The sequence below is a fragment of the Parambassis ranga genome, chromosome 21 (assembly GCF_900634625.1).
Source record: "Parambassis ranga chromosome 21, fParRan2.1, whole genome shotgun sequence".
Classification (NCBI taxonomy): Eukaryota; Metazoa; Chordata; class Actinopteri; family Ambassidae; genus Parambassis; species Parambassis ranga.
The window spans coordinates 2,337,180-2,409,268 of record NC_041041.1 but is presented as its reverse complement, the minus strand read 5'-3'; the positions used below and the strand labels follow the sequence as shown (position 1 = coordinate 2,409,268).

The following is a 72,089-nucleotide window of genomic DNA, read 5'->3' as shown; positions in this document are numbered from 1 at the left end:
TAAAGTCAGAGAACCTGTCTTTGCAAGTTAATACATTGTTCATCGCTAAGCACTGTCTGGCAAGCATTTTGATTCAGTGCGAAGTGATTAAGTCTATCATGTCCACCAGCGCTTACAGTGGGAACATATTAGATTAAATACAGGTAGCTAATTTCCTCCTCTGCATGGGTGAGTGGGAGTATGAATGAAAGTGATGTAAAATTAATTTAGACCTCTAAAATTTTGATCACACCGAGGCTATTTTGGTTCTCATGATGACAAGTAATAGGAGGTTGTTGCTTTCTAACCTCACAATATTACCACGTTTGCCTATAGGGCTTTTCAGGATCAATTTCATTCAGCATAAATATCACTTGATCTGTAAAACAAATTAAGAAATAATACAAGCCATAAAAATGCACCCAAGCTCTATTGAGATGTCCCTCCAAGCCATGTGTCAAGACTGAAGACATTAATGATACACGGAGGAGAGAAAATTACCATCTAGGATACGTCCGAACCAGTAAACTGGTAAACAAGCTGGCCGTTAGGAGTGGGGATGATTTGAATCAACAAGGGTGAACAGATATGGATACTCGGCGCATTAGTGTTAATAGGAATAGATTATGGAGGGATTTCGTGGAGTGACCTTCAGTGCACTAATTGAAATAGTATTCCGAGTCAGCAGTGGAGTAATCAACTTAAACACAGAATCATAAATCATCATGAATAGCGCTGTCACAACCAAGCCATTAGCCTCGTGTTTTTTCCCCAGCAACCTCATGAAAATATCTGCCACACCGATCCGTAGGTTAATAGGAACAGAAATGGCATTTAGAGTCTATTTGGATCAAATGTACTGTGAGCTTGAAAGTAGGACTTTGCTAATTTGCAGGTAATGTGAATTGATGTAGTAAGGGTTGAAGATAGTTCAGGCAACGAGTCAACACAATAACTCCGCGGAACAATACCAGAGCACGATAAAGCCTTGATCATAACACAGCTTTGTGACAAGTCCTTTCGCTATGTGGACTAAAGGGGCCCAGCAGTGGCAAGATATGTTATCAGGCATGGGGTTAGGTAATCATGTTGGCTTAGCGTGACCTTTGTCTTTTGTTATTAATTACAGCTGACAAAAACGCAATAAATTGTGCGACCATAGAGCCGCACTTGTTCTCTCCAAGAATGTGTAGAGAGCAACTCGGGTCATCGTTGCACAATTCGCTAGCAACACAAACAGTGATTGTGTCGTTAGCTATATCGCACTCTTCCTTAGGGCCCAATCCACATAATGTGCATTTATTTACTTATTATCACTTAATGCCACATGTATTTCACGTATCATTACAGAGTGCTTTGTCAAAGTTTACAACATCTATATTAATATCAACAAGTGTTCTTGCAGTAAATAGCTTTTTAATTGCAACTAAAGTGAAGGAATTAGATACTAAACAGTCGTTTAGCGTCAGTAAAACGTCTTTCACACAACAATACCCAGCAAACTTGTCAGAAATGCTGATAAGAGGGCCGATCCTGAGCGCTTACACTGCATTAATCAAATAGCAGGTCTAATTAAAAGCGCTTTAAACAAAGCTTTTTTTCTAAATGTTGCTCAGGTATGGCAATAATTTTTGATCAGCCAAGCCTGGAAGACAAATAATTAGAACTGCCACAGCGGCCTGATGAGTGATGTCAGCATCTCCGAGTGACCTTCCCCTGCTAATTAATTTTCATTCCAGGGAAAAAAGACCCCGTTGTTGCACATTATTAATTGAGTTCATGAAAAGATGCACCTGATTAATTTTTGTTGATAATACTTGTCATTCTGGCCGCCGTTCGTAATCATTTTATGGGTTTTCATCTTAGTGTTTTTCAAAGTTGATCTAAGTCATCTTTACTGGAGATTAATTTGTCCAAAGTAAAGCTGCCCTGTCCCAAAAGACAGCAGATCTGCACTGTATCTTACTTAGATGCCTGGTAAACACATGGTTTTTCTCTGTCACTATTTATTTACATCCATTTTCCTCTCACACATTTATGTTATAGTATGCCAGAATATTAAACTATTAACAAATAATAATTAACTTTTATCGCCATGCTGTTTATGACTGTAAATACACCACTAATTCAAGGTAAAATAATAAGGTATGGCATGTATAAACAAGCACCTTAACCATTTCTAGATGCTGTGCCCAGATGTTTAAAGTATCCTTTGTTTTCTACATTAAAAACGATGCAAAATCTTCCCTTAAATGAGTAAATACTGTATCAAATCTGCAATACTGCACCTTCAAATGGCCTTGTCGTGTCACCAGCAAACATTCTTGTGCCAGGGGGGAGGCGAGTGGACTGCATGGCCAAGATTCGGGTGCTGCAAGCATGGTATCCAATTGTACTGCCTGCACAGACAAACACACAGAGCATTAGTTGTAATTGTTGTAAACAGAAGTGTGACTTCATCAGCTATGCATGACCAAATGGTTAAGCATTACGAAAACATAAATTTAGTTGCACAAATTAATGGCTCAGACTGTCTGTGAGCACAACTATATTTAGCTTCAAAGCAATCATTAGTCACTAGATATAAATCCAGTACTCAGTACACTGAGCCATCTGACATGTATTACATCAACACTAACATTAATAAAGTCTATTTCCTTTCAACACGGTTGCAAAAAAAATCTGTCTCTTTAAAACATTGCTTAAAGTGCAAACATTATTATTGTTACATTAATATGGACAACCCTGGAAATCTCACTGTTCCCACAGCATAAGTTAAGAAGTGAGGGAGATACCAGTCAAATTGCATCACAGTGAAAATAAGCACCCAATAAAGCTATAAAGCTAAAGCCAAATCAATACTTGTGACAAAGTAAATGAATACATATTTCAAATGTCAGCACATTGAGAGCTTATTTAACAGTAATGTGAAGCCAGCTTTCCCACTGTGACACAAAGAATACACACACACACAATATATCACTTTTCTTTATAACAGAATCTTTCAACATGCTGGAATAACAAGCACTTTATTTTTTAACCATTTCACTGTCAGTGTTACAGTTTGTGTGAATCACTCTATGGTTTAGCCTAGAAAATAAGATAACCCTGAAAGAAACACATCAAATATACTTATTGTGGTACATGGTAGCTGGCGGCTAACTTTAGCCATCAATAAGCTTAGCTTTTCATCAATAGGCTGCTTTCAATTAGCGTTTTAATCTGGTGACAGTCACATTTAGTTCTGAATTAAAGTTTTGTGTCTGCTGTATTAATAAAACCGGAGTTTAACTTAACCTACCAGGTAAAGAAGAATAACACAGGTGTACTCTGACGCTGCTGGGTTTCCATAGATTAGCTGGTGTTTAGCTAACGCACACCGCAAACACAACAATGGAGGCACTCAAAAAGGAACAAAAACAATACCCAATACCACGCGTAGCGACATTTTTGTTATTGTAAACGTGTCTGTGTTGTGTTGGCATTGTTTTCCGACAAACACTGAGACTAGTTCCACAGTTCATTTAGACTTTGTTTACAGATTTATAGTATGTCACGTAGCGTTAGGTTAGCTTAAACTGTGACAGCTGTCAGTCACGGAGGTACTACGTACGTACCAGAGCGGTACGTACGTCAGCTCGAGGTGGCCTGTGATTGGTCGAGAGTTTGTTTTTCTTCCTGCTCGTACGGGGCGATTGAAGGCGGAAGTGGAGGCTTGTGTACGCGACGGTACCTTAAAATCATATCATATTTACCGAATTAAAGATTGTCATGTTCAATTGTAGACACACATTTGTTTGCATTAATGATTGGGTGTGAACGGCAGTGCGTTATCCTGCGCTAATTGCCCAACGCTAGTAGTTTTCTGCTGCATCACCATGGCAACGTATGCTGCTCAACTATGCTGCCATGAAGGATTTGTACAAATTATCATTTAATTAGTATAATTCAGCTGATGAAATACAAGTTCAAACATCTGAATCAGTCATTAATCAAATTATTTTCTGACATGCCTCAAATAAATATTATTACAATAACCCACAGAGTAGAAGTACAATACTTCCCTTGTAGTCTCAATATTGTAAATAATTATGTCTCCTTTCATTAGATTTCATAATATTAGATAATTAAATGATTGCATCTGTATCCATTATTGTCCTAATTGTCATAATACACTGGCAAAACATGAAATTCAGCAGTTATTTTTAAGATAAATTGATTTTTTTACACCTGATAAAACAACATCTTTGGTTCTTTTTCTTTTATTTATAAGTGTTGCCATTCTGGTATACAATGACACATCATCACCTGCAGGGATCAAGGCTGCATGCTTCATAATGGATGTCTTCAGCTCTTAATTGTTAAACTTAATTTGTTGTTTTTAATTCCAAAACACACAAACCTAAGCCATTCATTGCATATTTTTTTTTATTATTATTCATTTCTCCTTCCTAATGGAAAATACCTTTACAGCCACAAAAGCCTGTTATTGTATGATAAGCTGCAAATGTAGGTGTCTGAAAAATCCATTTAGAATTAATAAGACCAGAAGCATCCGTGTTAATGAAAACTTGTAATTTATCTGAAGAGACTCAGAGTCGTCTTTGAAATGCAAGATGTCAGTGAGCTGGTATAAATGCGGATTTTAATGGATACGTTGACAGTGCTGCGGCATTGTTCTTGACAGTAGAAAATGATGTGAATAGCGTTGCTTGTCATTGTTGTGAAACTATTAATAGATCTGTAATTATGGTGGGCAAATTGTTGATTTTTTTTTTTCCTTTCCTCTGTGGTATTCGATATGCTCAGCACAATGAGGAGATGAATTAGGACTAATAAACAGGTCTCATGATTCTGTGTCTAATTGGAGGATCATTATATCTCTTCCAGAGAGATGCCCACAGCTAAAGCCTCTAACAGCACTATTTCAAACAGGACACAAAAGCCTTAATGAATACTCCTGTGACTTCACACCATCTCTTACAAAGGGAAGCACATATTCTGTTTTCATCTTACACATAGTTTTCCTGTAATTGTTGGATTGAGATGCTTCCCTCTGAATCATAATTATTATACGGAGGTTTTGTTTCAGGTTAAAGAGCTATAACGGATCATTTGAAGATGTGTCAGCAGCTCAAAATGGCATCGAAAAGATGTGTAAATGAGGCGAATATTGAAAATGTTTTACAATGTCTTTACATGCCTACTTATGCATCGCCATTACAACACAATGAGGAATATACATAGAGCAAATGTAATGCATGCTCAGGGAAATGTTGTTCAAATCTCTGGGTGCCATTTGCTCCCATCAGTGTAGCTGATAGAGTCATTAGAGAGCTGCTGCGTCTCGACTCCGGGGTCTCTCTCTTGTAAATGGCTCCGTTGGATGGGTGAACAACCTTCACGTGGTTCTGTGGCCTCTGAGCACTTCACTAAAGCTAAATAGGTCATAACTGTAGAGATGGGTGACAAAAGCGTTAACAATGGATAATGTGAGAATGGGTTGCACTTTCTCTGTTTCACATTTCTAAGTGTTTTACGTTGCAAGTCGGAGTCACATTGTTTTTTCCCCCCTCTCTCTCTCTCTCTCTCTCACTGACTGCAATCACAGTGAGGTTTGGGAGTTTTGACATTACACATATGACCTCCATGCTAATGGAGGAGCTTCTTCTTTATCTATTAGTGGCTAACGTGATCACCCGCGGACGGCTGAAAAAACCAAAAGTGCTGAAATCGTCTAAATGATGAGCTGAAGGATCTGTGGGTTTTTGCATATCACACCTCCGCGATGGCTTTAAGAAAAAGGGTGAAAGAGGTCAGCTCAATATGCATATAATTTGGGTTTACATTTGAAGTTTGGGTTTTAAGCTTCTTGATGAAAGGCAGCTATGAATAAATGTAATCTTTTCTCTCACATTTGGTCATTTGCTGAGAGCTCAGAAAAAAAAAAGTCTTTGTGTGCGCTTTTGCTCTTAATATTCTTCATTACTGTCCCTGGAGTTCATCGTCCTTCTGAAGCCTTAAATAAATTGAGTAATCACAGTGATGTTTATTTACAGATGTAAAAATGGTATGGGTGCTACCTCACTTCGTCACAGTTTAACGAATGGAAAAGAAAAAAGTTTGACTGGAGAGGAACTTATTTGTTGAGCAAGGGAAAAAACCAGGAGACGAGGGCAGACTGTCAAAGGATTGAACGCCATTCATCTGCTAACCTGTTCAAGGTGTGCCTGGTTGATGTCCTCCTCTTTGGTGGGGAACATATGTCCACAGCAGCTGTGCCACCATGAATAGGCAGTGATTGTGTGCTAGCTAACTGCATTCCTGGGAGCCAGGCCAAGTCTGAGTGGAGTGAGCTGTCCCATTTTTTTTTTTTTTTTTATACTAGCGTTCCACCTGATTTACATGTCTCTCTCTCTCTCTCTCTTTTTTTTTCCACAGGCCATTCACTCCGGCCAAAATAGCACCTGACTCAGAAGATCTAATTTTTCTCAGAGCAAAGATGCTGAATGGGTGATTGTGAGACATTTCAGATGTCTGAGCAGCTGTGTTACCGTGTCTTTACCAATGACACACTTTTCAGCAGCTCAGGTTCTGTTGTGTAGATGTATGGATTTTGTTATAATGATTTATGGTGGTAAGTTTGAGATGAGCCCGATGGTACGGTGAGGGCGAGCTATTTCTGTTAGAAGATCAAAAAAAAAACAACTGGTGACATTTTTGTGATGCACATTTGTTTGGAAGAAGAAGAGAGCTGTCACCTCAACAGTGAAGATCGCTATGTAGCATGTTTAGCAGGTGTAATGTTTGCCATCCTTCTCTAGCCTGTTAGCATCGTTACTGTTATTTATTTGCATTGAGTGTAGCACAGTACATCGGTGAAAACATGGTTTTGGACATGATTAAATTGCAGTGGTGGAGGAAGTACTGAAGCTTGGTGCTTAAGTAAAAGTACAAATACCCAGCAAAATATATACTCAAGTAAAAGTAGAAGTGCAACATCAACAATCCTACTTAAGTAAAAGTCTAGTACTTTTAAATGTACTTAAAGTATTAAAAGTAAAGGTACTCACACACTGAATATATATGAAAGGATCAAAGGATCTGAACAGGTTAAAATAATCAAAGAAATCATCTCAAATGAAAATGGAGCATGTGTAGTTAATGTCCATGTTCAGTCCAGAAGCAGCTATGGACAGGTCTGTGTGTCATGAGGCAGGCTGTGGGCATCAAGTGAACAGAGAGGCTGCTGATAACAAACAGGCATTCAGCATGTTTACTGTGTCAGTGTTCCTGCTGTAGATTCATGTTATGATTCATGTTAATCAGACATTAATGGATGGACCTGTGGTAGCAGACAGCAGCTAACTAGTTAGCTAACTGAGCCAGAGCACCGGCATCATGACTGAGGCTCATTATAGAAACACAGCTGGCAGCGTGACACCACCTCCATGCAGACACTGACCTCTCATCAGTCCAGCACTGTGTTCATCACATGGAACAAGGAACTACAGACACTGTAGAAATGTAGTGGAGGAGAAAGTACAGGTAACAGCTGCAACATGTAATGGAGTAAAAGTATAAAGTATGGACTATTATGTTTACTTAGTAGAAATACATAAAAAATTACTTAAAGGTAGGGTAGGAGATTTTGAAAACTCGGTGAGAGTCAGCCAGATGTTGAAAGTAAACACACGCCCTTTTCTCTCGGAGCTCACCCCGAAGCCACACCTCCCAACCAGTCTGTGACTTTGGCCATCATGCACGTACCTCTCTGGTGCGCGCAGAGCAGGAAGAGAGTGACAACCAGTGAACAGCGCAGGTGCGCCTCGTAGGATTGGCTGATGTTTTTAGTGTTTTATAGCTTCCACAGATGATTCATATTCTTCGTTTTAATGCGAAACTGCCGAACTAATTGGTTGCTATCGGATTGTAAAGAGAAACACTAATTTAACAAAAAGTGCATCAGAATGAACTCTCCTACCCTACCTTTAAGTACAGTAACAAAGTACAAATACTTAGTTACTTTCCACCACTGTTAAATTGTGATGTCAACAGCTGGAAATGTAGTTTTTTTTATGCTCTATTCTTCACCTAATGCTCTCAAACTGCTCACAAACCACATCAACAACACAACAGAGCAAAATGTTTCTTTACTCTCTTCTTCCTGTTTAGGGTTTTAAAACTTTTTCTGACTCTCACTAAAAATTATCTAAAAATCTAATGTTTACAGCTTAAATGACTTTTTTTCCCTCTTGCTGCTTCTATCCTGAGGTTCTCTGACACACACACCAGGGAAGGTGTGCTTCACACTTTGAAAATCACTAACCTATAATTTGCACTATATGCTGATGATGCATTCCGTACTCGAGGTCATATGTTAATTTTAATTAGTGTAGAAAGAAAAATTGCAGACACATTCTCATATGACCACAGCAGAAATATATTTACAGCCTGGTTTGTGTAGACAACTGTTAATTGCTATAGATCTTTTCCTTGTTCATGCAAACAGTTCACCTGTTTGGTAGTCATGGTAGTATGGCGGCGCATGGCGGCGATGAGTGACAGGCGTGGACACCCACACAGCTTCATGTCATATTTGGATTAGCTAGCAGTTAGTTAGGACAAACATCAGAGAAGGTCTGTCCACCTTTAGCCAGAAAATGGTCATGTAAAGACAAATTATAACAACTATCAGCCTCAAGGTGGCGATGCAGGAGAGGTCTTGGGGTCGCCAAAGTTACTTTGATTCCTCTTCTGTAGCACATTTCGTTGCTAAGATATTTACTGCTGCACAAATGTAAAATACCTGGAGTCATGTTGGCTAATTTGTCAAAAACAGAAAAGTCTTATCATATTTAAAAGCAGCCGGTTTGAAGGTTGTGCAGGGTATAATTAAATACAACAAGCAACAAGCTGAGCAGCTTATATGACTTCATGACCTGAAATAATTGCATGAAAACAATCAGTTAAAGCAGATTTTTATCTTCCATCATTCAGGCTCTCTACAACAAAGTGAAACACCTGTAATTGTTATCAGACACTTGCACGGGAAAGCAGGACCTGTAAAGTCAATCTAAATGTAAACACTGAAAATGGAAATGTGGCCTGTGAGTGTGTGTGTGTGTGTGTGTGTGTGTGTGGGCTGATGTCTGATCACAAACAAACAATAGACACATCTGCAATATTTCTCTGTCCTATCAGCACCAGGAACAAGGTCAACAGAAGAGCTCCAAATGGGATGGTGATCCCAAAATAACACCAACAACACCCCCACCCCACCCACCCACACACACACACTCCCTCCTTTCTCTCTTAAACACAATCACACAATCAAAGCCCGACTGCCTTTCCTTCATTGTTTAATTTCTGCCGGCTATCTTAGATATCTCTGCTGCTGTTCTTATCTTTGACCTTCAGCTTGTTGCTTTGTCGCCACCACCACCACCACCACCCCCCCTCCACTAACCCACCCACCCACCTACCTGCCCCCCCCCCCCCCCCCCCCCACCCCACCAGTGTGCTGCGACCTTCAGAGGGGTGTCATTACTCCCTGACCCATTTGACGATCCCCTCATGTGGAATGTGCATATGCCGAATCGCAGTGGATCTGCACAGTATGGGGTGAGGTGAAGTACTTACAGAAATATGACTTGACACGCTTTATCAAATGGGGAAAGATGAAGACGAAACAGCTGCTGGTGCTGTCGTAAGCAATCTGGCCGTGATTGAATAAAAGTGTCAGGAAAAGGGCCGCTTGATGGTCTTTTGTTCTCCCCCATCCAGCTTGATGTTAGTTTGAGCTGTCAGGAGGGAATCACAGCTGGGTGATTTATCAATACTTGGAGTGACCTTGTAGCCACACTGCTGTGTGTGTGTGCTGAGAGCTCGTATCTGTGTGTGTGGCTCTCGTGGATTAAAAAGACACAAAGTGGAATATTTTCAAAATAGTTGGCACACACAGACAAAGACTTGGCTCGGCTTGGAACAGAATTCTCTCTTCACTTAAACACAGTAAGTGGATTGTTCTGCCAACACGATAAGGGCATTTTTCTCCACATCAGAGCAACTGTTTGGGAGAAGTGCGTCTCTTTTAACTAACTCTGCTTTTGAACACGTTTCCCCCAGCACCACCACCAGCACCACCCACCCCCCATCCTAAATAATCTCCTTACTATTTTCCCCTCACCTGTCCACACGCGCTCCTCACCTCGCTACTTTCTTTGAGACGTACTTGGACAGGCTGTTTTCACGGCAGCCATCGACTGTCTCTGTTGTGATTAAGCAGATGTTTTATTGCAGACTGGAACAGTCATTACTGCCATAAACCCATCTGTGGAATTGCTTTTTATGCAAATTCACAAAGCATCTGCATAAATAAAGTTCTAATTAATACCTTTCTGCAAACCTCTGCACTCTTTGATTCCTGAGTGTTCTTAATTGTGTACAAGCAGGTAGAAAGTACAAATCAATGTTCACAACATCAGACGCTTTTGTTCTTCATGTCCATAATTTATGTTTTTTTTTTTGATAGATGTTAAAAAAATGTTTTTTTGCATTTTTTCACAAACATATAGATTTTTTTAAAACACACTGCTCTCGTTTAATTTATACATAACATGGTTAATTATCGACAAATGGTTGATTAAGAATGAGCTTAACGTGACTTCAATCAAGGATAACATTTATGTAAAGTTGCACTGAGCATTTTTTTTTTTTTTGCTGCGGTTACAGGGGAAATAAAACAAAATCTGCTGCTACCGGTTGATTGGGAACTACTGAAGAGTAAAGTTTCCCCGAGAACATTAAGGCAGCTTTATAGATCCCTTTGTTGTGAGGGTGCCAATGGAAGCTCATTAATTTCCCCAGGTTTTTAATGGGGAGCGTTGAACATGTGGCAAGAGTTGTCTTGGAGGGACTCTTATGAGTTCTGCTACACTTGTTAATTGTTAAAGGTGTCCCTATTGCTAAGTAATCAAGCATGTTGTATTGTTTGGAAAGCTGTAAGATGCTTAAGCAGCGCCATTGATTGTTTATCATTTCATTCCAAGTCTGTCAAATTTAAGAAGCCGGCATCAGTATCAATACGCTCCTACCTCCAAAGCTCGTGTTTGAGTTGTGTACAAAAGAAGGAGCTAAGAGTAATTTAGAGTGAACTTGAACTTCTCCAAATTTTAAATAAAGAATAAAGAACGACTTTGTTTGATGATTAAAGGAGCCATCTGAGGCACAACCATGGAGGAGGAGGAGGAGGAGGAGGAGGAGGGTCTGTCAGAGGGGTCAGGGGGAGAATGAAGAGTGGCTTCAAAAAGCATGTGTGGGGATGAAGGCAGGCCGTTCTGCATTTAACGTTTATTTTGTAGGGATTAAGATTTAAACAGCTTTAAAGCATCAGCCCGTCCTGTAGTCGCGCTGGGAGATCAGGTGATGCACTAGGTGGCAGTGTCCCTGAGAGGCCTCACTGAGTCTCATCTTTAACTTGTTCACGTCAGCATTGAAAGAGCTGTGTGTGAGATACGGCTCCTTTGAATGTATTGCAAGGCTTCACAGGTAATGGGACACTTGGCTACTGAAGGTGTGATTTTTTTGGCAGCTGCGTGTTGTTTTTAGTGCAGAAGAGCTCGGCTCAGAGTCGACGTTTTAGATCGAGGTGTTGTGTGTCAGCCTGAGGAGGAGACGACAGGGTGAGGAACAGTCAAAAAAAGAAAAGATAAATCAATAACAGCACAGATAAAGTCTGAGAAGATGTTCCTTCATATATTTATGGATTCATTAAACAACAAAACTTTTCTTACTCTGCTGTTTTCTTCCTTATTTTGAGTCTTACTCTAAGTTAGCATCTCAAACAGCCAATCAGATTTGTCCATTCACTTTTTAGATTATTACAGAAAATACACAACTTTATGTTTTGTTCAGAACAACAATCATTACTTTAAAAGAACACGGTGCACTAGAAACAAACTACATCACGGCTCTTCTGCAGTAAAAAAAAAAAAAAAGATGATGTCCCATCCTGACTGAAAACCCGCTGACTTCAAGAGGGGGAAACAGGAAGTGCTAATAAAATGCTAACATGTTTCTGTTGTTTTAGGACTCCCCAGTAGGTGGAGCTCCTTTAAAGCACTTGAAGCTGACCAGTCAGGGCAGACTGTGGGGGGCAGATTAAAAAAAAAATCTGCACTTCCATCTGTGGCCTCTAGGGGCTCTAAAGGCTCCATGTTAAAATCACATAAAAGAAATAGTTGTTGCCTGCAGACTCAGACGGTCAGAGCCTCACAGCGGTCTAATCTATACATCATAAAATCTATATCAGATTACAGCCTGTAGGAGCTGGTTCTACATTCACCGAGTTATTATCCTAATGAAAGCACAGGTAGAGCAGTCTGCTTCTCCAACAATGCCACACAGCCGGCACAAAACACAAACACAGGTTATGCCTCTCGCTCTCTCTCTCTCTCTCTCTCATCAGCTAGTGAGATCTAGCAACTTTTAGCATAATGAATTTAGCAGGGATGCCTTCTCTACACAGTCCATCAGGCCTGCCATCTAGGAGATTAAATTATGTCTGTGAGCATTAAAGCTTTGATGCTGTATTTTGGGCGGCGTGCATGCATCCATTTGCAAAATTCTATATAACAAAATTAAAAACATGGACACCTATGGAAAATGGCTTGGCACCAGCACTTAAACCCAACCACTCCAAACAGTCTGCTGACTAATGCATTTCTAATCATTTCTGTGATCAATGTTAGCTACTGTGCAATAAGATTAATCAGCCATATGCAAAGCTAGGATCACCTTGAACAAGGCAAGACCGAGGAAGAAACGGGGAGATAAAAGGAACTGAAAGAAAGTGTCCTGCTATTATGTATGATAAGCACAGCGTACAGAAATAAAGCACACCTGCATTATTCAGGGGTTTTTTTTTTTTTTTACATGCTGCTGGTTGTGTGTGTGTGTCAGCAGCATTACACCGTTGTGTTTCCCTCAGCTGTGCTTTGGCATCTGTGCATGGCCATCTCACTGCTGAATAGCTGCCTGATTATTCCAAATCTAAGGGAATATTCAAACAAGGCCGATAATGCATTCTTCCATATGATTCTCCAGAGCTGGGACAGCTGTTCGGCAGCTTTCAGTGCCATGTTCAGAAAGGGACAGATTTCTCTGCTCAATTAATGCCCCCCCCATTAAAAAAAAAATCAGGGAGAAGTTTGACAAATGAAGCAGAGACTCAGCTCATCTTGGACAGAAAATAACTGATAAATAGCCGCACTTTAACCCCAGTGATCGGGAAATTATCATGTTTAACTTCCAAATCAATCCATGGCCACACACAGGATCACACAAAGCCGGCACTATACGTACGAGGAGTGTCGTTTACATCTCTGGACAATAACTGTCACCGTGCACTCATGGAAATTAAACAGATTACAAGCAGGTCAATTTCAGCCAGCACGATAAAAGTCCAGCGACAAGAATTGGTCAGCTGTATCAGACAGCAGGAATTACTGGTGATCAGTGCGTCTTTGTTCAGTGCAGTGATCTCAGAGCGCCGCTGCTGCCTTGTAAAGTTTCAACTGGCAGATGAATTCTTTCAGTCAGACTCCCCCCCTCACCTCCACCTTCTCCCTCCATCTCTCTCTCTCTCTCTCTCTCTCTCTGTAGAACAACGGAGAGGTTGTTTGTCCAAGGACACACCTGTAAGGTGCAGACCCTCGACAGGCTTACCTCGGTGGCCTCTCCTGCTGTACTCAAAAAGCCAATTATTCCTCCCAGAAGATAGAGCACTGTCAACTTCAAACAGAGGACATTCTTTAGGCAGATTAGACTAAAATTATGTTTTATTATTTGGGCCCTGAAGAATGAATCGGACTCTATTTGGCTGTCTTTGTGGTGAAATCTAAGACAGTTTAAATGGCAGAGGTATGTTTGGAGTCAGGGCAATACTCCGGTGTCTTTATGAAAGGGCAACAGAGAGGATCAGATTAGAAGGCTGAACAGCGAGAGTCTTTCAGTGCGGCCGTGCTATCATCTCTGTCTTCTTGTCCGTGCCTGTAGAGAGGTTAAATTAAATGGCTGTAATAAATGTTTTGGTCTTGCTGATGTGGTATGGCCGGCTATCAAACGAAAAACACTGCATGGTGGAAGATCACAGAGAGAGGAACAAATGGAGGGTGGGAGAACGATGTCAGCACATTACCGACATTAGAAACGGACTTGTTTTCACTTAAACCTCAATTATAATGGTGGCTCCAGAAACAATTATATTGATGAATGCTTTTCTAAGTTACTGTAATTAAATTATTCCATTTAATTAACGAATTATATTGAATTTCTCCCCAGAGGACGGCATTAGCCTCATCTGCTGTTTTACAAACAGGAGTGCTCTAATGTTGTGTGCTATGGAAATGATTACTAATGAAAGTGTGTCAGATCAGATAAATGCTACACAGAGTCAACAACACGCCGGGCCTGTAACACCGCCAAAACTTCTGACAAAACAATAAAGCCAAAGAAGAAATTATTGATTGTTTTTTTTTCTTCTTCTCCTCCAAGGACGGGCTCTGTAAAGCTCACATCACATGAATTATAATGCTGAGAGTCCGCATGATGGCTTCCAAAAGAAAGGCAAACAGAACATGCAGATTGTGTTGTTTTTAATTTATATTCCATTAATGTTGTGTACTTTAAACATTAATGGAACTTAAATGGTTAAAATCCACCCCTCACTCCTCTGCTGTGTAGAACTGTAAACACTCAGCAGCTACACATGCACAAATTCAGCTGCAGCTGACCATTGCCCTCTGCTGGGAGTGCCAAGCACCTGCTCCACAGTCACTAAATATAGAGCATAACTAAGATGTGTTTGTATTTCTTGTGTCACAAATGTCATAACATCTTCAGATTATTCATACACAAAGAAAAGTATGTACACACACAAGTTGTATCAGCTGTACGGGCGGAGGCAGGCGTGGAATTTAACCCCTCATTTCACCCTCTCAGAGGTAAAAAAAAGTACAAAATAAAACTGTACAGTAGCAGCATGCTGCATGTGTTTATTGTCCTGTCCCCCCCTCTTGGTTTGGCCATATTAGTCCATGCAGGAGGAGAGAGGGGTTGTGATGCTGTAAGCACATACCGTGCATTCTCTCTGCTCCGCTGTGTGCAGTTGTTGGGCATATTGTGAGGTTTTAATACGGCGGCTGGTGGTGATGGGGGGGTGGCTGATATGGAGGAGGGCTCGGCTCACATTCACTCGTACAGGAAGAGCCACGGCCAAGAATGACAGTTGCTCCTCTTGGAGCGGAGACATCCCTGGATTTAAATTGCACTTTGAAAGGTCAGCACATGACAGGCGATCAGTCAGCGGCCAATTGGATGATCAGTAGTCATTTAAATATCTTTATGATTATTTATCTTTTTTTTGTTTGATTTAAACTTTATATTTGTGTTTTAAAATTAAAAGAAATTATAAATATTATTTAAAAAAAAATTAAAAATCGTGCAAAAGCTAAATATTTGTTAATTGTAGAATTAAAAAACTTGAAAAATTTGGAAAAATGACTTTTTTTAAAATCCCAAATAAAATTAAATAAAATGAACAAAAAAATTTAAAAAAAAAACATTTTTAATAATGCTTGCTTTCACGTGTGACCCTATCTCACCCCAGTGATACTCATATTTAAAACATGTTCAGCCAAGCCTGCAACTGGGCGTAGTTATAACATTTTAATAAGAGGACATGAACCGCCTGAAGAAAAAACATGGGTGGGAGTGGCTGTAAATGTCACATAAGAAAATCAAACATCTTTCCTTGAATAAAACGTCGCTGATCTGTGCAACACACACACACACACACACTCACACACCTCTGCTTCCTGTTCCAGCATGTTAGACTGGCACTAACATGAGGTAGGAAAACACTTCATAACACCTGTGTATGTGTGTGTGTGTGTGTGTGTGTATGTGTGTGGGAATGAAAACACACAATCCTGACAAGTCAATTCTGTTTTGTTAAGCTGAGGCATAAAGCTGATGTCAGAGGGATCTCCGGAGGGTTTCAGGTTGGATTACTGATTCTGTTTCTTTGCTGAGCCGAGGATATAAGGAACAAAAAACACCATATGTCAAAGTTCCTGCGAGGAACATCAAAAAAAGCCATCCAAAGATTCTGAACTGAATCTGTGTGGTTTATTATGAGAGGAAAAGTTCCTGCAGGCGTGTTCAGCGCTGCTGCTGCTGCTGCTGAGCTGTGTACATGGTGTATATAGGGCTGAAATGCTGATGGAAACATCCCCCTGCCTGTACACAGTGTGTGTGCCGGCTTCTTTGCTGGCTCAGGAATGTTGGCATCAAGTATGCAGTCCTGACAGACAGCTGCACTGCAGTGGCGTTTTTAACATGCCAGGCAGGGATCAGGGCGCTGCATGAAAACTGCATCCAAAAAATGATACGAATATTGATGAATTATTGGAATTTATAGAGGAATGATTTGTTCTGAGGACTTTTAGTTCTTGAATGAAATCCTCAGCTTTTGCCCTCAGAAGTGTGTGTGTGTGTGTGTGTGCAGAATATCAGGTCAAAGGATCCAGCCTGACCCAGACAAAGTGAATCTCTTCCTTGTGGCCACCTCGTTTCCATCCACCCTGCGCATTTTGTGTTATTTCTCAGCCCCACACACACACACACACACAGTGTTCATTACACTCTCCCCATCGCCTGCTCGCCCTGTTTATTTTGTACATGTTGAGCCCCGCCCTGCAGACGCGCTGATATCACGCCGTTGCGTAATTTGACAAGCCAGCGCAAAACAGGCAGAATGAGCGTTTGACAGCTGCCGCTTTGCCTCCAACAGATTTGTTTGGAAAAAGAAGACATATGCTGCATTTACAGGTGAAAGGGTTCGGATAGTTTGTGCTTTTGTTGTGGTTTTTTATCTCTTGTATCCCTGCCTGCCTTTATGGCCGCCGGCGTAAGGAATAATGTTTGGGTCGCTCCGGGGCAGGACGCGCAGTTTCTCCATAAAGCCGCCGCCGCGACACTGCTGCCAGCGGACGGTCTGAGAGGTGAAGATCACGGACATGTGCTGTGTAACACGAGGGATGCCATCCCGGGAACTTCCTCCTTCCATGATTACAATCTGGTAAGAGATTTGTCTTGTTCTGCGTGCGCCTCTCAGCATCACACGGAGCTCTGCGCCTTCTTCGTGTATGTGATGGGGGAAAAAAAGACATTTAAAGATGTGCACGCAGGCCGGGGACATGCATGCGTTTGAATGGAGGGGGGGGGGGCAGCTTGAACTTGTGAGGAAGATGAATGGCGCTGCAGAGCAACTGGATGGTCTAATTTCAGACGTGTATTTCGAAACAGCTTATGGCGTCTGCAGCTTGTTAAGGGGGGAGGAGAGGGGGGAGAAAGGGGGGGGGTGCGTCTTCGATGTGGGAGTAGGCCCCAGATGCACCCCCCCCCCCTACTCACATATAGTTTTGTTATTCTGCCAGCATCAGTGGATAAATGCTTCCTGAGTGTGTTTGAATAAAGTTTCATTTTGAATTCTCCTCTGCTCTCTCTCTCCAGGTTAAATCAGACATGGACGCCTACATGTGTCCACAGGACGTCCTCGGCTCCAAAATGCTGTGCAGGGACGGCCCTTACACAGACGACTTTAGCTCCCCGTACAGCGTCAACATGAGCCTGCTCCTCCCCGACGTCACGTACCTGCACCCCGGCCTCTGCAGGACCGTGAGACAGATCAAGACAGAGCACTCCCTGATGCACCCCGCCTGCCAGGGCAGCGGCGGCCCACCAGCTCTCCCAGAGTACCCAGGTGTCTTTGGTGCAGCTGACACCACTGGAGGGAACTTCTTCATCAAACAGGAGGTGCCCGATTTCCAGGACGTTCCCCTGTGCCAGCTTTTGAACTCTGATTTGGAGCAGTTTGTTCACGGATCGCAGGTGAACTCCGTCCCCTTAAGTCTCCCATTGGGGAATGTAGGTCCAGTCCAGAGTCCCGCTAAAGCCTCCGGCAGCTCGCAGAGTGAATGTTTTCCGTTCAGTCAACACTTGGGCCATCAGCTCAGATCAGCCTATTTGCCTCCTTCACCGCCAAACTCTGACCCCCCGAGTCCAGACAGGGGCAAGGAGCTCGTCCCGCCTCCCTCCTACGAAGCCAGCATCGCCTCTAAGCTAACATTTCAGTCCCAGAATTCCACCGATCCTGGACAGACTCCCAGCGTAGTTCCAATCCAAGACCAAGACCAAAACTCTACTGTTGGGTTCGTCCAAAGTCCAAATGCTGGAGCAGTTCAGCGCTCCAGCCTGACACCAGCGCAGACGACACCAGGGATCGGCCCCCTGTCCCCGGTCCTGGCCCAGTCGGCTCCAGTCAAGTACAACCGCAGGAATAATCCAGACCTGGAGAGACGGAGGATTCACCACTGTGATGTCCCAGGTTCTGTCCAGCACCAATAATCCCAACCTTCATTTTAGATGCACGTATTTAACCAGCCGCTTTTATTTTGGATTTTTTTTAGGGTGCTTGAAAGTGTACACCAAGTCCTCTCATTTAAAAGCTCACCTCCGGACCCACACAGGTGAGTCTCACCCCTTCTTTCATGCACACGTATTTCAACAGGAAATCTCTTTTAGAGCCAAACCTTCTTTGTTTTAGTAAATTAGTCACGTAAAGTTTAAAGTGCGGACACGAGTCCACTGTTTCCTGTTTGTTAACACCTAACCTTAACCACAAGTGTCTTATAACCACAAACATCAATCATGAAGGTCTTCACTGAGTCTACCCAACACACCGAACATGATATACTGCATTTTGGCCAGTTTAAGAAGTTTAGTGGCTAAACGACAAAGAGAACATTAGAACTTGTGAGTAAGACTTACAGAGTGAGCTTCCTGCTTTCAGAACTCCCCGCCTGCCTCTGCTCCGCTGGCGTTCCTCCTCTTTGCCTGTAGTTGGAGTTCAGGTAGACTGTGGGTGCTGCCAACATGGCGTCCCCCCGGAGACTCAATACTCCCCCTACAGAACACATCATACACACTGTCCATACATCGGCCTGCACACTGTCTGTAGGAGAACATGATGAAAAGTGGATATTTCCAGAAACCGCTGTGTACACATCTGCCGCTCACATGTCGTAGTGCTGTGGGGGGGCTTGTAAAATGAGTGTTACAGGGCACAAATCATGATTTTTAACCCTTTAAGCCTTTAATGCCTGTGAGTGGAAAAACCCGATGGAACTCCTGGGTGAAAGGTGGACTTTAACAACTTCATAATACTGTGGCAGGGAAAAATGGACAATTTGTGTCTGTGTGCGCAACAATAGATTAAATTACTTGACGTCTTTCACGTGACGATGTGACACTGTGATGTTATTTTGGGGGGAAAGTAGTTGCCAGGCAGAAAAATGAACTTGGCATGCGGAGGCATTCAGTCTGCGGTCAGCTCACATACAGCCTGCTGCAGGGGGACAGAAGGACGCTCGGAGCCGAGCTGTGTTTTTACCATCAGAACGTCTTAATGACGGACGGTGTGGATTCTGTGTGCTGCTCTGAATAACAGATGTATTGTTGTTGTTTTCCTTGTGAAGGTGAGAAGCCGTACCAGTGCTCCTGGGAGGGATGTGAGTGGCGCTTCGCTCGCTCCGATGAGCTGACTCGCCATTTCAGGAAACACACCGGGGCCAAGCCTTTCCAGTGCGGGGTGTGCAGCCGCTGCTTCTCCCGCTCGGACCACCTGGCCCTTCACATGAAGAGACACCAGAGCTAAAACAAACAAACAAACAAACAAACAAACAACAACAAGGTTTTATTGACTGACACTGACACAAACTGTGGATTATTCCACGTTCTCCCGAGTGGAGAGATTTTCTTAGCAGTGCTGGCCCACAATTAAATATTTCTTTTATTGTAAAAAGATTATTGTTGCCTTAATTTATTTCCACACAAATGCCTCAGTATTGGAGGATATTTATATTAAAAAAAGGTGTCAGTCGAATTTAAAATGTAAATTTTTTTTATCCAACTTACATTTGAGCTGTTGTGAGGCTGTTTATCTGACAAACAGGGAAAGTAGGTGGTGAGTTAAGTGATAACTGGAAGGAAAAAGGTGCATCGTTTGAGGACTGATGGTGTTCAAGTATGTGTGTTTGCAAGCCGCACTGCCACGTTGAAATAAATACAACTATATTTACATATTTTTGCTGGAATAAAGGGAGCGACGGTTCTGTATCTGCCGTGGATTTTGTTGCGTTTATTTACTGTAAGGTTTTTATGTAACATCAGCAACACAACAGCAATATCTGGGTGTAAATGTGATTTACCTGACAGCATGACGTCACACACTCTGAAAGTGCCTTCAAAGAAAAAGGAAAAATGTTCTTTTATCAGGTCAGCTCTCATTTCCCACAATGATCTGTATGAAATGACCAAATTTCTTTTGAATTTTAATATCATTGAAGAACATTTTACAGTGTGAATATTTTGTATCTTCTATTTAAGGATACGGTCCATTCATTGTTTTGCATAGTATAAAGATTTTTTTTTAATTTATTTTTATTTAGCTTTGACAGATTAAATTACAGTCTGTAATCCAGCCATGTCGGCAGCTCAGCGGATCACTGACTTCATGCAATACTGTTGAAACACACAGAAATCATTCACGTAAACATGTAGCCTAAATAAACGAAATGTCCAATTAAGCCCTGTGACTCAAAATAAAAACAAATTGTGTTCAATGTGTTTTTTGCATGTCTGCTTTTTAACTTACTTTGCTAAGATGACTACAGCAAAAAGCCAGACCTGAGACAAACACTGATGAAGAACATGAAGAGGAGAAGAACCAGACTGGAAGCATGCAGCAGTGAGTGTAACACACACACACAGGTGGGAACAATGAGGACGGGGCAGCCAATCACAAAGGACGAAAGCGACAGGAAGTAAAACACATGTGAAAAGTTTGCATTAAAGGTCGGGTAGGAGATTTCATTCTGATGCACTTTTTGTTAAATTAGTGTAACTTCTCTTTACAATCCGATAGCAACCAATTAGTTAGACAGTTTCACATTAAAACGAAGAACATGAATCATCTGTGGAAGCTATAAAATCCTAAAAACATCAGCCAATCCTCCGGGTGGACCCTGCACGGAGTATTGGCTGGTTGTCACTCTCTTCCTGGTCTGCGCACCAGAGAGGTACGTGCATGATGGCCGAAGTCACAGACCGCAGCTCGTCTTCAGGTAATGCGCGTCCATGTGATTGGGAGGCGTGGCTTCGGGGTGAGCTGTGAGTTTTCAAAAACCTCCTACCCTACCTTTAAAACTCACCCACTCACGTCCTGCTGCCTGTGTGAGGAGTTCACTGCAGGTCGCTGTCATCTGATCACTGTCAGACTCCGTCGTATAACAAGCCTAAAAAGCTCTGTTGGTAGCAATTATAGTTTGTGCTTTTTTTAGCTTTTTTTTTAAAAAGTGTTATTATGTGGCAACAACTAATAAAACAAAGTTGTGACATTAACACGTTACATTTTCAGGTCGCATCCCGCTCCAGCTGGATTGATTCGGTGCAAATCCACCTCTTGATTCACAGAAATCAGGCTGACGTTTTAACGCAAATACAGCGAGTTAATCCGGCCAGCGACGTCATACCTCCGGGCTCACGGAACTTTGAACTACAAAAGCTTTGCCTGGAGTTTATTTTCAACATGGCGACAAAGGAATCAGCTGCTTTCTGGACTGGTCTGAATTTTAGACTGACAACGACACTACATAGGGCCCTACACAGGGAGAGTCAGTGTAAGTGCACGGAACCCAAAGGAAGTTACGGGACATGTATTCCAAAATAAAAGTAGACATCAAACCCTGCATGGTGAAAACGACCAAAATAACAGCAACATACAAGCATACATTTTCTAAATAAACAAAAAGTTCACCACTCTCAGATCACTCTAGCTAACAGTGTCTGCTCAGTGTCAAAGTGATGAATTGTTAAAACACTATTCATAAATGTGACATACTCACCTACATCAGGCTGAGTCTCGCTGACGGTGATGATTTCTTTAGTCTTAACAGTCGGGATTCCACATCCACACACCAACGCCGTGTGATCACTCTGGGTTAGACCTGCTTAACAAGCTAGCTAGTTAGCTTGCTAAATAGCCATGTTTATGCTAACAGACCACATGATTGGCTGATATCATCCAATCATGGGTCAAATAAGGTCAGAAAGGTCCATATGGGAGGTTAGTAGGAGGTACAGGCGGGGGTGGACCTTCACTCAGGTCTCTGGGGTCTGTGACCCCCTGACACCACGTGCGGTTTGGTTTTCACTTGCCCCCTAATATTAAAAATATTATAATATATTAGTAGTTTTACTAAATACGGTTTACTTGAATCCTAATTTTGCACAGTTTAATGTTATAATCTTTGCTTTTTTTCCGCATTAATGCAGATGATGTTTTTTCATGTCAATGTTGAATTGAAAAATGAAAACATAACAGCTACAAAAAGGATTTTCATGCGTCGCTGACATTGAAGGGTTCCTAGGAATCATTCAGACACACCTTTCTGACAAAGTGCTGAACTGAAGCCATTCTTAGAAAGAGTCCTGACAGGAATCACAGGAAAGTTTCTCAGAGGAGGAGTCTGAGCCTGTCCCGGGAGCAGAGCCTACTGTAACTTTTACCTGTACAGTACACAGTGTGTGCTCCAGCCAGTGATAAATCATGCAGGTGATACACTGCACAGTAAAATGCCTGCTGGAGAGGGAATTGATTGTAATCATCTGAATCCTTTGCAGGCAGACAGAGACATCCATCCAGGTCCAGCAGTTAGAAGTCTGTAAATACCGCTCACTATCACAACAACAACAAAGCAGCATGATGCTACACTGTGTGTAAAAAATAAATAACATCCTTTGTGTATCAGCTGTGATTTAAAATGGCTCCTTTTAACCCTGCGCTCGGCACCACACGTCACAGACGGCTCCGATCCCAGTCTCTTACATACAAAATGCAACTTTATTAACCTTCATGCCTCCATTCATATTAATATACATGTATATGTTTGAACTTATTTTAATTTCACAGCTCCATCCATATGAAAAATACAGAGAAAAAGGCAAAAAACACTGACTGGATACTGGAACAACTCTCGGAGGAAAAGAAAAGTGTAACAGAAAAAAAAAGAAAGAAGAAGGACACCTGTTCTCGAAGTCTTTGCAAAATATCAGGATTAAAAATTTGTGGAATTCCATGAGCAGAATCTCCCTTTTGAAGCTGAGGAATATCACATTTCATCATTTTATTTTATTTTATTTTATTTTATTTATTTACTTCTTTAACAGTAAGAATGAAAAGATCTGAATATATTTACACTACACTCACTTTACATAAATACAGGAACAACGATTACTGTACGTAATATCAGCAAACTTGAAACATAGGCATCGGCTTCACTACTTTAAAAAAAAACAGGAAAAATCAAAAGCAGATGTTACAACAGAAAGTAAAATATGTACTGAAAGGGTTAAAATTCATCAACACAGGCAGCTGCGGCTGCCGGAGCCTCAGCCGCAGGACGACGGTGTTTATTTCTTGTTGTTCCTGCGAGTAAGACTCATTATTATCTTCCATGAAACATCAGGAGGCTTCAGCTCGGCTCCCCTCAGAGGAAGTGACTTATTGCAAGCAAAGTAATAATGTGTGCAGTATATATAATATATAATATATATATATATATATATATATATATATATATATATATATATATATATATATATATATATATATATATATATATATACACACACACTGTGTGGTTATGGGAGGATGCTGCGTCTGACACAATGGTATAAGGCTCAGTGCGAAAAGAAAGTTCAACATTGGAGGTCCGACTTGCATATTGTTGTCGTCTGTGCTTTTTTCTGAAAAAATTCACCGTTTCTCATTTGAAATTTATTAAATCGATGAAGTGCTGAAATCCAAACGCTGCACACAGCAGTTGGTTTTATTAAAAGTTTGTGATGCAGAGGGGCTCGAAGGTTTCTGAAGCTTCAGAGTTTACTGTGTTTCCACACAAATATCACTGAGAGTACACAAGGAGAACCCAAACACACACCAATGGGACAGAAATATCAGACTATAGGTCGATGATTTATTCAGAAAATGATCCGTTCATTACAGGTCTGTGAGTGGTAAAAGTATGTGAAGCTCCAGGAATAGCAGCTAGTTTAAAGGTGGTTCTAATAAAAAAACTGCATCCCAGCATGAGAGCCTCATCCCCTCTGTGCAGCATGGTGGTGGTAGTATGATGGTTTGGGGCCTGTTCTGCTGCATCTGGACCAGGACAGCTTGTCCTCATTGATGGATCAATGAATTCTGAATGACAGCAGTGAATTCTAAAGGAACATGTCAGGACATCTGTCTGTGAGCTGAATCTGAAGAGAAAGAGCAGCAAGACAACAAGCCCAAACACACAAGTGGTTCTACAAAAGAACGGTTCCAGAAGAACAGAGTTCATGTTCTGAAGTCAAAGTCCTGACCTTCATCCACCTGAGATGTTGTGGAAGGACCTGAAACAAGCAGTTGATGTGAGGAAACCCAGCAACATGTCAGAACTGAAGCTGCTCTGTACTGAGGAATGGACTCAGACTCCTCCAAGCTGCTGTGGACGACTGATCAGCAGCTACTGGAAACCTTTAGCTGCTGTTATTGCTGCACAAGGAGCTCACAGCAGACACTGAGAGCAGAGCTTCACACACTGTTACCACTCACACATATGAAGCTTTGGATCATTGTACTGAAGACATAAAGGACAGAGGCTCATACTTCTGGCTCATCCGGGTGTTCATCTGTTCATATTTATGCAGAAATATAGAAAACTCTAAAGAGTTCACAAACCTTCAAGCACCACTATTAGAGGCACTATTCATTTGTTATTGCATAACTTTGACCCTGGTTACCGTAACAAAATTATGCTTCAAAATGGACGCTGAAGGGAAATACAATACACCCTGTCCCGCGGAGACACCGCCTTCAAGTCTAATTGAATGTTTTTCTCCCTCTCTCTCTCTCTCTCTCTCTCTCTCTCGTGTATTAAGGCATGCAACATCACACACTGCATACAAGCAGCACGTGTGTTGATTGATATGTGCTTGATCGGTAGAATTTATATCAAAATAGCAAAGACAGGGAATCGAGTACCTTAACACGGTCAGTGTATATAAATAATTTGTTGATTATAGCAAACACTGGTTTCAGCCTTTAAGGGGTTAAAATGATTTGATTGTGAACTTCTTCAACCACAAACTGAAAAAAAAACATGAACACCACATGTGATCATTTACATGATGAACACCATTAGCCCCATTTCACTGTATATCAAATTAGATAAATTACAGTCTCTGAAAAAAAGACTTTACATGTAGAAATGTCATTCCTGCCTCTACTAATCAAAAGCCCTATTTTTCCAATGTATATACAGGCGGTAGAACTTTGTAATAAGTTTTTATCTTCACTATCACGTCATATATTACAACGATTTAAAAGATCCTTTTTTCTTTTTTCGTATTTTTTTTTTTTACACAAGAGAAAAAAGAGTTATATGCAAGTGCCCCTCAATCAATAAAATGTTCTAATACATTATATGGATGATAAAATATCATGATGATGATGATGATTACTCGTTTATAAATTGACATCTGAAATAAAATTATTAATAAACAAACAAGGTGCTGATATGCCAAAAAAAATAAAATAAAGATAATACAACTGGGCATGATGACAAATGTGCACAAAACAATATACATAAATATTCTCCGTTACATCAAAGTGTGTGTGTGTGTGTGTGTGTGTGTGGAATTTACTTCCTGGATTTGGCTACTTTACTGAGAGTGTGTGTGTGTGTGTGTGTGTGTGTACCATGATCAAAAAGCATTTTTCTTTCTTGTCACTGGCTTCAGTCCAATAAATGCATTTGGCAGCGCTGTCACATAACATCACAGCTCCTGACTTTATGTCGGATGCTTTTACGCAGCGTGAGGAGCTCTGGAAACACTCGGCAGAATGTCTGTTATCAGGACTATAAAAACTGATTTTTAATTGAATTTCCTGATCGAGGTTAAGTGATGCTCTCCGGGAGATATTTCTGCCAGTAACTGCATCAAATGCACTCTGAATACATAACATGTATTCATTGGGAAAAGTGTGTGTGCGTGTAAAAAACGGGCTGTGATTGATAAGTTTGTGGCCTCACAGGAGCGGCTCGTTTGAGAGAAGATGCAGACAGACTGAGGGGAGTAACACGTATGTTATTGGATCAACACTGACGGAGAAAATGGACAATATTGGAGGTCCATGAAGTCCTGTCCAGGGTGGAGCCGGCCTGGGATAGACTCCAGCCCTCCTTGGATCCTGTGACAAACTGGATGGATGGATGGATGGACGGATGGAGGTCCATGAGGACTTTGGTGGAAACTACTCGGTCCATCCTGAAACATATTTGTACCAGGACTTGGAATCTATGGTGGTGGTCTCCACCCGTAAAAATGTGACAGTTATCAGGGTGTTACACTCCTCCACCTCTCTTAAAAGGAGGTTCAGATCCAGGAGGAGCTGTGTGGGTTCTGTCCGGGTGGTAGAATGGTGGACCAGCTTTACTCTCTCACAGAGAGGGCCTTAGAGCTTGGACCTGGAGAACGCTGATGATCGGGTCCCCCGTGATGTGGCTGGGCCTCTTTTGTGGGCCATAAGATCCCATCTCAGCTTTTTGTGTCTGACGTAGTCCTTCTGCTTCATCCAGAAGGTTCATACAGCTGGAATGACCACGATCAGTGCCTCTAGGTCCAAGGATATAGCAGGAGGAGTCTGTCCCAGATAAAGGAGTTTCAGTGTCTCAGATTCTGGATTTCCTCTCCCGGCTGGCCTGATCGGGGCTGAGGATCCCTCAGTATGAGACGGAGGAAGTCGCTGGCTGTCTCTGCTCCCTCTGTTGGCAGCACTGACAGACTGATGGAGACTTGTGTCCATCCAGAGACAAAAACAGGTCCAGAGGAACACCGACGGTTCCTGTTGTCTGCAGTTTACATCTGATCTGGCTCCTGTTTCTCAGAAAGGAGCCCAAGATGGAGACTTCTTCTATTTTAGGCCACAAACTTATCAATCACCCTTCATCGTTGCATTTATGGGTGCACTTCCTGCATTTTTCAGCAATATATATGTGGAGGTGAGAACATTTCAAGTGTGTGTGAGATAAACTGAAGTGGAGTCAGAGTCGTACAGGAAACTCTGAGATATGACATCAGCAATCAATCAAAGTATTGCCCTTTAGTTTTGTACACTCCCACACTATCCCTGTAACACAACAGAAGTCAGTGCTGTGGTGCAAAACCTCTCTGAGAAACAAAGTTTGAATGATTTAAAAAAAACAAACAACAACAACCGACAGATCGGGACAGAGTGAAAGCATGACGTTAGTAAGGTGCCTCTATTTTTTCACACACTGTAAATCTCCTCTGATTGTTTCAAAGTTCACTGTACATGAGGGGTTGAGTCAAACAGAAGCAATAAGCAGGCATTTAAAAAACAGAAGAAGAAGAAGAGAAGAAGAAGAAGAAGAAGAAGAAGAAGCAAGGTTCCATAAACAAAAACATTGAAAGTATATTTATCCTTAAAGATTGCACTTTACTGATTGCTAATCACAGCTCAAAATCCACCAAAGATTTCTTCTTTTTTTTGTAAATAAAGAGGCTCAACATAAGGAACGGCACGGATGAGAGTTGGCGGCCATGTACAGTGGATCAGAAATGGCGTGTTTCTTTGCTGGTGTGATGACGTGCGTGTCCAGTGAAATAAAGTAAACACTGCGTGGTGTGCTGATGAGGTTGTGGTGAAAGTCCAGCCCTCGTTTTTTTTGTTGTTTTTTTGTTTTTTTTCCAACAACACACCAGGATGGAGAAGAAGAAGAAGAAAAAAAAACCCCACCTGTGATTCAATGGCGCCCTCTGCTGGTCGCAAAGGTGAAACAACGATAACAACAACAACAACACTGCCTGTAACTCCGACAAGTCCTTTCCTGTGTGATCCAGTCCAGGAACAATCCGGTCCTTACAATGGGGTCCTTCACATTATGAGTGCTGGAAAAGCAGCCGTTTGAACAACAAATGAAAGGAAAGATACCAAAAAAAAAAAAAGAGACCGTTGCAATTGCATTATATATATTTTTTTAGTCCGAATAAAGAGTGCGTCTTTAAAAATCAAAGTGAAACATGTACGAACAGTGCTGTAAAAGACAGTTCCCTATTAAACTCCAAACAAAGACAATAAAAGATCCTGCCGTCTTTTCCTTCCAGCCCAAAGAGGATCCAGAAGTGACCCTGTTTTGTGCTCTGTGCACCTTCATCCGTCTTCTCCATCTGCTCTCCTAATGAAGGATGAGAGAGAGTGTGTGTCTGTGTGTGTGTGTGTCTGTGCATCCAGGCCAGCTGAAAAACATTCACAGGGAGATCCTGCTCCCCTGGCTGCCTGTGTGTGTTTGTGTGTATATGTGTGGGTCTGACCTCTCTCTCTCTCTCTCTCTCTCTCTCTCTTTGTGGACCGCCCTCCGTCTGACTCACACCAGCATGTGTCTCCGTCGGTGCAGGGCCAAGTGGTCAGATCTGGAGAAGCTGCGGTCACAGTCTGCACACTTGAAGGGCTTCACCCCCGTGTGTTTTCTGTAATGCCTCGTCAGCTCGTCAGAGCGGGCGAACTTCCAGGTGCAACCGTCCCAGGTGCATTTGTATGGCTTTTCCCCTGCAGATGGAAAACACAGAGCGCGCTCAGTCCCGGCCGTGTACCCAGGATTTAAGAAGAAGTTACAGAGGTCCACTCACACTGATCAGTGATATTGCATTAGAAACAAAAGCATCCACTCAGGACAGAGTGACACAACGACCTTTGCAGCAATGACCCTAAATCCTTTCTTTCTACCTGCTCTAAGCTTGTGATGCCTGTGAGCATCTTGGGGTTAGGTAGTGTCTCGCCGAGGGACACAGCGGCATGCAGCCAGGGTGGGGGATCGAACCGCCAACCTTGTGGTTAGTGAACAGCTGAACATCCCTAAAATATCAGCCATTAACCAATAATAAGATGCGATATTGGCAGATAACTACCAGAGAGTTTCTGGACACAAGTTCCAGTCTCTGTCTGTCCTGTCCATAAGAGGGCGCTCATGACATAATCAAGAATGAACTTTATAAAAATGTAACATTTGTGAAGTTAAAACAATTTTTTTTAGATTTTTTTTCATCTTTGTAAAATAAGGGGTTAAAACAAAAGACATGACGACATGACAGCTCCCCCCAAATGAGGCCCAAACATCTGGATGAGGCTGGTTCCTCCATGTTAGTGGATGAGACCAGACAGAACATACAATGACAGACAGTGACATCACACACTCCCAGGTCAGTTTGATTCAACACATCCAACGAGCAGCAGAGCAGCACCCTCACTGACCTGTGTGCGTCCTCCGGTGTGCTTTTAAATGTGAGCTTTTGGTGTACACCTTATTGCAGCCCTCAAAGTCACATCTGTGGATTCTTCTCTTTTTGGAATCGGGTGACTCCGACCTCCGAGGGCGCCGTATGCTGTCAATACTGAACGGGGACGTGGAGCTATGAGGGGGCCAGAAAGAAGCAACATGACAGAGTTATTTCAGCACATCACTGTATTCTTCTTATCTTTTAATGGATCACGACTGTGCCGAATAAACATTCTGGGACATCTGAGGACATCTGAGGACATCGGAGACAGACCTGCTGGTCGTCCCAGGAGTTAAAGCTAAACATGGTGAAGCAGTTTAATGCAGGAAAATCCCTCTTTTTCCCACACTGCCAATTCTGAACAATTCTAAATTGGCACCATCAGGACAATATGTTTGACAGGGTTAAATTTAACCCTATCATTTATAAAACATCATGATGACATCAGTTTATTTATGACAAAAAATAAACATTAAAAAAATGTTTTGTTTACAGTAGATCCTTGCTGACAGTTACAGTGCAGTGCCAGCAGGTGGCAGTGTAACTCTGCTGCTCGGTGCCTCTGAGTGAGGTAAACAGGCTGCTGTTCTGATCACCAATACTTTCATTAATCAGAAGTAAAGACAGAGGGGGGGGGGGGTCCATTTCTCGCTGTTGTCCAGCGAGGGTTAATGACTCCTGCTTTATCAATACATTCTGTCATTTCCTCAACAATAACAAATCAATATCACCACTGATTATATGATGTGCCACTGCTCTGCTGTGTGTGTGTGTGTGTGTGTGTGTGTGTGTGTTTTAAATTCATTCACACACCACCATGTTTGCTGCACATAAACACAGATAGAGATTCAGGAAGGAAGAAGAAGAAGAAGAAGAAGAAGAAGAAGAGGAAGGCGCAGTGAGAGCCTTTGTGGTTCACTGTTTTACAGCGATAAACACATGACTGCTGCACACACCCAGCGAAGTGGCAAGAAAAGACAGAAAACAGGAAGATCTCTGTTTACTGTGTGTGTGTGTGTGTGTGTGTGTGTGTCCTCTGCTGCGGTGGAGGAGCAGGTAAGAGGAGAAGCAGCTACGATCGTGTCAGAGGGGGTTTTAAAGAGCAGCAGGGGGGCCACCAGACAGGACCGCCAGTGAACTGTCTCCACCGCACAGAAAGCCACTTCCTGTCTCTCTCTGTTGTTCACCCAGAGACTCAGATACAGTACACACACACACACAGGCTACAAAAATGCACATAAATACAGAAAAACACACAGAGATCACCTGTTACTTTTGGATTACTGCCAATCTGAAGCTGCACAGGAAATGAGCACACGGGTCAGATATGAAGTGAACTCCAGCTCCCTCTCTCCCTCCTTCCCTCCCCCTCTGAGCTCAGAAAATATCACCCTGCATGTCAAAATTTAACCTTTAAACTAAGAAGTGTATTCATAAAATGACTGATGAGCTGATCATCTTATCTAACAGAGAAATGTAGACAATCTGAAGTAGGCCTCAGTGTGTGTGTGTGTGTTGAGAGCAAAGTGAAGAGGGCAGCCAGTGGAAACACACTGAGCTCAGACATCCAGCAGATCAGGCGGATGTTTACGTTCTGACTTCATCCATGAAGTGACTTCATGATTATGATATAATTTAGGAAGCTCTGAGTACAACAGCGCCTCAAACAAAGAAGCAGCAGCAGCAGCGTCATCACTTCATCTGTGTGAGAATTCTGTCCTGTTAGGAGCACGATGAGACATTTCTGGAGTATTTACAGGCACCGTATGTATTTATAGACAAAAAGTATAGAATGTGAGAAATGTGACCGTTGTCACAGAGGAACCATCATCACACAGCAGAGCTCACCACCGAAACTACAGTCAGAAAACTCCACTGTAAAGAAACTAGGTCACTACAAGAACGCGACAGGAGTGTAACGACTGAAAAAACATACAAATACGTCCGTACAGTTCAAATGTTCTGATGTTTATGCTCTTATATTAAGTGTAAACTGAAGAGTTGTTGGATTGAAAGACTGAAAAGTGATAAAAAAGGACCCTTCCCTCATGAATACAAGGTAAAAGAACAACAACAGCAGTTTAACCCTACACTTCTTAACCCTTTATGACATCATAAGGGGCTCCAAACAAAAAAAGGAAATTGACTCTAGACTGTATATATAGATGGACATCACAGTTCCACCTACACCGAAAGTGAAGCCAAAGAAAAAGAAGCCATACTGGAAGCAGAGTCTGCACAGAAGAAGTCAAGAAGTGAAGGCTATATTGACCTATACTGCAGCCAGCCACCAGGGGGCAGTACAGATGTTTGGCCTTAGATTTGGAAAGCTGTCATGTTGTCTATCTTTATATACAGTTTTTTAAAGTTCTTAAAAGTTGGAGCTTCTGATCTCTCACTCGTTTAGTACGTTTACAGGTGCAGTTAGCTTAGCATACGGAGACAGTAATGCTAATTACTTACTGCCACCTGTACTGAGTGTCAGGATCACACAGGCTTCAGTGTTTTTAGCTGCTGTCTCCATCTTTGAGCTAGGGCGGGGCCACACTGTGCTCCGCCTCTATGGTCTGAGAAGCTCCACCCACCACTATGGTGAAAGACAGGGGGCCCCTGATCAACATTGTCATGTTTCAAAACTCTGAAACACCGTTAAACAATTACTGCAAAGCACAGTAAGTGCCGAGTAGCTGAAGCCTTATCACATAACACCGTCTGAAGGCTTTAAACTGTCCTCAGTCACTGTGAACTGCAACATGTCTTCTCCATGCTGAGTCTGAGTGCGACAGTGTTTTTTTCTCCCAGAAGCCACCTCACTCTGCCCTGAACCCTGAGTCACCGCAGCATTGTGGCTGCATGAATGCGTCTGTTTGTCTCCCAAAGAGGCAGAGAGGGAGAGAAAGAGGAAGTTCAGCCGAGAACAGTTTCAGACAGAGCTGACCTCCGCGCTGGCTGCCTGTTCTCTCTCTCTTCCCTCTTCCTCCGCCGCAGAAGGACCTGAATTTGTGCCACCTGTGACGGGGACTTCCCACAATTCATATCTTTCCTCACTGGTAGCGGGCTCACAACAACACCATCATCTACAACCGCACCGCCTGCTTCTGAAACAGACCACAGGTAACAGTGGAGTTATCAAGAAAACAGGAAGGGCAGTGTGTGTGTGTGTGTGTGTGCGCGCACTGGAAGACTGCCCAGTGGGCATTCCTGTACCTGTCCGAGGATACTACCCCTCACCTCAGCCACCTCCGCCTCCCCTCCACCTGCTCTGCTCCGTGGCCCCTGGCTCCTTGGGGACCAGCCAGACTTCAGCAGACAACCCTTCCAACAGAAGCCCCTGCCCCCAGCGCACACACACACACTCACAGACACACACAGACACACACAAACACAGACACACACACACACTCACAGACACACACACACCTCCCTCTGTCTTCCTCTCTCCCACAATAGCCTATCCACCGGTCCCCAGGGAAACGCATGAATATGGAAGAGGCTGCCCAAGAAGCACATGATACACACACACACACACACACACACACACACACTCCAGCTAACTTTCACTCATTTATTTATACATGGATACCTGGATTGGAGGCTGCAGGCACTCCCCTCCTCCGCCCGCTCTCCCCTCCTCTCCTCCCTGACGCTCTCTGGATGACTGCTTGTGTAAATGCGGTGCCAAATGATATAAAGCCGCTCTTTCTGCACTCACAGTGTACACATTCTAATGAAAAGAAAAGACATACAGCAACACAGTGGACTGATATGTTTAGAAGTCGGCTTCTGTTGCCATGCAGATGTCCACAGAGCGCATGTGTTGTGTCAATACAGAATGCACATTCTTCTTCCTCTCTCTCTCTCTGTGGCCAAAAAGCCGGCGTGTAACTCAAGAAGACTACAGACTGCTTTGTTTTTCACAGACAAACATGCAAGTCTGTGTTCCTGTTGACAATGGCTGACCTCCTTCTGGAAGCAGCTGTTCTGTCCACTGTGCAGAAACACGTGTGTGCATACAGTACGAACACACCGTGGAGGATTAATACTTACGGACGTGCACACGGTTTCCACACAGCACAGTCTGCACTTTGCACACAGAGCAGTGAGTGTGTGGGCAGGCCCTGGCAGGGCATCGCTAAAACCTGCCTGGTGATTTATCTCCATAGTGAAAGCTTGGGCAATGAAAGGTTGGGTCCTGCCAACCTCTGTTCTCCTCTGACCACCCGGTGCCCACGTGTGGCACTCGGGGGCACGCCTGTCCCTTTCAATAACCTGCACGGAAAGCCGAGTTCTCCACCGAGTGTCTGTGCAAGTGTGTGTGTGTGTGCGACCTATACTTGTATCAATAAGTGTACTCTATAACTCAAACATAGCCACACACATTTAAAAAAAAGCAGATTATTCCAATAAAAAAAGAAAAGTATGATCAAAATCTAAAAGAACTGGGAATAAAAAACTGGAATTGAAATCCTCCTGGACTCCCCTCTCATCCAGAGCCCCTCTATGGTATCTAGATACTGCCTCTTAGATCCAGTAGGGGGCAGCAAACACCTCACAACATATAAAAGAATATAAAAATAATGATAACGTTTGTTATGATGCTGAATAAACATATACAAATCATACAGAGATCTAGCTTTGCTAGCCTTCTTTAAAATACATTTGATCTGTTCGTCCATGTTTGTGATAACTTTACTGCAGACGACTAACAAATAACCAAATCCCATATATCTGACAGGCAGAACAGAAGAGAACCCATCAGCCCACAGAGAGAGAGAGGCCATGCTGTGCTTGACACCTGAACTTTGCTGCCTTTCATGTGTTTTTAGGTGGTCATTCTGTCATTCTGGGGGCCGGACCGGTCCAGAAGCCACATTTAAAGTGCACTGTGGGACCATTTCCACTCAGAGAGCCCTACTTTTTCGCTCCAGGTCTGTTCCTAACACGCTGCTGTGCCCTTCAGGCCTGGTTATGAGGCCAAACCTCCTCCCTGCCTGGAGACAACCTGATAAACCTGTTTTTATAGTGACTATTTTTGAAGTAAATGACAGAAGAATACTCACTACCTGACATAAATTAATGCCATATAACATTTTAATGTAAAGGTTCTCTTCTGCTCTCTAATGTTAATACCTCATTTAGTTTAATTACTGTATTACACAGTGTTCACGGCTCCACAGACACAGTGAGTCTGGGCTGGGCTAACAAGCAGCCTCAGCCTTGTTACTGTTGCTGCATCATTAGCAGGATTCTGCTGGAATACTTTCCTTACAGTTAGTCTAAATAGAGGTCCTCAGAGTATTAACTTGAGTCTTGCCAGGCTGGTTAGTTATGACTGCTGTGGGTTTATGGGCAGCACAGCTCACACAAATGTTTCTCTGCATCTGATCAGGATACTGTAAGCTTGTCTTTGCACTTCAACACAGATGGACTGGCACCGCGTGGAGTGGATGTCTGCAGGCCGACCAGGGCACCAAGTACGTCTGAGCCATATGCATGTAGGCATATAGATGCACACCCACACAGACACATCCGAAGCCTCACGATGGGTCTGACAGCGCTGCCCTCATCCAGCAGGAACACTTCAGACCTCTAACTCTTCACATCATTTAGATTTTTTAAGACTGGAAACTTGAAGGAAACAGACACCAGCAGCAGCTCAGACTGAGGAAGCTGAGTCTTCTTCTTGTTTTTCACCATTGATTTGGTGACAGTCATCAGGAAGCAATGACAAAATGAGCTGACAATGAGTCTTATTGTGGACTGTTAGTTGGTTAATATGGAGGTGAAGATGGAAGGAGTGAACCATCTCACTTTGCGACTATCTTTGTTAGTTATGCATGAGTAGCAGTGATCAGGAAGTGACAACAAAAATGAGGCTAACCTGAGAAGCTAATCATCAAAATGTGCATTAATTAGAGTCCTACAAACAGAAAGATCTGTGGCACATAGAAGTAAAACTTCACTACCCATAATGCACTGGGGGTCTTAGCTCTGCTATGAAAAACAACCAAAGACACTGAAGTGAACATTGTTTTTTCTGGAAGCAGGAAGGTTGTGGTGTGAGTCTGAGGTCTGAGTCTGGCTCTAGCATCTGTGTGCTTTAAGTCGTTGCTTTGTTTTGGGCGTCGTTACTAAAATAAGCAGCGATAGTTGATTCTTATGTTGGTGTTTGTTTGGCTTCATAATCACTTATGTATTTACTAGCTGGTTAAGTCATGCTTCAGGTTGGTGTGCAAACCTCCACTTCCTCCAACACTAGCAGCACACAGCAGTGGAAGACAATTTAACACCTCGAGTGTGAAGAGTGGAAGGATCAAACACACACTTTCCAAACAGCCCGCTCTGATGGGCTGAACTAAAAGCAGAGAAGAAGAAAAACGTGACGACTTCCCACACCCACACACACACATGTGCACACATCCAGGTACTCACTCTTGTACAGCGCGGGCTATAGACAGCGCGGTGGAGCCCGTCTCATTAACACTGTCCAAGGTCACGTTTGGCAGGTCGTCGTCATCGCTGTCACTCTTGATCTGCCGCGGTGACAGGCCGTTCCTGTCTATGTGTGCTGCAGAGACGGGACACACACATGGGAGTCAGACACACAGGACACAGGAGCGGGGCTGTAAACTTATAAGGCATATCACATTGTGTGTGTGTGTGTGTGTGTGTGTGTGTGTGTGTGTGCTGGAAAGGGCTTCTAATTGTAATGGAGCGTTCATGTATTATCATTTCATCCAATTAACCTACAAGCACAAAGTGGGTGTGTCAACTTGAGGACAGAACAGTCGGCCATGACGCTGCACCCAGCTCTCATAATCTAAAGATAAGAAGCTGGGTGGAGGCTGTTTGCTTGTTGTTGTCTCTCAGCAGTGTGTTTGTGAACTTGCATGCAGAACTCTGCTCAGCATCTGTCCTGATCAAATAAAATTCACATATTTTCCAAATAATTGTAAAGAACATGCAGCCTTCCTGCAGCCAGATTAACTTATTAAAGGTCGGGGAGGAGATTTCATTCTGATGCACTTTTTGTTAAATTAGTGTAACTTCTCTTTACAATCCGATAGCAACCAATTAGTTCGGCAGTTTCACATTAAAACGAAGAATATGAATCATCTGTGGAAGCTATAAAACACTAAAAACATCAGCCAATCCTCCGGGTGGACCCTCTGCAGAGTATTGGCTAGTTGTCAGTCTCTTCCTGCTCTGTGTGCACCAGAGAGGTACGTGCATGATGGCCGAAGTCACAGACCGCAGCTCGTCTTCAGGTGATGCGCGTCCATGTGATTGGGAGGCGTGGCTTCAGGGTGAGCTCCGAGAGAAAGGGGCGTGTGTTTACTTTAGAAATCTGGCTGACTCTCACTGAGTTTTCAAAATCTCCTACCCCACCTTTAAATCGGGTAATTAAACTTGTAGAGACAAAGGGATGCTAAGCTATCGAGAGCAGTTTCTGACACCTCTGCACTGCAGACATGTTTGTCCCATTTATGCACCCATGTCGTCATGATTTAAGTGTTCACAGTCAATTATTCTGTCTGATCTGCTGATGTCTTATCAATAACAATACGCTGCATCCTTCGCCTGAAGACGACAACATCAGTGGAAACCTGCTCCTCTTTGCATCATGTTGAGCTGCAGAACAAAGTTTCGTCCCCTGGACGTCTCATCGGATGTGTTATCACAGCCTGCAGCCACTCTGTCTCCATGGACGCATCCTGAGTAACCCGTCAAATGATGATGTTAAAATAAAAAAACATACCGACAGCTTAATGTCGAGCATTTGTTTGTATTTTAGAAACAAAGATATCTGCATGGCTCCGATTGTGTAATGGCTATTCTGAACACTCAGTGCACTGCATCCCCCCCTCTTCTACTGTACGCCGGGTGCTTTTATAAGCTATCAGGACTTCACCTCCTCTGCCCTCTCAGCTGAGACTGTGGCCATAATGGCCCATAATAACGGTCTAGAGTTAGGAGGAGACATGGTGTTATTACTGAGGGAGGGGGCCGCAGAAATAATGCTCCAACTCTGTTGGAGCTTTTTGCTTTTAAAGGTTTCTACTGTTGTCGCAGACTAAGACATGCAGAGTGGTCACCAGCTCGCCTACCCCTGTGGAAAGCCTGTAATTAGTCAGAAATGCATCGCGTGTTGGGAAAAAAAAAAGAGGAAGGGGGGGTATTTTGAACGAGGGACACAAAGGAGGAGTGCTGGAGAGGTGGGCAGAGCACCGGATTTCTTTCTTTTCTCTCCTGTTGTTTCCAGTCAAGCCCTGTTTCCATGGCAACCTCCTGCCGGAGACAGGGAGACAGCATTGAAAGAAAAGGGTACCCGCCCTCTCTTAAAGAGGATGGCCAACCTGTGTGTGTGTGTGTGTGTGTGTGTGAGTGCAGTGTTTCTGCATCAACTTTAATAATCACATTAAACTTCTCATTCAGTTTGGGATTGATGTCAACAACAGTGACAGCTGACAGAGAAAACTCTCAGAGTGATGATATATATATATTTTTTTTTTGACTGGATTTGAACGTCACATTTTGTGCACTAAAGTATCCTTTGTTTGGCCTCTGTCTTATTAAAAGTAACTGCATCCACCACACCCAGCGCTAAGCGCTCCCTCGGCCTGTTTCCTCCTTTGTGTGTGTTTGTTGTTGCCGATGTTGGACCGTGCATCTGTGTGTGTGCGTGCATGTGTTTTGTTTGAGTGCCACCCATCTTCAGTATCCATCCACACCCTCTTATGCAAGTCTTGTTTTTCCTGTCCGTTCCCTCTTTCCTCTCCCTGGGAGCAGACATTTAAAAAAAAAAACGCCCATCTCAGAGGACCACCCCACCCAGCCGGCCCAACGTGTCCGTCGAAGCGCGCTCTCTACAGTAATTACACACGGCTGCGAGTCTAAATGTGTCCGTCCGTTCTGCAGGGAGCGACAAGAAGCCATCTCTTTTACAGCCAACAGTTGCCCTGTGTGCAGGCGCACGGCCCGGACAGAAACACCTACTGTAGGGCTGGCTTCCAGTGGTTGGCAGTAAAACCACACCCAGAGAGAAAACCAATAACCCGGCCCAGGCGAGGCCAGAGAGCTCTGACACCAGCCCAGATGTTTGCTCCCTGATAGAGGCAGAGCTACCTGCTACTCGAGGCTATTAAAGATGGGAGAGGGGCTTCAATCTGTGAAGCTTATCTCTTCCTGCCTGAGGGGGCCGTGTCTGACGGTCAGGTGTGTGCAGGTTGATTTCAAGCATACACAGCTCATCATTGAGCGACCCCGTATGACATCACACAGTGTTATTTTGAAAAATAAAACCCTGTTCACACTGGAGAAAGTCAATCCAGCTGGAGTAGGATTGAATCCAGATCACCTTTAAGCTGGATACGTTCAGACCTATTTTCAAATCTGGCTATCACACACGTGTGTCCACGCTCAATCCAGCTTAACCCGGCTTGCTTGTTGTCCTCCAAACCACTAGGTGACACCTCGTAATATACAAAGTCCGTTCAGGCCGCGGTAGGACTGCATGTGTGCATGCATCGTGTGTTTTTTTTGTCCCGTGTCGCTAGTTTTTTCATTTTATTCTGGTTCAAAAAGCAGTTTATTCCTTTGTAGCTCTGTCAAAAATAAACTCGGGGCAAAGCTGTCGTAGTTTGCTGGTTGTTTACATACGGCTTTTGTATGAGACCCGGACCCTGTCCCCATGAACCAGAAGTATCACGTTGCTAGCGGGATTCACTAGCCGCATTTGCGTTCAGACCTGAGCCACATTTGAGCCAATCCGGCTAGATCCACCTCCGAGAGGTGGATTAAAATCAATCTGGATATATCCAGATTCAGGTTGTTCAGACAAAGATATCCAGATACGGCCCGAATCCCGCTCTAGCTGGATTGATTTCCCCAGTGTGAACGGGGTCTAAGTCAGACTTCCTGCCTGCTTGATCTGCTCGGCAAACAGACTCAGCACCTATAATGTGTCCTCTGGGATCGTGGCCTGGTGGAGTGAGGGCCTTTAAATGCAGGCTGCTCATAACTATACACATACAATAACCACAGGGCCCTGCGTCTGCATCTGCATCATTTCAGTGTTAAATCATTGTTTTCTGAAAACAGTGACTGAAATCCCACAAGAACAGTTGCAGCTGCATGAATATGTATCCTCACCTTTGCCCAGGCTTTTGGCCTCATCCAGCAGAGGTAGCATGATGGCGTTGTTGAGGCTGGAGGGTGATCGAACGGCAGTGGTGTACATGAGCGACTGCACCACAACAGGGATGCGGTGGACATGGCTGGCCAGCTTCCCGGCTCCCTGCAGGCTCAGAGGGCTGGATGGAGGAGGCGGCACAGAGTGCAGGATGTGCAAATACGGCTGACCTCTCACCCCGCTTCCGGGGGCGACCAGAGGGCCCGGCGTGAGCACCGATGAGGCTGAGGTGATAACCGACGGGGAGGAGGACGAGGAGGAGGAGGAGGAGGATGACGATAAAGAAGATGGAGAGAAGGCGGATCTGAGAGGGGACGATGATGAGGTTGTGGTGGTGATGATGGATGAAGAAGAGGGGCGGTGTTTGTTGATCGACAGGTCGACGGGCTCGGTCTGTGTGTGGAAGTGCAGGTCGTGAGCGAGCAGGTCTTCTGGGGGTTCGTGTTTGACTCTGCTGAGGAAGAAGGGGACGCCGTCCATGGCAGAGTAAGGGCGCACCTTAGGCGACTGCAGGAGGAGAAGAAAAAGTCATGTTAGATTTTTTAATCATAAACACAGACTAAAGGGACAGTTCACACTTTTTTATATGTGATCTAAAACAAACACATGATGCTGACGTTAGCTTGCAGCTGGTTCAACTGACCATGACTGATGTGATGTTCCTTATTTAACGTAGCAGGACGTTCCATTTCTGACACATTTAAATGGAAAAACTGAGCCGACAAATATTGATCTTATCCATTTATCTAGCTCAGCTTTGTTGGGCACGCTAAGCACACTGATGCATCATTTGGGCACCATATGAAGTTAGCTTAGCGGTTAATTTTGGGGTGAACTGTCCCTTTAATCCTGCAGCACATATCATAGCAAAACAACATGTAAACCCACGCACATGAATATAATACAGAACATCATCATATTTTACCAGATAAAAGCAGAACAGGCCCAGAACATGATACTACCACCACCCTGCTTCACAGACAGAATAAAGTTCCTATGCTGGAACACAGAGTTCTTCTTCTTCTTCCTCCGTTCTTCCTCCGAACATAATTTAAACCAAATGATTCTATTTTGGTCTCATTAATACATTTTTCCCAGCAGCCCTCTGGCTCGTCCACATTGATCTTTGCCATGATTTAAGGCAGCAGTGTTCTTCCTCCTGGGTCATTCTCCTGATGTTGTGTTCATGGCCATCCGGGACAGATTCTTAACCATCTAAGCATCTCATGAAAGTGCTGGAAAACCACACATGTGAGTCCTGCTTGATGGACATATGTGAGGGAGACCTCTGTATGTTTCCTGCCATTCATTCAGGCGTTTCGCTGTGAAGTCCTCTCAGTTCAGCATGATGTCATACGCAGATGAAATGCAGGAGTAAAGATAGCGTCTCTCACACTCGCCTCCCTTCACTCGTCCTTTTCGCTTGGCGTGGGCTGCCCTCTCTCTCTCTCTCTCTCTCTCTCTCTCTCTCTCTCTTCCTCCTGTTTTCCATGACTCCCACACAAACGCAGCTCTCTTGGCTCTCCTTGTATCTCTCCTAAATCTCCTTTGTGACGGTGGAAAAACATCATATGGGCTCAATTTCCTGACCGTCTCTCTCTCTCTCCCTCTCCCTCTCTCTGAGCGTCTCTCAGCGATGGGCCTCCTAAGGCCGACGCTGGTGGCTCAGAGTATCCCTCAACACGTCGTTCACTTAACACCGAGCAGACTGTAACACAAGCGCTCCATCTGTCCGCACACGTTTCAGGAACCTGTTTACTTGGAAAAGATAACAGAGAACATACACAGGCGCTCAGCCCGGCTACTATTTGTTCCTATACGGACGCCCAAACTTTGATATCTCGGTTGCATGTGGCGTGGTGGATCTGTGGTGTGTGGGAGGGGTGCTGCAGTGTCGGGTGTTGATCCTCACAGTGGAGGCTGAGTCACACTCGGGGCCATCAGGGAGCAGGGACATCCAGCGTTTGGACTAATCAAACAGGGAAAGCTCGTTACAGAGGAACATCTCTCAGAACTCCAGCAGCAGCAGCAGGAGCAGCAGCAGTGGACTGTGGATGTTCATCACATGTCTTTCCCCTTATGTAACGCTGAGAGTCGATCTGTGCTGAATTTCCTGACTCCTGTGTGTGTGTGTTCTTTTAAGTAGTAGCCTACTATTTTTACTCCAGACTTGTGTACTCGTTCTGCAGCCTGCAGGAAATGTTACGACCCCATGAATCGAAAAAGTAAAAGCTTCTCAGTGTGTGTAGCTCCTCTAAACACTGCCCCATGAAACATGAAATACGCCCTCTGCTATCCCCCCCACACCCCACCCTGGACCTCAGTGGGGTTCATCTCAGGGTCAGCGGTGTCAGGTCAAGATTAACAGTACCACCCACCATGAGAGGAACTCCTGTCCACCACTGATAGTCGATAAAGTTATGTTCAATCATTAGGTCTACTGAGGTTAACAGGAAGAGTTTGGAGCGCTGGGAGTGGAAACTGGCAGGAGGGTGTGAATGGAGCCATCAGTGAGAGGTGTCCGGTTATAAAGGTCACCTTCTCCCACCTGTGTATCGGGATTTTAGACGTCAGCTGGGAGACGAGCAGCTAATGAACGTGAATGAAGGAGCAGATGTAAGACGCTGCCGAGCAGGAAGTGATGTGACGCTCCGCTTCGCTGTTTGGAGTCATATGAACGCTTACTCGGCCATTTTGGTGCCAAATTTGGAGCTTTTCACAACTTTTAGCATTTTAAAGATTTGATATAGTCACTTTGAAGTCCTCCCTTCACTTCCTGTCACATGATCACATCGCCAGTTGTTTCCATCGACCTCCCAGATGTTTCATTGTAATAAATGAGCTGGTACAGCCTCAGAGTGACACCTGGAGGCCCAAACTGGAGCTGCGTCAGGTAGCCCCGGTGGTCCAGGTGGAGCTGGGCGTCTCTGCTCCAGCCTGTTCCTATCCTGACCCTGATGGAGAGGCATGATGAGTGGATGTTTGGAATGTGTAGGTGTCTGGGGTTCGAACCAGTCCAGATAAGCATCTGGTGGGACGTCGAAACATCCCTGCTGTTCAACATGACACAGACATGTTGTTGAATGTGAGGACATGTGACAACACCTTCAGGAACAGAGGGAGATCTGCAGCACGTGCGGGAACATCACCTGATTATTATAAGTATGATCAGCCATGAAGGGAGAGACTGATGAGCAGAAGACTCACTTCAGCATCACTCACAGTAACTGTCAGCCTTTGTGGTGTTTGTGCCCTCTCTGCTTCTTTTTGCACCCACTACCGGTGTCGCCTGTTCTCCACAGAGCCTCGGGCTGCCGTGCAGCTGCTCTGTGTTTCCACTCTCAGTGTAGGACGTGAGAGCCTCAGTCTGCCTGGAGCTACACGGCCTGAAGGCTTTGAAGACATTACATCCACCGAGGCTGATCTCAGTGCTTTGGAAATATTGTGTTCCTCCTTCAGCGTGTGCAGTTGACTGCTGAAGTCATGAAGCAACTTCAGTCAAAGACGTGTAGTCTGAAGACTGTACAAAACAGATGTCATCATGGTCTGACTGGCTGAGGCCTGCTTGTGGCTGCAGTGGCCAATACATCAGGATTAGGTAATTGAGTTTAAGGTCTCATGGAGGTATTTGTTTACTGCAGAGGATCTGCTGACTATGAGGACCTGATGTTTAAAATGAAGTTCAGGAAAACTTTTTTTTTGTTTTGTTTTGTTGGGTTGAAATCAGTGAGCCAAGCTAACCGAGTGTTTTTCTTGCCTTAATTTAATCAAAGGAGCAAGAGTAAGAGAAAGAAAACAGATTTTAGGGGAAGCTAAAGTAGCTAAACCCACGGCTATGTCACAGGGTCGGTATTAAAAGTCAACCAAAGCACCCTGAAAGTCCTATTTTTCTGAATCTCTTTTTCTGAAAGTGGTCCAACAAGCTAACAGCATGAAGGCATCTTCATATTCTGCAGGTCTCTCAAAACTATTCCTAAGATAGCCTTTCTAAAAACTAGCTTAGCATTATTTCACTAACACAAAATGAAAAGCACAGGCTGGTAAATTTTAGTGTTTGCTAGCTTTTTCTGATAAATCAGCCTCAGGTTAGCAGCAACATCAAAATCTGGCTTCAGCATGTGTTAGCTAGCTGATTGATTGATTGGTTAATTGGTTAATTATCAGTTTAAAAAACAAAATTGTTCTGCAGGCTTCTCAAATCAGCTGCTTTGTTTAGGAATTAGCTTAGCATTATTTTTGCTAATACAAAAACAAGCAAGCTGTGCCTGTTAATGCTCTGGAAACATTTTAACCCAACAGATGGAAAAAAACTGAAGCTCATGGGTTAAGCCGCTAACGCTGTCTGACAGCCGGTTAGCGCCAAGCATCAAATGGTGTGAAAAGTTAACCACAAAACTTCAAACATCCCCTTTTCTACATGCCCTCATTATTTAAAACAGTATCTATAATTGCCATACTTAAAAGAAGCTATGCTAACAAACAGATCAAATGGCATCAGGTTGCAACATTTGGCGTTAGCCTACTAAAGCTAACTCCTAAGATTTTGTCCATAATTGCAGTAATGTTAAAACTCAGGTTTTTCCCACATACTATCAAAGTAAGAACTAGCCGAGCAGTGTTTGTTCATTTTAAATGTAACTGTAGAAAATAATCAGGCCATGTTGCTTAATAATTATTCAAACATTTTAATCAAATAAAGTGAATAAAATCTAAATAAAACAGCAGCTTCTCATTTCTTTCAAAATAAAGTTCACATCCTGTCTTGTTATTCAGAAAGGGTTGTTAAAGTTGGTCAGTTTTCTGACTTCTGTCAAAAAAACAACAAAAAAAAGGAAACACATGTGTGTAGAAAAGGTCAAAACAACAGAGTGTGTGTGTATACTGTACACACACACACACACACACACAGAACAGAAACTGAGCTGCATTTTGGGGCATTTCTCAACCAGCAGAAATGGAAAACCTAAGCCACCCCCACTCTCACTTTGACAGATAGGAACACTCAAACCTACACATGCACACACACACACACAGATATCCTCGGCCGGCCTGCCTCTCCCTGTCCTCATGCCGTTGTCTTTATTAGGGGATACTGGTTCGCGGGGCAGATTTTCCAGCCCCTTGCAGGCGAATTGTCTAACGAGGCAGACCATTTCCAGCAAGCCCTTGGCCCCACGCCACCCAAATGAAGACCACATTTCTGCAGCAGCCTAAACTGTCTGTCTGCATCTGCCATCTAAAAGGGAAGCTTGGGCTGTTAGGGCCAGATTGGATCTCGGTGCACTTCAAAGCCGTGTGGGCTGCAGTGCTCACATCCTGTCTGTGCCTGACATCACTGCACCCAGAAGGACTTCAAGCCCCAGGTATTAGGAGCCGCTCTCAAGACAGCTGAGAGCGGGACATCCTGAGAGTAACCACCTGCTGCTGCTCTGTCAGGTCCTCAGATGTGCAGAGATAGACTCGGGTCTTATCAGCTAAACGCACCTCCACAGCCAGACAATTCCCTACAAACCCGACAGGAGCGGGGGGGGGGGGGGGGGGTTATCAGCGGCTGCTGTTCCTCTCATCCATCACAGGTTAATGCGCCAAGCTGTGCTGATATATAAAGGGTTAAAGATATTATTGATACATTGTGAATGGAAATCGATAATAAGCGAGCACTGATTCATCATGATTACAAATATTAAGTGGCCTGCGCCCACCGCACACACAGCTGTGGCAGCAACACTGAGCCCTGTAACCTAGCAACAGCCTCACCATAACAAGACCACTTTATTTCTAGGTACATCAGACCAGAGAGCACTGATACTGTATGTGGGCCATGAAAACCTGTGCATGGGGGGGGGGGGCAGTGGTGCTTCAGAGTTAATCAAGCTGGGTCCGCATAAATACTGAAAACAAATGCAGAGAGAAATATTAGACGCTTTTATTTAGGGAGATAATCCAAAAGCCTCTATCATCAGCAGGTCGTTTTAAATCTGTTCAGAGGTCTTATTTATCAATGGAAGGTTCTAGTGAGCGCCCCGTTTCTGTTTCTTTATGTGACACATGTCTTAATGGCACAAACAAAGCACATTTCTGAGGACACCGTCCTGCATCAGGCTGGAAAAGACTACACAACCATCCAAGGACCCCTGTTTCCACCCCCACTTAAAGGCACATTTCTAAGCAGCTAAAGGCCTCAGAAAGAACCCTGCTATCTGTCTGCAGTTTGATCATGTGGACAAACCAGAGGGCTGCTGGGTTTAGTGGATGGTTGAGACCAAAAGCATCAAGAACCTCATCCCCTCTGTGCAGCATGGTGGTGGTAGTATGATGGTCTGGGCCTGTTTTGCTGCATCTGGACCAGGACAGCTTGTCATCATTGATGGATCAATGAATTCTAAATGACAGCAGTGAATTCTAAAGGAACATGTCAGGACATCTGTCTGTGAGCTGAATCTGAAGAGAAAGAGCAGCAAGACAACGAGCCCAAACACACAAGTGGTTCTACAAAAGAACGGTTCTGAAAGCAGACACTGAGAGCAGAGCTTCACACACTGTTACCACTCACACATATGTCACACTGGATCATTTTACTAAAGGAATAAAGGACAGAGGCTCATACTTCTGTCTCATTAGTTTGGTTGGCTTCTATATGTGAAAATCTGGGCCACAAACTTTCAGCTCCACTGCAGGTCTCTTAATTTGAACACACTGTAAGAATCAAGACGTCATTGAGCAGCGAAACCTGCAGCAAACCTTTAAAGATGGTGGATGTTGAACTACGCTCACAGGGCTTGTAGTGACAAGTTGTTCTTCTTTGTGTGACACAGAGGTGACACAGAGACAGTGGAGGCATGTGTGAGATACAGCTGAGGTAGAGATGAAGCTGTGATAGTGTTTGCAGAGGAGGCTGCAGCATGCTGTGTGTGTGCAGCAGAGAGACAGAGACAGACAGAGAGAGGGAGATTTATTCATGTGTGTTTGTAAGAAGAAAAAAAGCCTGGCGAGGGAGGATGAAGGAGCCTGAGAGACGTGGAGAGGCAGGAACAGACAGACAGATAAGAGTTTCCCATGCAAGCCTCCTCCCTAGAGCAGGGACTACATCTGCGCAATCACCCCCAGCCAGCACGGACTCTCCGCTAGCCCCAGTCGCCTCCCCAAAAGACCCCGATGCATTCCTGCTCCAGCTGTGGCTCTCCTCCTCCTCCTCCTCCTCCTCCTCCTCCTCCTCCTCCTCCTCTTCTTCTCGGTTCTTCTCTTCTTACTACCATGCTCTCCGACCACTCCTCTTAGCCCCCACAATCTCTCAGTCACTCACTTTTGCTGAGGCCTGGGAGTGATTATCGGCCCATTGCCGGGAGGAGGAAAGAAGGAAAGAAGGAAAGGAGGAGAAAGGAAAAAAAGGAGGAATTGTCTGGAAAACAACTGCTCTCTTACCCCTTGTTCTGATTCCAGGGGCTCAGCTTTGACTCGGACTGCAGGCATTCCGTCAAGCATTAACATCCTGTTTGTGAGGCTGCCTGTGAAGGAACACAGAGGAGGTGTAAGACGGGTGTTTCAGTATGACTAAGCAGGTCCCACTTATTCACACATGGACGTCTACAACGCTGAGACACATTTTAAATAGACATCATCAGAACTCATCTGACAGACACACGATGCACACACACTGTAAACTCGGCCGGCGTGGCTCCCTCTGTTCCGTCATAAAGACTTTCTGTGGCCTGGTGAGCCGCTGCCGGGCTAATAACACTTCATCAAATCCTCTTAAGGCTACAATGGAATACAAACACACACACACACTTTGATGCACACACACTCAAAGGACGTAAAGGAAACAACAGACGTCTGACAGCTTCCTCCCTGTGAGGCGGGCAGCGGTGCCCATCTCCTCAGCCCCGCGCTGTGGCTTTAAGAGGGATTCTCAGATGGAGCCAATGACAACAATGCATGTTCCGTATCCCTCAGCTGGGGCCGACCTGAGGTAACCCTCCCCTCTTATTATTTTAGCAGCAGTACATGGAGGAATGCAAGCAAGGCAAATAGACTCAAAACATCTCTATTACTCTCCGCTGCTGGCACCAGGAGCAGGGCTTGTGGCCCCGTCCGTGGAGTCAGCAGCAGCAGCAGCAGCGTTTCTGTGATTATTCTGAGGGGAAAACACATAGCTGATGATGAAAGACGTGTATTATATATCTACTCTTAATACGCACAACATCTGAATCTCTGAAGGTCTTTCACTCACCAGGAAAGTTGCTCAAAACAACAAAACAAATCATTTCTTTAAAAAAAACAATATGCCACGTTTAGCTCCTCTACCTCAGATTCTCAAGCAAAAAAAAGGCTAATCCTGGACTGTGTTTGTAGAGAAAGAGGGAGGATTTACTCCCTCAATCTGCGACCCCCCCCCCCCCCCTCCCCTCCACCTCCACCTCCTCCTCCTCCTCCTCCGCCTCCCCCTCCTCCTCCTCCCCCTGATCTCGCCGCCTCTCAGGTCTAAGTCCCTCAGGTACCCTGGCTGTGCTGCTATTGTATTGTTGTCCAGGATGTCCTTCGGCTTCAGGTCTTGGTAGGCCCAGATAGGGTTGCCATAGTAACGGTTGGGGCGGGTGGAGCTGCAGCCTCAGTCCGGCCTCAAGCCATGTGTTGAGGAGAAAGAAGAGAGGAGGAGGAGGAGAGAGAGACGGGCAGAAAGTGAGCGATGATGACCGAAACACGCAGACACTTCCATAAATTCATGATTTGTGTTTTTTTTTTCCCCTCTCAGGGTGGAAAAGGTTCTTCACAACGGTTCCTATCCTCCTCACAGCCTCCAGATCCAGATTCTAAATCTTATCTGAATAAATAGCAGTGTGTTTCCACTAATTACACAGACTGTGGCAGCCCTCTATAGTCTCATTTATGCAGGTAGAGGAGGTGGAGGAGAGCAGCGGAGGGCTGAAGGTGTCAATCAGCACAGCTCTCTACATGTGCAGCTATAGGCCCTCCATAAGTGAAGCACTGGTGCACCATTATTCACCTGCAGTCTCTTTATGCACACAATGCACTTTATGTGCTGCAAATAACGGAGAAATGTCTGGAAATAAAAACTTCAGCAGAGCTAACAGAAGAACATCTGCGTCTGTACGGCTCTGTGACGTCTCCGTGGCTCATCCAGCCGTTTCCTGATGAACTGCTCTGCAGAAGCCTATTCATAGGAAATCAATGGCCGCTGCATAGATGGTGCTTGTAACCGAAGGGCTAACAGCTCCGAGTAATGAGCTCACAGAGGGCCGAGCATCACAAACAAGGAAAAGAAACTGAAATGAATACTATAATGAAACTATAGGAGCATTATTTCACATGTTACATATACATGGAGTATTCTCTGATTCTCTGTCTGTAAATCTGGTGTGCTGACAGCAGGCTCAGTCAGCCAGCAGTGTGCTGTCCATCAGCGAGGAGAGGCGCTGTGTGTGGGAGATGGAGAGGGAGGGGGAGGGAGGAGGGGTGAAGGAAACAGGGTAGATTAAGATCACCTTTCCATTTGCTGCACTCTGAAATGAAATGGCCATCCCAGGTGTGTGGGGGAGTTGGATGGAGAGCAAGAGAGGAGGGCAGTGGAGTGTTGAGGCATCTCATTTCTCCCTCCTACAATCCCCCCCACCACCACCACCACCAAAATCCCTGCATGTGGAGGGAGCAGGTGAAGACTGAGGCCAGCAAATATTTCCATGTTTTCTGCTCTCTTTGTTTTGCACTTGTGTCTGTTGATGCATTTCAAAGTATGAACTGAAACTCCCACCACATATCCGCATCTGTGACCTCAGGTCCAATATCTCCCAGCCCGCTGATGGCTATCGACTCTGTGCTGACTGAGGGCGATGTACAGCAGCCGCGGCGGGGGGTGGGGAGGAGGAGGAGGAGGAGGAGGAGGAGGAGGAGGAGGACGCCGGGCCACACCAAGACCGAGTATGGACGAGCTGGATCAATCTGTGACCTTCTGAGACAAAACGTTGACCTTTAACACCATCATCAAGCACGTGCACACACAAGCACGCAGCTCCTGGTGGAGCTCATTTTATCAACAGTCCCACCAGCATCAGCATCAGCTACCCACCAAAGAACAGACACTAACCCATTTATGAGACCACACACCTGTCATCGCCTGGCGACTGCAGACACCGATCACATGTGACTTCAGGAAAACAACATGGACGACTGTCTGTTCTGTCACATGGGAATCTTAGCTGCTGCCATGTTTGTGAGTTCTTAAAGCACACAGCATGTGGCTGATGGTGCTTCCTGCTCTGCTCTGCCTCCATCAGGAGCAGTACAACAATCACACTGACAGCACACACTTAAACATTATATTGACAAATAATAATCAGTTGCCGTGGTCACTGATGGGGCAGCCTAGAGTCCTCTAGAGTTAGTGAGCATTAGCAACACCTGCTTCCATTATCGTCTACATAAAAGGGGCAAATGACAAGCATTAAAATAAAAGTTATTCACCTGATGAGCAGAAGGAGAACACTGAAACACAAGGTCGAAACAGGTCGCAATGGAGGCGTCATGTGATCAGTGCGGGGGAATGGACATGAAGCATTTATTTATTATTATTTATTCCGATACACATCTAATCAATGATCTAGATGTATAAGCTTGTTGGTAAAAGTGATGTTGTGTTCCAGTGTTCCTGCTCCGGCATCAACCCAAAGAAGTCTAAGACATCATTTCGTGGGCTGAGTTCATCGTCACCTCTCTGGTTTTAATTACTGACAGGGAAGTGCATCCATAAAACCCACAGGTGTGTGTGTTGTTGTGGTGGTGGGTGGTGAACACAGCAGTTCTGTTCAAACCAAAGTTCAGCCTAAACCTCCAGATTTAGTATCTCTGCTCTCTCTGCACGCAGAAACACCACACACACACTGACACACACACACTAACACACACACACTGACACACACACTGACACACACACACTGCAACAGACGGGCCCCGCCAATGCTTTGTTCCCATGTCGAGCGCCCAGAGCAACTGGGTGCATCTGTGTCACAGAGGCTGGACCTGCTGCCACGGGCTGGGATGGAGGAAAAAGAGAGAGAGAGGGGGAGAGAGAGGGGGAGAGAGAGAGAGAGTGTGTGTGGGGGGGGGGGGGGGGGGGGGGGGGGCAATGAAATGTGGTGAGATACGCAAGGTAGGATTAAGGGAGGTGATAGTGAAAACGGCGAGCGAAGGTGGGGGCTTGTTGAAGAGTCGCTGGCAAGAGCAGTGGTTAGGGAAGTAATCAAGGGGAGTTGAAGGGGTTGGTGGGGGGGGGGTGTTTAGTGGAGAGGAGGGGGAGGGAGGAGGAGGAGGAGGAGGGGCTGGAGCCAGAGAAGCGAGAGAGGGTAGAGAGGGGATATGGACCTGAGCCAAGGCCCGGTCGAGCGCAAAGCACACGGTGCAAGAATGCCAACAGACCCCCCCACCCCCACTCCACCCACCCAGCCCTCCACCACAGAGGGAAAGACAAGAGGAGAGCAAAGCAGCCAGGAAACATGTTGGAAATCAGAAAGTGCGATCACAAAAACAAAACAAAATAAAAAGGACAGAGCTGTAGGTGATGTGAGCATTTCCTGCTCGCCGCCGGCCTCTCTGCTGCGGCTCACTTCCCTCTTCTGCGCCCCTGGACACCCCAGAGTGACACACTGGCCTGATAACCAGCCTACAACTGCTAGCTCACAGCACACAGCTCCACTTCCTCTCTCACACAGACCAGAAACAGCGAGGACAACAGGTACCTCTGACAAACGGGGCCTGTCTGCGGAGCTTTAACCACCATCATGTCTACACGCAGCTGATTTCCAGCCTCAGCCTGCTTCATGTGAAACTATTCATGACCTCATCTTGTTGGCCTCATTCTCATCTTGAGAGTCATTCAGATAGTTTTGTGCAGAGTTGTTAAAGAGTGGCTGCACCCCAGCAGATGATGCCGTTTGGTGTGGTCAAAGTTAAAAATCAAGCACTTTTCAGAGAGCCTCTGACTGTCGCCATGTTAGGCCAAAAGAGGCGGAGCTGAGATGGAAGCAGGAAGTTCACATCGACAGTCGACACCTACAGCTATGTGCACCAAAGGGGAACTTCTTCAGCTTCTTTGTGGTGCAGACTCTTACTGGAATGTTTTATTTTTACTGCAGAACCTGCTGCCTTTCCCACAATAACCCAGGCTGCACAGCGTTAACATGCTTTAGCTTAGCATACACAGACACAGCAGCCTGACATTCACACATCTGAGTCCACAGAAGCTAAATGCTAACTGTACATGTAGACGTATCACAGTCAATGTGACCTGAAGTTTGCACCATACTGAACACTTCCACTGCAGCCAGTGTTTAGACTGCACCTGCATCAGATGATGTGATGTGTGAGCTCCATTTGGCTCCACCTCTTTGCCTGTATTGGGAGTTTAGGTGGACATCATGGACGCTCCGTCAGTAGATATCTCCAGCCTCTACAACCATCATCACTGCTTATTCACCAGCTTTGATGAAACTCCCTCCAGAGCTGCAGATGGCACATGACCCCCCCACGACCAGGCAGTTGACCTTTATGACTTTAATGACTTTCTACCTCCATCCTGCACGCACTGCACCAGGTAAGCCCTGTTGTTTGTTTGTGTGTGTGTGTGTGTGTGTGTGTGTGAGGTAGGTGTGTGTGCTTCCCCCTCACAGTTCTACTCCTGGATGTCCTGACATGGACATACCCCCCTCTTCTTTTTTCCCTAATCATTCCTGGCACTCTGTGAATGGTCTCAGAATTTCCATTTCATAAGCCGTATTTTCCTTGGCAGGAGCAGGAAGTGAAGTCTTTCGGATGCTTCTGGGACATTTTTGAACGGGGCTCAAGAGAGCAGAGTGCTGCTACCTCTGCTCATAAAAGCCTGGACTTCTCTGCACAACGGTATCAAATCACAGCTTATGTGCAGTACCCTTTAAAAAAAAAGAGGAAGAAGAAATCCCTTTAGAGTTAAAAACCCCTTAAAGATGCCCTTAACTTTTTTTTTCCTCCCAGGTTCCTCTGAGAACAAATCAGTTCCACAGGGGACAAACAGGAGCTTTCTCCATGAACACAGTGATTAAAACATAGCACACACTCCTCATGTGTTGGATGGTTCTTTCTCTGGGACTTACAACAAAAGTGGTATCAGCTCCGGTCAATTTAAGGCCGGGACTCGGTGGCATGATTAGCACATAAGGGTTTTATGCAGAAGGTCAACAGGAGCAGCAGCTGAAGACTTAATCTGTCACCAGCAACAAAACACACACGCTCACACTGTAAAGTTAATATTATCGACAAAATGCTCATCAAAAATGCGACCCGCAGGAAAGTATACGCAGACATGGAGGACCAGAACCCTCAGCACAGGTTGAATGCAGATGACAAAGGATGAGCATCGACTGCATCGATCCATGTGTCAGAATACATGTCGAGCTCCATGGTGGTGAAACCCAGCATGAAGAAAACCTCAAACTAATGCACAGCTGCTGAAGGACAGACACCTCAGAGTCAGGTTAAAGGTCTTCAGGTTCAGTAGATTCGATTTCTGATGTAGAAATAAGCACACAATGACGGAGTTCACACACAAATATTATGCAAAATGACCCTTCGTATGTCGCTCTACAGCAAGAACAACAAACATTTAACAACAGCTGCCTGGGACTTTGTGACTCTTTCTGGGTGTTTGATGCATTTGAAGGTACCACAGTGCTGCACCGAGCAGACTGTGTGATTGTGCACTGTGGTTGCACAACGGTGTATCCTGTACAAGGGGGGGGGGCAACTGCAGTGCCCTCTGTGACCTCTAGGGGCTGGCTCCAAAAGTGAGTCAATCCTCATCGACCTCCATGTTGAAATCAACTTTACAGCAGAAACAGACATTTTACAGCCTGACACAAACACACAAGACTTCACATAACCAACTGTAACGCTGCCAACATGGCGACAGTCAGAGGTCCGCCGCCATTTTCAGCTACCATGGTGACAAGTCCTGCCCACATCAACACATAAAAAGACAGACTGACGCGCATGAAGTGCTCGTTTTCCATGGACTGGAAATATCGACCTCAGGTTACGTTTTCCTGGTGATGAGGAGCTGGGAAAAAACAATCAACAAATTTGTCGTGTTCCCATGACAACCAGCTGCAAGCTTGGCCACAGGAAACAGCTGCTAACACTGAAGAGAGGCCATCACTACCTGCAAATTGTCTACAACAGATTACACACTGTGTCAAATGCTTAAACACTGACTCACGATGCATGGAACACAAAACACAATCTGCAAGAAACGCAGACTTGAGAGAGTTGTGCGACAACACGACAACAGGCAAGTATAATGTGACAACAATGATGTCAGGTTGTTGCCTTTGTACGCACGTGGCTGAAGGACAAGCATGTCTCTGGCCTGTAGTGTTATTTAAAGCCCTAAAAATGTAAATGCTGTGTAAACACAACTGTGTGTGTATACGTGCATGTGTGTGTGTACGAGAAAGAAACTGCAGTGAACTCTTGTTGTTCTTGCCTCAGCCAGAGAGCTCCGCACCTGAGAGGAAACCAGCTCCATTTAGAGTGAGCCGATACTCATGTAAATAAAACACACACATCTACACACACACACACACACAGATACACACACATCTGCACACAAGCAAGGCCCACGGAAGTTCCCATATTCTGGTGGATTGCCCTTGGGTCCTTGCTATTTCTGCCAGGGGCAGGGGGATCCTGTGTCAGTAATCCTGTCAGGATGAGGGGGATGAGGTCGCCGGATGCACAGCTCGAGTCCACTGCTGCTTTCACCAGCGCACACACACACACACACACAGGGACACACAAACATGAAAATAATTTGTAGGAACACTTTGCTGACACACACTGTGGCCACCAACAGTGAAAACGTGTCTGCTGTTTTTACCCTTCCAGACCCAGGTTTAGTGTGAGGACGAAATGAAAACCTTTAATGAATTTTGTTGTTGTTTTTCTTCCTCAGACTTTTTTCTCTCTGTGAAAGATCCCCACCTCCACCGATACCACCTCCGTCCTTTCTACGTCTTGTGAAAGTGTGGAAAATGAAGAAGCTGTTTATTCTGAGAGGAAACACTCAAACCGAAAAGAAGCGTCGGTCGCTGTCTGGTTAGTCTGCGTCTCTGTGTCAAATGCTCTTCTCATAAAGCTGACTTCCTGAGCCCCAGCTCTGTTCTACAATCTGGCTGACGCACACACACACACACACAAAAACCTTGTGACCTCCGCCTGCACCCACAATGAACCATATTTATCTACAAATCAGAGACAGACACACACACATCAACCCTCTCTCACTCAATACTGCATCTCTGCCCATGAAAGAGGAACATGGATGCCCATTCAACTCAAACAGCCACCCACACACACCTACAGTGTGCACACACACACACCCTGCATGAACACACACACACACACACACTCCTCCACAGTGCTCCAGAGAGAGGTAAACAGAAGAGTCTGACATCCTCTTGCATCATGTGCCTCAAATGCAGCACAGAAGCAGCTAAACAGGCTGTGACCGTGACAGCTCTAAAGTGAGGTGGCATTACTCAACGGAGCCTCCACGTCCAAGTCAAAGCAATTTGTGACACCATTCCAGACAATTTGTGCCCAATTGAAGAGCATTTTTGATGTAATCATGAGAAAGAATAAGATAAAATATTAAGAGCGAGGGCTGGACTGAAGACAAGACTGTTTACTGACGAGGTCTCCTATGCTTCCATATATCACACACACACACACACACACACACCTCTGTAAATGCAGTGGGGTCAGTGGCTGTGCATCTAAAATAGCCTCTGACACAAAAACCTCACTTGTACCGAAGAGAGGGGCGGGGGAGGGCAGGGGGTTGAGCAGACACGTGGAGCACTTGGCTCAACCTTTCAGGAAGATACTGTAATATTCTTTACTGTCTACAGTGAAGTTTAAACACCGCACACACACACACACACACACACACACACACACACGAGGAAGAAGAGGAAGGAGGAGGAGGAGGAGCTTAGCTCCAGCGGATCAATAAGAAATGCTCTCATTTACTTCACAGCTCCTGAAGGCTGAGGCAACCACACTGCAGGGCTTAATAATCATCTCAACCTGACAACAATTCAATGAAACAATGACAATATTCTCAGCTGGAGAAAACCCATCCACAGTGTTTGTTTGTGACGACACAGAGCTCGTTGGGGAGGCCATCTTAGTCAAAAATGGACGCAACAAGAGGCAGAAAGGACTTAATACTGCACGTACACCACGTCTTCCAATATTAAGATCAGATATTTGTCCTGATATTGACTATATGGTGTAATTAAAGAACTGGATAATGGGTCTTATCTATTTACTTCAATTCTATGTTTGGAATGCATGCTAACAACATGGATGAAGCCAAAGAGTCCTCTGTATGGAGGTATGTCACGGTTGCTATGCCAACAAGACATTGATGAGGATGTAAAAACAAATTGCTAGCATAGCTCATGATCGGTTAGTGTTAGCATTACTTAAAAGTTCCACAACACCCATGTCAGTGAGGACTGCCTCGCCATCGTGGGTCGAACCTCCACCTCTGACGTCCTCTATGAGGCACAGCACAGGCTCCACCTGTGTGATCAGACGTCCTGACACCTCCGTGCTGCCTTCATTCCAGCTATAAGCAGAAAAATATAAGATATTATCAACCATATCATCTGTGATGAGAATGGAGCGTGCTGTAAGCGGACTGAGCTCATCGCTCCTCTCTCAGAGGTTACAGCTGCCCTCTATATGCTGAAAATGGAGGTCAGAGTGAAACCCGGCTCACATCTCCTACCCTTTACTGGGAGGTCTGATGCATTAGATTAGCATCCTCACAATAACCTGCAACCATCCCACCACCACCACCACCACCATCACCACCACCCACCTACTCACTCTCGCTCTTCCTCCCTGCTCCAGGGATGACAGTACACTCCTGCCCTAATGGGGAATTCTTTGAGTATAGGCTACTGCTTTTTATCCCCCCCAGGCTCTGATAACATGTGTGTGTGTGTGTGTGTGTGTGTGTGTGTTCCTGAATCGAGCCCCCTTCCCCCAACATATGTACTGTGTACATACTACTCACAATAGCTTGTCTTCTAAATGCATCACAGCACACGTGCACTCACATGCACTCTTGAGCATCGACCTAGATGTTTTACAACACAATGCACCGATACACTGACTCATCTACAGTATCTGCTGTAAACAACTGGCGTAGAAATAATATCAAACACTTAAACAGTTTTTCTTTCAGCTTCTCTTCCTTTGGCCTTTTTCCTCTCTCTCTCTCTCTCTCTCTCTCTCTCTCTCTCTCTCTCTCTCTCTCTCTCTGTGTGTGTTTCTGCCTCTCCTGATACAAACAGCAGAGCGGCCGTTTACACAGGCACACAGGCCTTTTCCTTACTGTTTAATAGTCTTGATGCAGCATCACGAAGCGCCTACCCTATCTAACCTCTCTTTGTGCTGACACAACCAAATCCACCCCAACACACGCGGCATGGAAACAGACAATAACCGACCAACCAAAACATTCCAACGCACTGACACTTATTACATCAAATCAGATGCACGCAGTTATTTTTGAGGGTTTTTTTCCCTCCTTGGTTTGACCCATTCCAGCTCTCCAACACCACTCAATAAAAGCCAGCAGCTGTGTTTACCTCCATTACTCATCTACTCACGCCTTCACTTTCTCTTTTTTTTTTTTTTGCCATGTTGATACCTGGTTGAAGCAGATCATTTAGAGGCCCGAGGTATGAACCTGTTCGGAATGTCCTCACAAATGGATTCCACATGCAGCGTTTCCTAACAGCTGACCTACAGGACAGCGGCGGGTCACGGTGACCTGTGCAGCACGGTCTGCTGGAACCATCTGCACAAAGGCTGTTCTGTAAAAACCTGTAAGAACAGCTCCGCTTCTTCATGTTGGCTTCCTTCCTCCACACCACGTTTTAAAAGAGGAAACACAGGTAGACATATTTGGACACAAAGCCATCACTGTTTTAGGTTCTCTGTCCACAAATGAAGCATCGGTGAAGTCTGAAGATGATGACACCTACATGTATCAGACCCCGTCAATCCAGCTAGAGTGGGATTCGGGCCATATCTGGATATATCCGGATTGATTTCGATTGGCTCAAATGTGGCTCGGGTCTGAACGCATGTTAGCTAGCAAATCCTGCTAGCGTCGTGATACTTCCGGTTCACGGGGACAGTGTCCGGGTCGCATACAAAAGCCGTATGTAAACAACCGTCGAACTACATCAGCTTTGCCCTGAGTTTATTTGACAGGGCTACAAAGGAATAAACTGCTTTTTGAACCGAAAAAAAAACAAACAAACAAGCGACACAGCACAAAAAAAAGCATATTATGAGGCGCCACCTAGCGGTTTGGAGGACAACAAACAAGCCGATTTGTGATCAGATTTGAAAATAGGTCTGATTGATCCAGCTTAAAGGCTATCTGGATTCAATCCTACTCTAGCTGGATTGACTTTCTCCAGTGTGAACGGGGCCTTTAGTAAATCCTCCTTATTGGCTCTGAAGCTGCAACAATGAATCAATAAATGAAAGTTTCCCACTGCTTTGTCCATAAAATGTCAGAATACACTCATTAATCAATCGATTATGTAAACAATCAGCAGCTCCAGATCTAGCAGCACAGGCATGGTGTCCATTTACTTTTGCTCACATTTCCATCGTCCTCATGGAAACATGTCGAGCCAATTTAAACCAGGGGCAAACTCCTCATGAGTCACTTCCAGTAAGCAGTGAGTGTGTTTCTTTGGAGATGGTGTCATTATTAAAAAAAAAGATCACTGCGCCGGTTGTTTTAAAATCTGGCTGCTGTTAACGTTGTTTTTTTATTACAAGTATTCAAAAAATTCAAAATATTGATGTTTTACAAGCTGTAATGATTTGCATATGATTCTTTTCTTTTTTATTTACACTATCAGCCTCAGCTGTTGCACAACACTTTCTGTGCTGTTTCTTTCTTTGTCCTCACACACACACACACACACACACTAGCACGGCATGCTAACTGAATTTGGTAAACAAACGTGGGCTGGACATTTGGGTCAAAGGTTGAGTCCACAAGAGAAAACGCCAAAGGGAGAGAACAGTTTGTCATCTCCTGACGTGATGATGAAATAGCAGCACATGGACGGAGCCTCAGCTCCAAAACATCATTATTATTGTTTCACTTTACGTCTGAAAGGAACAACAACGAGACACCAGCTCAGATTCCCGGCTGCCATTTTTACACTTCGCAGGAATCCAACCTAAGAGTACAGTGCACTGCAGTCCATCTGCAATCAATGATGATACACTCCATAACACCCACTTGGATCAATGAGCAGTCAGTCAATATGCCAGCAGTTAACCCAGCTGATTAGGGCTAATGCAGGCAGGTTCTTCTCCCTGAATAAGAACCCTCTGAGCCTACATGTTGTTAGCATGAACAACAAACCAGAGCACGTCGCTTCTTCCGGAAAGATCCTTAATCTGTCAGCACGCGTGCGATTTGTGATCTGTGGCTGACAGAGGAGGAGGAGGAGGAGGAGGAGGAAGAGGGGGAGGAGGGGGAGGAGGAAGAGGAAGAGGGGGAGGAGGAGGAGGGGCAACCCTGTCAGCAATTAAACGTCCAGGGCAGAGCGCTGTTGATGGACAGATAGAGTCTATCTGTTGGTGATTGGCTTTTTAATTGATTCCCCCCCTCCACACACACACACACACACACACACCTGTACTGATCTCTATCGTAAGCCCTTGGACCGTGTCTTGGAGTGGGGGGTTGATCCATTGAAGGAATCATTGAAGGAGTGGCAGCAGCTTAAAGGGGGGGAAAACACGCGGCATTAGACGTCACAGCGGCCACACCGCAGCGTCTCTAAGGGAGGCCGGACACACAAACACCGGAGTTTACTACACACCAACTTTGGTCCTGATCTGCGCCTCAATGCCGGGGTGGAACATCAAGGTTTGTTGCAACAGATAATTTGCAGGAATGTGGTGTCAATCAGACTGCAGCGACCACAACAGCCAATCAGTAAAGAGCACACGTGAATGTTATTGTGTACGTTCACAGCTCACAAACATGGCGGCAACCAAGACATCCACGGTGTCCGTAACCTCCAGCTCACTACAGAGGAGCTTCATCCTCCATGTTTTTTTTTCCTTAAGTCGTGTTTGATCTCTGGTCTCTGTTGCTGCAAACATCAGCCCGGTCTCACTATATGGCTTTAATTGTTCATAACCGACTGTGATCTGCTTGCTTTTAATTGGTTAAGATCTAAAAATCCTCTAATGTGTGACTTTTTGTTGCAAAGCCCTCTAGTGGAGAGCAGGTTGTTTTTATTATTATCAGCTGTTTTCACACATGAATCGGGTCAAAGCAGAGCGCTGTGTTCTCGGACTCATCAGTAATGGGGACTGATTTTGGATTGATATCACTAGTGTCAAAAAAAACACAGAATAACATCCACTGAACACCCTGTCCGGCTGAACCGGGCTGATCCGGGCTGCAGCGTGGCGTCCACCAAGGGAGGCAGGAGAAGAGTGTGTGAAGGAAATGATCAGGCTCACACACAAATATGTTGTGCAGACTGTCCGTGCACGTGGCTGCTCATCACACAACAGGAATTTCTGAAGCCAAAAGTGTCATAAAAATAAGGTAATCAGAGTATTTTCACATACGTTTTTCATTTGTTACAAAAATCACGATGACCACAAAAAGCTCGGCTTGTATTAAGATACTGTAAAGGACAATTACTGGGCATTAATGAGTTAAATTGCTGGTTACAATAGTGATAAGTGACCTGACCAGGTCCTCTTTCTAAAGTAAAACGTAGGTTTAGTTTAAAGATCCAGGTTTAAAGACACTGAATGCCACAGAAGTCACTCGACAACACAAACCCACTAAGATCTGGCTTCAGTGTGAAAGGGTACAGTCAGCATTGAGCAGCCAGGTGGAGTCAGTCTCCACCTGCTCCAGTGATGTTCATTCAGAGTTTAAGAGTTAGATTAGTTCACAGTCTCGGCTGCTTTGTGCTGTTCTTGGTGGATGAAGAGCGTAACAACACAAAAACAACAACAACAAAACCAAACAAAACCAGCTGGTAAGCTTCCATTCTTTCTTAAACATTGTGTGAACGTGGAGTAAACTGTGCGTCAGAGCTCTTCCTCATGTTCCTCCTCACATGTGATAATATCGGGCTGCTTATTCATGCACAGGCAGAAGGCTCCTTTTGTAAATGGATTTAAGTGAGACTTTAAACGAGCGCTAATCTCCCTCATTGAACATCCGCGACCTGCAGGGGGTCTCCTCCACACACACACACACACACCTCCTCCTCCTCTGTAGACACACATATACAGTAATGCATTATTTACTTTTTTTTATTTTTTTTATAGATGACACCCCCGCTTATACACACAAACCCCCTGCGGCTGACACACACACACACACACACAGTTACATGGTGAGGGTAAAGTCACTGAGGTCAGTGCTTAGTTTCCACATCAAACCCAGGAGCAGAGGCCAGAGTCTCATCTACACCCCCCTCTCCTCCCCCTCCCACCTTTCTCTCTCGCCTTCCCTCCCACTCCACACACACACACACACACACCCTCCTCCTCCTCCTCTTCCTCCTCCTCCTCCTCCTCCTCCTCCCCCTTCGCTGGATGTACAAATGCCTTTGCTGTCAGCTCTGCCCGGGTCCCCTGTAATTGAAAATAACAGCCAAGGGCCAGCCCCCGGCCACTCTCCCCAGCCTGGTGGCTCTCTGCCTCTGTGACAGCCACCCATCAATACCAATGACTATTACCCTGGAAGTGAGAGCGCTGCCGATGACATCCAAGACACCACCCCTGCAACACTCCCACACACACACACACACACACACCAGTGTCCTTCCTCCGCTACCCGAGCCTCCTAATGTTTAACCCGTTGCTAACAGTCTCTGTCTCTAAGCTGCTACAGTATAGTGGGAAAACAAGCTTCTCTCTCTCTCTCACACACACACACACACAGAGAGAACTCTCCTAAGACATGCACACAACTCTGACAAGCAGCAAACTTTTTCCCACTGAGAAGTGCTGAGAGACTTTCTGCAGTCACACACTCTCACACATCCAGCGCAGAATTAATCCACAGTTCACAGCTGATCAGGTTGCTTCTGGACTTTGGAACACAGCCGGTGCCGGCACTGCTCAAAGTCTGGATGCTGCCTGACACACACACACACACACTAGAAGCACTTTTTTGTGTGTTTTTGTAAATCTCCTTTAAGAGTCGGTGTCCGGCCAGCAGCATGTCTCCTGTTCTCGCCCCTCTCCCTCCCACCACCTTCCCACTGACACCAAACACAATGCCATAGGTGATCTGAGTTGTCATCTGCTTTGACAGAGCAATGACAGCTGAACGAAACACACAAAGACCAGCAACGCGACAAATGAAGCACACAACAGCAGCAGCAGCAGAGGAAGAGGAAAAAACGCACAGACCTTGTCAGAAGCTGCAGAGCCGTGGAGACTAAGGAGACTGTTTCCCTTCCTACAGTCCTCTCCGTCTCGTCTCCTCCTCTCCTCTCACTCTGCCTGTATGTACGTGTGTATGTTGTGTGTATGTGTGTGTGTGTGTGTGTGTGACAATGTGTGTGAGTGAGTGTATGTGAGTGAGCGGCTCCCTCCCCTTCTGCCTCTCAGCTGCTCGGCTCAGGCAGTTCTCAGGAAATGAATGGGAGCGCACAGAGAACTGTTGTACTTGCAAATGACTTACCCCGAGTCACATGATCCGCTAAATGTAGGGTGGGCCGGTGGGTGGAGGCTTCATAAGCAAAAGGGAAGACAATATACTCTAAGCTTTAACAGCATGCATCGAATTACATGGGGCCCCTCCGGGGAGGTTTCCGACGCGTCCGCGCTCCAGCCAGCCCCGAACTCCCTCTCCAACCCCTCCCGGAGCGCAGCGGAGAGCCGCGCGGGCTGGGGCTGAGCACCGGAGCGCCTCCCCGTTTAAAGGGGCCGGAGAGGAACCCGTCAGCTCCACACTTCACTTTAACATATACCTGCAATCAAAACTGTTATTCATGTAAACATAAACATGTTTTTAAATATTGTAATTTAAATAAAAAAATAATCTGGATTAGTCGATTAATCAATGAGTGCATAAGAACGTTAATTGGCAACTATATTGGTAAATTATTTACCAATCAATGCAAAGAAAGAGAAAAAGAACAGAATCTTATCAATTTTGGGCAGATTAAAAGGGAATATTTGGATTTATTGAAATTACTGAATCTTTTTTTCAGTATTTTCAGATTAATTAGCTAAGTGAAGGAAATATTTGCTGATAATAAAAAATAATAAACAAATCAATTAAAGAGAATCAATTAAATCAATGTGTGCAGCCATCAGAGGCTTAAAAACTGTGGAGAAAAATATTAATATTAATATATATATTTGGCAGGTCTAGACATTACAGAAAAACCAACCTATAGATTTATTAATAATAATAATAAAAATTGTTTATTAATCCATGCTGTCAGAATTCTTTGATTTTATAAAAATATATCTGTGTGTAAATTCATAACATCTCTCTAAATATTCATGCCCTCATCTCCACCAACAGAATGTCACATTTCTACCTGCTGCTAGCCGTGAACAGCGGCAGCATCATTTCCTGTAATGACCGTGTGTGTTTTAAACGCTCCTGCCTCAGCCTCTGCTCTCCTGTCAGTCACCTCCTTGTGTTACCCGCCTCACTCTGAGGTATTTCTGTGGCATGAGAGGCTGCGGCTGATGCTGCTCAGATCCTCTCCCCTGGGAGCTCTAATTAAGGTAAAGGGAAGTAGGACTCATCTGCATGGCTGATGGCACTCGTACCACTTTACATGCTGCCAGCTTTATCGAGGAGCTGATTGAGAGAGTGAGAGAGAGGAAAAAATGTACAGTAACACAGAAAGCCTGATCCGACTGCTGCCCACTTATTATTCATTCTGTTTCTCTTCAGATACTGTACGTCTTCTGTTTGTAATCAGTGGAGGATAAAATGGCTGGGTGGAGAGGAAACGGATGGACGGAGAGAAAGACTAGATTAATAAGGCTGAATTGACCGGACAGAGGGACGGCTGGCTGGATTAGAGAAGGATGATCTGGCTGCCATTTAAAATGTAATGGTGTATAATTGCACACTATGGAGCTGCTCAGCTGTGACTCTTTTTTTATGACAGGTATCAACTTCATGTTTGAATCAAGCAGCAACCTCCTCATGCAGTTTCTACACTGGCCTCTAGGGGCAGACTCCAAAAGTGAGACGATCCTCACAGACGGCTGACTTTACAGCAGTAATAAACGTTTCCTTTGAGTGACGGGCGGACTCACATCACAGACTTCCTGCTTCTGCCTCAGCTCCACTGCACCGCCTGGATTTACCTTCAACAGGTGGATCCAGATGCTGCCAACATGCCGACGGCTGGGTTCAAAACTCCTCAGAAACCTATGGGTGACATCACAGATGGTTCCTCCATATCAATACATCCTTAAGATAATAATTAAGCTAAAACTGTTAGCTCTTCTCCCAACAATACCCAAGACTCATGAGACCAATCAGGAACCAGTTCAGACAAGAAGGGGATGGTGGGGCCACATGGTGGACTTTCACAAAGCAGTCTGTGGTTTGACCCCCCTCACACCATGAGCTGTTTTGTTTTCACCTGCAGTTACATTTTGTGTCTAATCACAGCTAGATGTGGCTGAAGAAACACACACACGTAGCTTAGCATTGACATTAGCTTTAGCCAAAGAAGGAAATGTGCTCATCAAAAACCAGTTAACGACGTGGAGAATGGGATGCAGACACACTAACTGCGCCTGTTTCTTTGTGACTGAAGCTGTGTGAGAACATCACGTCTGAGCGCTCTGTGGCATCAGAACACAATGAAACACGTTCTGTTTGTAGAACTTCCTCCGCTGTCAGCCTCCTCTCTGCACATTGTGCTGTGTCTCATTACCTGTCAGGCATGCAGTGACTCGGCATGACAATCACACACATGTGGGTTCAACAAGAACAGTCAATTACGCATTAATGTGAGGAATTCTGATCTGTGTGATTAGCGGGCCGGCTAGTTATGAAGAGCTTTGAAGCCCCTGTGACTGTGTGTGTGTGTGAACACTAATGTAACACGAGCCGTAAGGCCCATCGATGATCCTCATAATGACGTCCTGAGGAGCTCTCTCAGATGAAACCCTCGCTGTGTAACTGCTGCCCCGGGAGTCCTGGCATGTGTTGAAGGAACGGCAGGCGGAGCGCAAACAGGAGGTGGAAGGAGGAGGAGTGTGAGAGAGGGGGAGGAAGCTGCAGAGGATGATGGGAGATGGTCTGAGGGACATGGGAAGAGGGTGGGGGTGGGGGTCACAGGCAGGCTTCATCCTGGAACACCCCAGCAGCGCTTATTAAACACCTGAAACACACACACACCTCTCCCAAGGCTACGCCAGCTCCAGACAGGTTGCTAATGTGTCACCCCCGGGGTGGGAGCTGTTCAAAGATGGCGTGGGCGTCTTGGGGGATCATTTGTGGATCGGCATAATAAGCTGTAAGACATCAAGAAGAGCATTATCATTACACTGTTCTGCCTTGCATCATCTGACCCAATCTCATCAAATTATTGTAACACCATTCATCATTTAGTCACACACTACAAAATGTCTACACTGAGGGGGCGGGCAATATCTGTGTGCAAAGGAAGCCTGGAAAAAAGTGTGTGTGTGTGTTGTGAAATGCTGTGGGTGAGCGATGTGATGCTCCCCTCCTGTTGTCTCTGGCTGAACTTTAGACTCTGGACTCAAAAAACAAGCATGCCAGACGAGGAAGTAGGGAGCAGAGAAGCTAAACACAACCTGTTACTGCACAGCCAGGAGGGAGGAGGGGAGGAGGGAGGGAGAGGGGGGAGGAAAACACTGAAGGAACAGAGCACATTCTGTTTTTGTTGGTTGGAGTGGAGGATATCACTCTTATTGATACATATATACACATCTCTTCCTTCTTCCTTTCCTTTCCTTTCCTTTCCTTTCCTTTCCTTTCCTTTCCTTTCCTTTCCTTTCCTTCTTTCCTTTCCATTCCTTTCCTTTCCTTTCCTTTCTTTCCTTTCTTTCCTTTCCTTTCCTTTCCTTTCCTTTCCTACTGAAACAATCATAGTTAAAGATCATGTCCAGATCATGTTTTGAATACATGAACAAAAACCAGGGAAACACTTAAGAAATGTCAAACTGAGAGAATCGACTCGAGGAACCTTGAAACTGTGATGGACAAAACTAAATGTTCGAGCTGTCAGACAGCCGTGGCCTGTTGGCAATGAAGAGCTCACCTCTTTATCTGCTCTGTTCACAGCGTCGACGCACAACACAAACGGACTACAACTGCACACACAAAATGAGGAGGTCTCAGCTGCACGAGCCAAGGTTTCCATACAAAGTACTGGGCCCTGTCTGTCTGCCTGCCTGCCTGTCTGTCTGCCTGCCTGCCTGTCTGCCTGTCTGTCTCACTCTCAGCATGGTATCTTTATCAAAAATCTGACAGGAGTTTAGTGAATGTTGAATGTCTGCTTAAAATTTAACAGATTTATAACTGCACAACATTTGTGTATATGTTTCTAGATGTTGTGTGAGTGTATGTTGAGTTTTTTATGCTGCGGTTTGTTTCATGTCAAAGCATTCAAACAAAAACTGATATAAAAACATATTCTCATGTCAGAAGCATCACTGTCTGTCAGCAGGGCATCAAAAACTGGAGTTGTAGTTTAAAAGTCATCTGTTCACATCCAACCATCAAACATATGGAGGGGGGGGGGGGGTTAATGGGCGAGGGGATGGGTCACTAGGCTACCACAGGGCACAAAGACACAAAGAGACAAACAACCAGTCACATGCACACTTGTGGTCAATTTAGAGTCCGCAGTTAACCCAACAACATGAACGTCTTTGGTATGTGGGAGGAGGACGGAGGACCCGGGAAAACCGGCATGGGGGGGGGGGGGGGCAAACCAGACGGCCAAGGCCGGATTCGAACCAGCAACCCTGTTATTCTGAAGTTCACATTTAATTAATACTAATGTTTGTAGAAGGTAACAGGTGTTTAACCCTTAAAACCTGACAGCCCTTCTTCTCTGCTGAGTATTTCTGGAAGTATTGATCACAGTGAGGTGGGTCACACGTTAAATAAAACTACACATTGTACCAGCCCACACCGTGGGTTTATCCATAATGATCATATTTCAGTTCAATAATCCAAATCAAAAAGACTGAAGCTGAACATACAGCGAGCAGCTTTCAGACAACACATGATGTTACACTGAAATCACTTTCCAGCAGACTGCAAGGATCAAACGGAGAAGCTGATCATACATCATTCTGCAGAGCGAAGGACGACCTGAAGGATCAATAAAGTCCTCGTCCTCCTCTCTGCTTCGGCATGTGCCATCAGATTTGTCAACTGTCATCATTATATATTTATGATGAGGAGAATAAACATGTTTAGGTGCTAGTTCAGAGTTTGAGCCCGGCGTTGGTCCTTTAAATAATAAGTTCTTATTTCTGCATTATGCTGCGTCTCTGTGCTGCCAGCTAACGAACGCAGACGTCTCCCTCACATGATGCAACGCCGCTCTGTCTCTGAAATAATCCCATGTAATTCTGTTGATTTGTTTCAGCAGATTGCTGTATGTCTTCAGCCAATGATGCCAAATGACGGTTTATAGCTGCAAAACTTCATTCAGTGTGCGGCTGATGCTGCAGGACCTTCACGCGGGATGCTCGGGTCTGTCGTACAGTATTCTGCTTACATGGATGTTATAATAATGAACTGCTATTGCTATGCTAACAGGCTAATCTACAGCTAACTTACAACCGAGCACCACAGGAGTCCAGAAACATGGATACTGTTAGCATTTTAGCATTTTTCAGGATTTTAAAGGACACAGTGGTGAAATGAGACATTTGGTGGTGACATCAAAGTCATGTGACCATCCTGTGTGCTCATATTTAGGCTTCAAAAAATCCTAAAAAACTATCATCATAAACTTTCTGCAATCATCCGAAAGAAGGACCTCCTGAGGTTAGTGGATGTTAGTGAAGTCCAGTCATGACTGAAGAAGAGAGAAGCAGCAAGAAGGAAAAGCTTAAAACAGACGATAAAGCAAACAAAAGGAAAAAACGAGCAGAAGAATCGTAACACAGGAAAACGGACTGTTTGGACATCTGCTTGCTCGAGGGCCTGCCCTGGTCTGGTGGCTATGAATGCATGCATGCATGTGTGTGTGTGTGTGTGTGTCCATGCATCCGTACACCTGCACAGACTGAGTGGGTTGGCTCAGTGGGCTGGCGTGGAGCTCCGTGGATCCCCCTCCAGGCCAGTTCTCTGTCAGGCCCTGCCAAGGTCATCTGCCTGCCAGTGGGTGGGTGGGTGTTGGTGGTGGTGGTGGGGGGCAGAGCAGAGAGAGAGAGTGGGGTGGGGTGGGGGGGGACTTCAGCAGCATGGCCACTGGGGCCTCAGCACGTTGTGTCTAATAACATCTCACACACAAACACACACCCCTACAATGAACTTTAGCACCGATACAAGCGCTCAGATGTGCAGAGGGACGAGGCGGCGGCTGGACGAGCGGCTCACATTTTTTTTCCTCCTTTGCAAATAAAGATAAGAAGGAAATAGTTTGGATTAGTTGATAGAGAAACGATAGCTCCTGAGCTTAAGAGAATGAAAGAGCAGGTAGGAAAGTAACAAGGAGAGCTGTGTGTTTTAAAACTGCTAGCTCCGTATTATGTCCATTCCACTGCTATCCATTACCTGGATCAGCTTACTGGGTGGCGAGACCCAGGGTGGAGCCTGTTATACTGAAATACCTGACTACACACACACACACACACTTCAGAAAGAAATGTCAGGCGTAAGGGGAAAAAAAAACGGCACACTTTGACGCCCAAGGGAGTGGGTGGGTGGGTGGGGGGTGGTCGCTATGGCATCAATCTGAATGAGATTATCAATCATCTGATCACCTAAAGTTGAGTTTTACCAGCAGACACGGTCAGATTAGCCTCCTCATATAGCAACGGTGACACCTGAATTGTATCAAAGCACAGAAGCAATTATCCACTGCCACTCCTCTACATCCCCCACCGCTGTCAAGCCTGTCATCAACACGAGTGTGTGTGTGTGTGTGTGAGTTGATCAGTCACCGGAGCCCTCGGTGTTGCTCTTTTGTTGCTCCTTTTTCTGGTTTTGTTGCAGAGACACCCCCCCTCTCCTTTGGCAGCTGGACCCCTCCCAGACCACCACCACCTCCTCACCCCCCTCCACCCCCCTCTCCTCCTTCACTCCCAGGCGTTGGGTATAGAGAGGGAACAGCCAGTGCTCTCCAAACACAAGGACAGAAGCTGCCAGCAGGTAGCCATGGCAACAGTTTCTCTCTCACCCGCCACTTCCCTGCTCGGTAAAAAGGGAGTGTGGAGAATCGCAGGGCCCCTCTCTCTCTCTCTCTCTCTCTCTCTCTCTCTCCTCTCTACGCTCTCACACAGCCCAAATTAGACGGGTCACAGTGTTTTTCTGGCACCCGTTTAAATAATCATAGAGATGGATGTGCACAGAGAGGGAGAGGGAGGAAGAAAGAGAGGTGAGGCGGGGGCACGCCAAGGAAGTAGAATGGGGGTGTTAATCAAAAAGAGGCAGATTGCTGCACAACAAATGATTTTTTTTCCAGACATAAGACTGTGGTGGGTGGAGACAAGGATGCTTGAGGTATCTGGTGCAGAACTTACAATATCTTGCTAATGGAAGCGCAGCTTCTCACTGAGAGGCTGTAAATGTCTCTCCTCCTGAGCTCGCTGTTCTTGTCATTCTGAAGCTGCATGTTCAGATCCACGTCTGGAACTTCTTTTCACTGTTTAGCCACTTTCTTTACCTCTTTCGCTACCTCCACCTACTCCACCTACTTTCAGAAATGAGTCCCAAAAACCCCAAACAGTGAGTTAAGAAGACATCTTGCTAGGTATCTGTTTAAAGGTAGGGTAGGTAGATTTTGAAAACTCAGTGAGAGTCAGCCAGATTTCAAAAGTAAACACACGGCCCTTTCTCTCGGAGCTCACCCTGAAGCCACGCCTCCCAATCACATGGACGCGCATCACCTGAAGACGAGCTGCGGTTAGCAGGGGCCACAGTTAGCTTGCAAGAAAGCTAACTGTGGCCCTGGACAATCATCTGCACTTAGGCACTTCCTGTTTCCTTGTCCTGAGGTCAATAAGTTTTTCTTCAACTAGCTCGCTATATGCTAACAATGCAAACAGACTGACAGCAACCGAATCAGCCAAGAAGCTAGCACTCCAGCAACATTGTTAAGATGCTAACATCCACAAACAGTCAGTAGAACCTACTAAAGAAGGACAGCTGCAGCATGTCGGTGTACATGTTGAGGGGATGAATTAATCTGTCATTCTGAGTTTACTGTTAATCTGATTTTGGTGCATTTTCGGGTCCATCTCTGTAACATGTGTGAAACAGCAGCAGCAGTTCTGATCCACTGAAGCGTGGCCCCTGGCTGACGCTGCAGGCTGCTGTAAAGCTCTCCGTGTCCTTCTGAACGTTTCTGTCTCCATGAAGAGGTGCTGATATTAAGAGCAGGACGATGGAAAAGCCCGAAATGTTTTCTTTTCATGAGCGGCAGCCACAGGCCCACTCTGGCTTTTGAAAATAATTCAACCCCACGTATTTTCTACTTGATTTACTCTGTGCAAGCCTTCCCTCATCAGACCGAGGTTTTTGATATTAAGCCAAAATAAATCAGTTTCCCTTCTCAGCGATATGTCGAGCCTGCACTGACAGCAGAAAGAAAAACTTCAGAACACAGCCACGGGATTACATCACAGCCAAACAATGTCTATTTTTACCCCGGCTAAAGTTTTTCTTACTTCCAGGAATTTCCAAAACAGGAGAAATCTGAAAAGACTGAATGCAGCGCTGCAGAAATTGAATTAAAGAAGCACGGTCAAAAAAACAGGGATTAAACATTGTCCAGGGGTGTTTGGAATTTAGATCTGCAGGGATTAGGAGTCCGTGTTAAGGTAACCACTTCCAGGTTTCTGCCTCAGAAGCCTGTGTGTGTGTGTGTGTGTGGTTGAAAAAGCTGTGGAGGAAAATAACTTGAAACATGACGCAACATTGCGGAGAGATGACGACTCAATCCACAGACAGCCTCATGCTTAATTCATCCGTCCACCTCACAACTATTAATGATGAAAGACTGTCACGGCATCAGGAGAGCGCTCAGTGAGAGGTCGCCAACATGATGTTCAAATGAAACATGTCTGCTGCGTGTGTGTCCGATGTGTGCGCATTCACAAGCTCGCTCGACTTCCCCACATTGATACCAGATGGCCCTTCCCAACATGGCCAATGGAGGAATTCAGTTGGCAGGACCCCTTCTTGTTCATGGTCAGTGTGCATGTGTGTGTGTGTGCCCCTCCTCTCCCTCCACTCACTGACCTATTTGTATTCTGGGCAGAGCAGATGAGGCTCCAGGCCCACTGCCCTGCTCCCCTCTAGCCTGTCCCCTCGGGAGGGCATCTGTGGGTCTGCACTGGGCAGATAGGGCAGACCCATCATGGCAGCACTTTAAAGACCACCTCAGTGGTCCACGGAGAGGCAATGTGTTTGGATGAGGGTGTGAGGGGCCTCTGCTGAGGTTTCTCTGCTTCCATTTCTTTGTCTCAAGCGGGCGATGTGTCTCTGAAAATCACCTGGTTGCTGAGAATCTGCTGGAGCTGGTGTGCGGTCTGAAGTGGAGCTCTTTACAGTTTATTATCTCAGAGCTGACGGTCAAAGTTGCATCTCACTGTAACTGTTCTTCTTCCTTTTCTTTTTCCACAACAGTCCACTCCACACAGCTACTCATCAAGGCAACAAAAGAAGCACAGTCCCCAGAAGGATCCTGTGGGAGGTTCATCAGCAGGACGAGGTGCCTGGGGTGCTGTGTCCTGTCTCCAGTCCTGTTTAAGGATTTTCATGGACCAGATTTCAGGTCTTAGCCAGGATAAGGCATGGTATCAGACAGGTCACATGTCTGCTTTTTGCAGATGACATTGTCCTTCTGGTACCATGCTCACTGGAGTGGACGGAATGAGGATCAGCACCTCCCCCTCTTAGGCCATGGTGCAGGTGAAGGGACAGGGAGACAGACCACAGGCTGGGTGTAGGCTCTGCAGAGACGAGGATGCCGGAAAGAAAAGCGCACCTACGCTCATGAGGGCTATGACCAAAAAGAATGATCCTGAATTCAAATTTCTCAGCAGGGTG

General features: G+C 45.0%; 3 protein-coding genes across 7 annotated transcripts in view; 1 reads left to right on the top strand and 2 right to left on the bottom strand.

Moving 5' to 3' along the window:
* The window catches only part of dachd (dachshund d), a 108,486-nt gene extending 105,102 nt beyond the window's left edge, over positions 1-3,384 (bottom strand). For 2 of the 3 annotated variants that reach the window (XM_028394312.1, XM_028394314.1), the window contains exons 1-2: positions 3,281-3,384; positions 2,268-2,378 (exon numbers count right to left, since the gene is read on the bottom strand). In XM_028394312.1, the coding sequence (XP_028250113.1) occupies positions 2,268-2,360 (93 nt within the window). In that variant the 5' untranslated portion in view covers positions 2,361-2,378; positions 3,281-3,384. The remainder of the gene's footprint in view (positions 1-2,267; positions 2,379-3,280) is intronic. The other variant, XM_028394311.1, reaches the window with a different exon arrangement.
* Positions 3,385-16,761: 13,377 nt separating this feature from the next.
* On the top strand, positions 16,762-20,690 carry klf5b (Kruppel like factor 5b). The gene is made up of 4 exons (XM_028394506.1): positions 16,762-17,122; positions 17,557-18,430; positions 18,513-18,572; positions 19,581-20,690. The coding sequence occupies exons 1-4, from the start codon at positions 16,940-16,942 to the stop codon at positions 19,757-19,759; spliced, it is 1,296 nt and encodes a 431-aa protein (XP_028250307.1). The 5' UTR covers positions 16,762-16,939; the 3' UTR covers positions 19,760-20,690.
* A 3,970-nt stretch (positions 20,691-24,660) lies between these two features.
* klf12b (Kruppel like factor 12b) lies at positions 24,661-62,671 on the bottom strand. 3 transcript variants are annotated; one of them, XM_028393321.1, is made up of 6 exons: positions 62,526-62,671; positions 47,120-47,202; positions 39,658-40,204; positions 35,938-36,073; positions 29,480-29,637; positions 24,661-28,777 (listed from the first exon to the last, which is right to left on the bottom strand). In XM_028393321.1, the coding sequence occupies exons 2-6, from the start codon at positions 47,183-47,185 to the stop codon at positions 28,596-28,598; spliced, it is 1,089 nt and encodes a 362-aa protein (XP_028249122.1). In that variant the 5' UTR covers positions 47,186-47,202; positions 62,526-62,671; the 3' UTR covers positions 24,661-28,595. The 3 variants fall into 3 exon arrangements, with proteins under 3 accessions (XP_028249122.1, XP_028249121.1, XP_028249123.1); XM_028393320.1 differs by lacking the exon at positions 62,526-62,671 and adding an exon at positions 62,252-62,505; XM_028393322.1 differs by lacking the exons at positions 47,120-47,202; positions 62,526-62,671 and adding an exon at positions 40,623-41,522.
* Positions 62,672-72,089: the final 9,418 nt, after the last annotated feature.

Bases quoted from the DNA above. Each gene is read 5' to 3' on its own strand.
- klf5b (XM_028394506.1), top strand. From the start codon at position 16,940: ATGGCCGCCGGCGTAAGGAATAATGTTTGGGTCGCTCCGGGGCAGGAC. The intron at 18,431-18,512 runs GTTCTGTCCAGC...GATTTTTTTTAG, and splicing joins TCACCACTGTGATGTCCCAG to GGTGCTTGAAAGTGTACACC. The intron at 18,573-19,580 runs GTGAGTCTCACC...TTCCTTGTGAAG, and splicing joins TCACCTCCGGACCCACACAG to GTGAGAAGCCGTACCAGTGC.
- klf12b (XM_028393321.1), bottom strand. From the start codon at position 47,185: ATGTTAATGCTTGACGGAATGCCTGCAGTCCGAGTCAAAGCTGAGCCC. The intron at 40,205-47,119 runs GTAAGAGAGCAG...CTCCTCCTGCAG, and splicing joins CCCTGGAATCAGAACAAGGG to TCGCCTAAGGTGCGCCCTTA. The intron at 29,638-35,937 runs GTGAGTACCTGG...GCCCCCTCATAG, and splicing joins ATAGCCCGCGCTGTACAAGA to CTCCACGTCCCCGTTCAGTA.